This window comes from Ambystoma mexicanum, chromosome 11, assembly GCF_040938575.1.
Source record: "Ambystoma mexicanum isolate Mex_15411 chromosome 11, UKY_AmexF1_1, whole genome shotgun sequence".
Taxonomy (NCBI): Eukaryota; Metazoa; Chordata; class Amphibia; order Caudata; family Ambystomatidae; genus Ambystoma; species Ambystoma mexicanum.
This window is the reverse complement of record NC_090934.1, coordinates 368,433,061-368,505,149: the sequence shown is the minus strand read 5'-3', so window position 1 is coordinate 368,505,149 and position 72,089 is coordinate 368,433,061.

The window sequence follows — 72,089 nt, the reverse complement described above, 5'->3', positions numbered from 1 at the left end:
AGGGTATCCCATGGGTCTGTTCACCAAAACCAAAAGAGAGAGCTGCACCGCCAGGAGTCCCACATGAACTCCTGTGCGGAAAGCACGACAGAACACACGATAAAAAGCAGTAAAGGAAAAGGATATGGAGGCCCTGTCCCTCGGATGCATTTCCAGCATCACAGTCGCCCCCTCCCAGACTGAGGTTAGGGTGCCTAATCTCCCACGAGATAGACACCCTCATCCAGACGGTCAACATACCTTCTGGAAAGGCCATCTGCATTATCGTGACTCTTCCCTGGTCTATGCTCAATGGTGAAGTCTAGCCCTTGCAGGCTAATGGACCAACTGAGCAGTTTCGGGTTCTCACCCTTCATCTGCATAAGCCGCTTCAGGGGCTTATGATCGGTTTGGACCTTGAAGGTAGACCCGGTAAGGTAGGGTCTAAAACACCTAAGGCTCCAAACTATACTAAAACATTCCTTTTCAACAGTAGCCCACCTAAGTTCCCTACCCTTAAGTTGTCTACTGATGAATATGATCGGATGTTCTCCTCCTTTGTCATCTAACTGGGACAAGACAGCTCCAATTCCGGTGTCGCAGGCGTCAGTTTGAACAATGAAGGGCTTGCTGTAATCAGGGGCGCACAACCCAGGTGCCTTACGCAGACTTCCTTTCAAGCCATCAAAGGACCTCTGACAGTCTTCAGTCCAATTAACCTTCCTAGGCTGTTTGGGTGAGGTCAGAGCTGTCAGGGGTGCAACTATGGTTCCATAGTCTGCCATGAAATTGCGATACTACTCAGTGAGGCCCAAAAAGGCTCTCACCTGGGTTTGAGTAGTGGGAGTCTCCCAGTCCTGTACATCCTGTACTTTACTGGGGAGAGGTTAGATTTGAGCCCCTCCTACCTCATGACCAAGATACGTGACTTTCTCCTGAGCAATCTAGCACTTGGTGGCCTTGATAGTGAGGTTAGCCCTTTCCAAGGCCTGCAACACCTTATCCAGATGTGTCAAATGCTCTTCCCAGGTGGAACTGCAGACGGCAATGTCATCTAAGTAAGCCACACAAAAGGCTTCCAGCCCACTGAGCGCATGGTTGACCAATCTCTGGAAGTTGGCAGGGGCATTCTTCAGCCCAAAAGGCATGACCCTAAACTGGTAGAGTCCCTCAGGTGTTGAGAACACGGTCTTTTCCTTGGCATGGTCCGTCAGAGCTATTTGCCAATAGCCTGAGGTAAGGTCAAAGGTGCTCACAAATTTGGCAGCACCTATGGTGTCCACGAGCTCATAAGCCCGGGCAATGGGTGCGGGTCAGTTTTGGTGACAGCATTGACTCCTCGGTAGTCCACACAGAACAGCCAATCCTTGGTACCTGCCTGCGAACTTGCCTTGGGGACAAGGACCACAGGACTGGACCAGGGACTGGTTGAGGGTTCAATAACACCCAGATCCAACATCTTGGCGACCTCAGCCTAGATGTGGTTCTTAACTGTATCTGACATACGGTAGCACCTGCTTTTGACAGGCACACTGTTACCAGTGTCAATCTCGTGCCTACACCACGGTGTAAGGCCTGGTGTCTGTGTCCCTCCGATACATTTCCAGCATCACACAGTACAGTGGGTGACCAAGTGTACTTGGTATCAATTTTTAAACACCATATATCTCCAAACTTGGGTTTTGCATAGCACCGTGTATGTGTATATGCTGATAGATTTTTTCTACAATATTCTGACTGATTAAAATTAAGGTATGTTTTCCTGTGTTCAAATGGCTCCAAGCAGTGGAGTACCAAGCGGGAGAGGCAGGGGGGGGAAGCTACCCCACGTGGCTCTTTTAAGAGCCAGACAGGGACATTTTTCATTGGGACAACTCTCCCATTCGGCACATCAAAGAGGGCACCCAACGGCAAAGGTGTCCCGCTGGCAGGACAATGTGTGCTGAGCAATTCCTGCTCAGCACTCTCATTGTCCAGGCAGCAGGACACCTTACCTGTACTGAATGATAGAGGTGTCCCGCTGCCAGAACAATGTGCCAAGGAACTTCGGGCAGCAGAGGGTCCTCACTTTGCTCTGTATCAACAGAGCATTACAATGTGAGCGATTAGGCACTGATGGGGGGGGGTCTTCTATTAGCAGGGACTTTTGTCCCTTTAGAAATGTAAATGGGAGGGAGAGATCAGAAGTGAGAAGGGTGCATAATGTTGCATGCTTTATGAAATAATGACTATGGCTTTAAAACCCAAGGGGGATTTGTTAGGCTCACATTAATCACCATGATGCTATTGTGACTTCGCATGCAGAATGGGGAGAATAAAACTAAAGCCATACTCCCATTGCTCAACATATTTCTATGACAATGTATATAGTGTATGGTTAGTTTACTATAAAAGGCTAGTTTATTATGTAATGTGGTTTGCTTCCAAGGCTTTGCTATAAATAATTATTTAAGCACATGAAATGCAAAGCAAAACCTTAATACATATCTGTATTAACTAAACCTGGAAAGCTGTGCGCGGTCGCTTAAATTATCCACATCCCAGTTTCACCATTTAACCAATTGTGTGATCCTGAGAAAATCATGTAATCACATTGTGCCTTATCTGCAGCTCTGCAAGTTACTCTGATTCACTTCAAAGCTTATGTTAATGTATCATGGTATTATAATGGAAAAGCCTAATGACTATAGAGTTGCTCGACATATAACAAAAGTGCAATTTAGGTATTTTGCACCACAAAGTAATTTGTCACTTGGCTTATTCATGGCAACTTATTCTAAAGTCACTTCCATGGTGCCTCCAAGTATCAAGGACTCTTGATGCGCCTTGCAATGTCCTTTTCTGTGATGTAATTTCTGTAGGTGCAATACATATAATAATTAGGAAGTTTGTATGTGGTTTGCCTGAGAGGGCTTGAACAGAGCTCTAATAGTTGAGTTTCCTGCATCTGGAATGATCCTGCAGTTTTATGTTTGTTGTTGTGTGTTAAAATGCCATCTTCCACTAATGTTACAAAAAAAGTAGATTGGGGCAGGGGTGGCCGGTTTGCGGGTGCCAATGAGACCATGTGGATTCCACACACTGCATTTTGTTGCTCACCCCTCACCCCCACTCTTACAATGCTGGATACTACCCTTCTTAGTTTGGTAAGTGTAGCAGTTTTTGGTGGCCTGTAACATGAACCATGACACCCAAGTACTAATTTGCACCAAACCGTCCTGTAAGTGTCTGCAAAACTCGAAAAACATTTTGCCAGTTTGGTGAGGATAACTTTTGGCAGCAGGGGGAAAAGTTATACAGGGCTTCTAAAAGTGTGCTTCTAACACAAAATCCCATACAGTTCCTTCTGCGCACCTAGAGCAAAAACTGCTTAACAAAGGTTCACCATGTTTGGAAGGCGTATAGGACTCAAATTCATTTTGCAGAATTTGAAGAGTTGGCAGTTTTGGGTCACAGGTTTTCTCTGCTTGACTCTTTCCACTCTACTTGGGGAGGGCGCCATTTCGCAAAGCTGGTGGTGCTTTAGTAGCATCTGAAAAGTGGCAAGACTCATTTTAGCAGTGTTGCAGAGCTGTGGCTTGCCACAGAGAATGCACCATTTGTTATTGTTAGTATGTCTTCAGGGGCCTTAATAATTTGTACTGTGAGCTCTGCTCCCATTGTCCAAATGTGTCACGCGCCCTCACTAGGATCAGCCCGCAGCCCAGCTCCCAACAAACATACACAAACACAATAAATATATTTGTTTTTTTTAAAAAGTACCTCTGCTCTACTTTCAAATGCCACCCGGGCCACGTCTCATGTTACACCGACCTAACCTATTCGCACACATGCACCTCCAGACAGAAACCAGCAAGCTGAATGAGCTTCCTAGTTCCTGTCTTTGTGTCGCACAAACACAAAGCCGGAAAGTGATTCTCTGCGCTGCGCCCCCTGGAAGTGCTGCTGCTAGCATGGCAGCACAGGCGCCAGGCCCTGCAACACCCAGTTCAACACCCTGGCTGCTGTCTTGGTATCAGGCCAGCCAGGGTGAGGGACTGGGCCATGCAGGGCATCCCGGCCCTGAATGTGTTGCAGCGCGGCTGTCAGGCATCTCAGCATTATGTAATGAGACAGCGCAAGCCTTTCTGGGCACCCCAGCCGGGCTTGCGCTGTCCAATTACATAATTGATGATTGCAGTCACCCTGCCCTCCCTGCAAAAGTTGGGGGGACAAAACCCCCTGTTCCCCCTATAATTATGCCCATGTACACAAGTGTTTCTAGGTGCGACAAGACAAGGAAGGGAGGACAGAAGGAGGAAAAACAACGATCTTACTAGGCCTTGTGTCATTCAGATCGTGCAATAATAGGGGGGGGGGCAGAAGGGGGGAAGTGCCAGGGGGGTTAGGGGAGAGTGCAAAGTAACTAGTAAGTGCAGCCAGGAGGTGGCTCTTAAGTCAAAGAGTCAGGGGACAGTAGAGTTGCATATACAGTCCCTTAAGTGGTTGGGAGGCCCGGTGGCAGTGCTAGGGCAACCGGTCGTGTAGGAGCCTGGTCCCATAGATTCAGTGGGTGGTGAGGTAACCAGTATGCACAGCAGACAGGGACATCAGCCAGGGAGAGAGAAAGCAGAAGCAAAAAGGAAGATCTTTTGTTGCTTCCGGAACCTTAGATGGTCTTGCTCAAGTTTGAGAGAGGCAGGTTGGATGTTCCAGAGGGAGCCCCAAGCTGAGGACGGAGACGTACCCCCTACTCTCTGTCTGGAGAAGCGTCTGACCCTCAGAGAGATGGATATGGATGAGCCGAGGGCTCGAGAAGGAAGATGCTCAGGACGAGAACGTTGGATGTAGTGTGGTCCGCAGCCTCAGGAAGCCTTGTGAACAATGCATAGGGTCTTGAACTGGACCCTCACAGTCACAGGGAGCCAGTGGAGAGATTTCAGAGCTGGAGAGATATGACCCCTGGGCTTGAGGATCACAGTCCAATTCTAGATAAGTTGTAGAGGGTGAAGAGTAGAGGCAAGCAGATTTAGTAAGAGGCTGTTGCAGTTGTCCAGCCTAGAGAGGACCAGGGCTCTGGAGACAGCGAGCTTCTGGGAGAAGTGAGAAAAGGAAGAATACCTCTGAGGAGGGGCAGCTGACACTTTGACCTCTTAGAGATGTCAGAGATGTGGAGAGAGAAGTAGAGGGTGAAGTTGAAGATCCCCCCAAGGTTCTTATCTTCACTAGAAGGAGCAGGTAGAGGGTCCAGATTGAGTGAGTTATATATGATCTGTGAAGTGGACAAACACAGGTATATGCACTGTCAGTCCTTGGTTGGTGAAATTGTGCGCATACAATGCATGCGAGTTGGTGACAAGTGCTCTGACAGGTACAGATGGCAGATTACGATGTTTGGGTCATGAGAGGGACGTGCATACAAGACACATCTATGGGTTGCACATTTGCAGGTGAAGTGTGCATCATCCACACACAGCATCTGAGACTGACACATGTTTATGGATGACTGGGAATGTCATGTTGGTGCATTGACCTCTCATGTATGGGAGTGTGATCTGCCAGCCCACTGCATGGGGAGCCAGAGATGACATGTGATCATGCCATTTGTTCAGGTTGGGTGCAACAGCGTAGGTGCATGTACTTCAGCAATGTTTGCCTGTATGTGTTGCATGCTTACAGTCCAAACTGTATGAGATGCATGTGGCTACATGTAATGGGGTGTACAGGTGCCCAAGCAGGTGTCATGAGACCTCTCCAACCCCTCGCATGGCCATGTTGTGTGTAATCTAATCATGTGTTCCTGGTGCCCAAGCAGGTGTCATGAGACCTCTCCAACCCCTCACATGGCCATGCTGCGCGTAATCTAATCATGTGTTCCTGTATAGAACTGGGTGGCTTGACCACTATGGTTTTCCTAGCAGTGCATCATGCATGCCTGGGGGCGTGTCCCCCAGACCAGCTATGCTCCCATGGATTCAGTTTTTGCCCACCCTACCAAGGGACCCACTGCCCAACCCCCAACCCCTGTCTTGTGCCTCCTGGGGCCATGCATTGTAGGGGTGTGATCTTTGCCAGGAGACCAGCCATTGGGATGCATGTGCCCATTGTGATCGCTTGAACTGCCTGGTCATCTGATGTTGGTCCATGGGAATGCATGTTAGGTCAAAAAGGCTGGCCAGCTCCGGAGATCCAGTTGGGCCACGATCTGGAATGACCTCTTGTCGTGTCCATGAGGCGGCATGTCACTTTTTGAGCAGTCCTCCTCCTCTGTCGTCACCTATGGTACACAGTTTACAAGTAAGCATAGTTGCCTCCCTGTGGCCCACTGTTGACAATGTGAAGGGTCTTGTCTGCCCTCCATTTGGAACTCGCTGAGACACCCAGGCTCCACACATCATCAGGACAGACAGGGGCCATACACCATGCAATGTGCCAACAACGTTTTGCATGCTGGCGGCACTCTGCCGAGTGTGCAAGTACTTTTGAGGCCCAAAAGGGTTCCTGGCCATCAAATGACCCTCGATTACTTGCCCCGCAACAGCAGGGCAGGCTGTCCGTCTGGCTCCCTGCACTCCACAGGGTAATCTTGCACACTTGGTTAATTTTGGGTTGGACTGCTTGTCTGGCTATGGCTGTTGAGACACGCATTTACATGCCACCTGCATTGGGACGGTGTTGACACGAGGGCATGACCTCTCTGGGAGTGCCCCCATATTTATTTAATTGGTTTCATGCCAACATATCAAAGCAAAAGGAAACCTTTAACAGTATCATCCCTAGCCCTTTAAAACGTTACATTTCCATAAAAAACAAAGAAAGGCAAAAAGCATATAATTTCCAGAAAATCATCATTACAACCATTTGATCATAGATTACACAATTTTCCCTCTTTGACTTAGAGTCCATAAAAGAAAACTTTAAAAAAAAAAGCAGATATCTATATATGACAGTCAGCATCTCTTCACAGTTCATCATTTCAACAGACAATACAAATATTTCCAAAAGAGAGAGATAATCAACACTAAAATATCAGATCTATTGTTCCCATCTTTCAACTGAGGTTCACAAACTTAAGGATTCCCAAAACCAATCCCTGCCTTTGGCCCATCAACCTCCAGTCCCATAGATCCTCCATTACCAATAAAATAATCTTTCCAATGTGTTCCCCAAAATACAGCGTTCAGACTAAAGCATGGCATTCCATCACCACGTGGAACAGTGATTCCACTCGATCTTTGTTAGTGCAACTTTACCTCACGTGTGGGCATGATATTAAGACGATATATTAAGAGAAGGTCTCTGAGGAGTTTTCTCCTTCCACCATCTAAAAGTCCAAGGATCAATGGCTCTAGCCTCGCTCGCCTGAATCCAATCAGCCTTCTCCAACATGCTCTTAGCCTTCAGTGGATTTGTCATGAACAATTTAGTAGCCACTTCATGTTGCCGCAACCTCGCACTCATGCCCACAAACCATAAAGTTAGCGTTTTCTCCTTGGACAATCCCCCAGTTCTCAAAATCGAGAAAGGAAGAGGTCCATCACTAGCCAAGCATTTCCAGTATAAGCAAACTCATGGAAGGCAAGCACAACTCATGGCGGATGATAGCAATGAGGAGGGACTGTGGCAGTCTTAATATTCTCTGCCAAAAATACCCCTCCATCAGTGGCCATACCTTCCCCTCTAAGTTGAGGAGCGCCTCTGCTCCATAAGTAACTATCAAAGACAGAGGACACAGGAATATTATAATTGGAAACATTAATTATTAGTATTAAGGACTAGTTCAATTATGGTTCTAATCAGTCCTTGAACCTTAAAACTCGAAAGCACATTTTTTTTGTATTTGCTTTGTTCTACTTTTATCAAATTTTGTTTGAAAAATTTTCATTTTATTGTGTTTTTCTTATTGTGTTTGAAAGTATGGTATGTGTGTGGTATACATGAGATGAAGTTTGTAGAGGAGTAAAGAGAAAGAGTGTGGGAGCAATAATTGTGCTCCAGGCTAGGAATGGATAGGTTGTTTCATACCTTCATTACAATTGCAATGGGCACATTGCTTGTGGTTTTGTATGTTTGTTTCCTTTTGGTTTCTCAGTGTGCCCAAGCAAGATAGAAGCTTTATCTCTACCTCTTTTTTTTTGTGTGCCATCAGTAACTATGGGGGTCATTACGACCCGGGCGGTAAGGGATTACCGGTACCGGTAAGGGCACCAGTGCCGGTAATCCCTTACAGCCCTATTCAAGGTCCCTTTGCGGGTCCTTCCTTAACGCCTGGTAAAACCAGGCGTTAAGGACAAGACCCGCAAAGGGACTTTGGAGGTAATAACTGTACCGCAATTTGCGGTACTGTTATTACCGCCTTCCCCATTCCCATTGAGCCCTATGGGGCTCAAATGGGAATGGGGAAGAGCCCTGGTGAATGGAGAATTACCGCCCCAGCCAACCTTGGAATGGGGCGGTGATACCTCCATTCACCAGGGCAGAGTCGGTATGGGTTTGGAGGCAGCCATGGCGCTAATAGTGCCATGGTTACCTCCAAACTCGTAATGACCCCCTATGTGTATCAACCTATGTATGTAAAAGGTAATAACCGACATGAGGGGAAAGGTACCATATCACCTATGAATGGCTAGCCCTTGGTTTGTACGTTTTTTCAATTTATCTCGCTGGATATCAAGGTGTGCACGTTCCATTATATTTTTATAAAGTACAACTCCAAGGTAAGTGGTTGTCTCTATAATCTGTAGGTGACTTTCCTCCAGCTTCCATTTAAAAGGGGCCTTCTTTTTACTGCGAGCCGATGTCATGATCAGAACATGTGATTTATTTGCATTCATTTTCATCCCATTGGCACTCAAATACTCATTAAACGCAATAATCCTGCGCTGGAGGGCAATGGCTGTTTGATGAAAAAAAATCAATATCATTGGCATACAGTAGCCACGGGAGATCACAGTAATTAAGCTTGGATGGAAAAGCTGGGATGGTGACTTGTGAGCTCCCCAAATCAGACAAGTGCCCCCTTATATGGTTGTCTCTCCCCTCCAAGCAGTGCTGGGCTGGAGCAGGCCAGCAGTTCGCCAGTGCTCATCTGAGAGTAGAAGCATGGTGGCTAACCACAGGGCCTGGCCAACACATAGTGGGTGTGTGCCCACATGAGCCTTGCCCATGCACTTCTCTACAGTGCTCAGTTTCATACTGCAGTCCAGGGCGACGACAGTTCCACGGGTACCAGCCCACCATTCCCCACACCAGTGGTGTGTGCATGGGCAGGGGCCGCACCTTTCTTGCAAGGTTATTGACTGGGCCCAGGCGTTTCCTACCACCTGACCAGCTGGACCATTCGTGTGTGCGTGACCAACAGGGCCCACCACCCTGCAGCATTGGGCCATCCACTGACACTGAGTTCACACAGACAGGCACAAGAGTGTGGTTCTCATCCCAGCCCAACCACCTAGGCTCCTGTCACCCAGCTACATACTCATATCGGAGGATGCGGACTGCTACATTAGGGCATGCTACTCTAATGGATCATTGTTACATGTCCAGAAGCACCTCAGTTACATGGAGCGATGTGGGAGGTCCACAGTGCACAATGCCATTTCGTCATGAGACAGCAGACATGGGGCATCTGCCATTATGTGGCCATCCTACCTGCAGTGCTCATGGGTCACAAGACATTTTGATGTGCCTGAATCCACAGACGGTGTTATGCCACTAGCAGACCCCCTCCAGATGGCCTGAGTTACAGCTGGGCAAGCTATGTCCCACAGTTGTCTGCATCCGTGCTCCATGGACCACACTTTGTGCATGCATTGTAGTCTGTGGATGGTATCTCCCTGTGTGACAGACATGTGACATGAGAGCATGAGGGGGTCCTCTGTGCTGGTACCAGGACACCAGAGCAGGTTTGTGGCTACAGGCCTGGCTGCTGTGGGAGTGGCTGAGCAAGGCCAGCAGTTGAAGATCCAGGCTGGGCACATGCCCCAGTAGGTGTCCCAGGGAAGTTTTTGCAGGGCTCCATATAGCAGTTGGGGTCCCCAAGCTTGCCAGGAGGGTTCTGCTCAAGTGCGTCAAAGGCATTGACCCAGTTGTGCGCCTTGTGGCCACTGTGTAGGGCATGGCTGTCAAGTTTACCTGTCCCATATGTGACTCCTCGTGGCCATCCTGTTTGTAGCCTTTACTATGCTGCATGTCTTTGCGAGCGGACACAGTGATTATGCGAGATATTCATTGGTGTTGGTGAGACATGTGTAGTATTTAGTGCGTGTGCACACCTTCTTTTCCAAGTAGTTAGACTCTCAAATGGTAATAGGTATTTAAGAATGTTTGGGTGCAGAGCAGAAAACTCAACCTTGACACGAGGTTGGTAAAACAGACAGTAAACAAAAAGTATCCAAGGAAACGGATACACCCTGCACACCTTATTACTGAATTAATCAGTGAAAATATAGATAATAGTGATACAGTTTTTCAAATAGATGTCATATGATGGTAATAAAATATTGTTCCAATGATATCGTTCCAACACAGTCCAATTTGTACAAAAAAGGTTGCTTTTTCATGATTGGAGGTTTCAGCACAACGTGTTTTGGGGAATAAAATACAATCCCTTCATCAGGTGCAGATTGAAGGTACTACAAAGTAATTGACAATCCATCAGTTCCATTTGTACTAATAATTTGGACAATAATATATTGCCACATAGGGGTTAATTCATAGAATTTAGCGCACAAGTGGTGCACGCGGCTGGCGCACAGAGTGCGCGTGTGACATTCTGTGCCATCCGCGTGTGCCAAAACCCATTTTAGCGCACAACAAATTCATGGATACCAACATCCATAACCAACCATGGTGCAGAGTGGCGCAGCGACCCTGCAGCAGTGCCAGTTATGCTCACAGCCCCGCCCTGTGCGCCAAAAACATAGCACAAATCACTTACATGGCGCAAAGGCCAGTGGACCAGCATACAGCCCCCCAACCATGAAAACGCATGGAAAAGTCCACACGCACCCCCGGAATACGCGTACCCCGCTCACGCTAGCAAAAACGCATGTAAAAGTCCACACGCACCCCTCGGAATACGTATACCCCGCTCGCGCTAGCGAAAACGCATGTAAAAGTCCACGCGTACCCCTCGGAATACGCATACCCCGCTTGCGCTAGCGAAAACGCATGTAAAAGTCCATGCACACCCCCGGAACACACATACTCCACTCGCACTAGCGAAAACGTGTGTAAAAGTCCACGCGCACCCTCGGAATATGCATACCCCACTCGCGCTAGCGGAAATGCGTGTAAAAGTCCATGCGCACCCCTTGGAATATGCATACCCCGCTTGCGCTAGCGAAAACGCGTGTAAAAGATCACACGCGCCCCTCGGAATACGCATACCCGCTGCATCAGGTAGAATGCGTGGTAAAAGTCCACCTTGTGGTGTGGCCTGCCTGCGGGCCATGGACTATGGTGGGCTGCCTGTGGGCCATGCCCAGGGGTGATGGTTGATGGGCTGCCTCCGGGCCATGGGGAGGCTGCCTGCGTGTATTCCGGGGGTGCGCATGGACTTTTACATGCGTTTTTGCTAGCGCGAGCGGGGTCTGTGTATTCTGAGTGGTGCACGTGGACTTTTACATGCATTTTCACTAGCGCAAGCGGGGTACGCGTATTCCGGGGTGTGCGTGGACTTTTACATGCATTTTCGCCAGCGCGAGTGGGGTACATGTATTCCGGGGGTGCGTGTGGACTTTCACACACGATTTGGCAGTGTGTGCCCACCCGGGTGTGCCCCCCCTCACCATGCCCTGCAGGCAGCTCATCACCCCATACCATGCCCCGCAGGCAGCCCATCACCCCATACAATGCCCCACAGGCAGCCCATCACCCCATATCATGCCCCACAGGCAGGCTACATGGCACCCTGCACTCGGGAGCACCGACTCATGTCCCCCCACAACCCCCATGATGGGTACCCCGACTCAGGGCCCACCAAACAACATGTCCTAACAAAACAGACCCATGGCACTAACGCCAACCCAAATCCCCCTTGGCCCCCAGTACAAGCATGCAACCATCCACTGCACCCACTCCCAAATTACCCGTGCAATGACAGTCTTAAAAGAACCACCATGCCCATGCATAAATGCACAACAGAGCCACACAGTGGCAACACATGACAGAGGCAATGTTCAATGAAACATGCACAAAACCAATGATAGTACACAACACCAATCATTAAGTTAGAATACATGTATTAAAAACATAATGAAATAACATAAAGAAAATCAAACTTGCAAAATAACAAATAATGAAAGCTATTACCAAAATAAATAGAGAATTCAATGATGAACTAAAATCCCCGGCATGAAAAAAGAAAAGTGGTCCATCGCCAATGTCAATATGATTTGAATGACCAAAAAAAAAAAGAAAACGATTACATCCATGGGAAATGTTAAAAAACAAAGTATGTACAAATCTTCAACTATATACAATCCAAGTCCAAAGGGTTCATGATCCCAAAACAAAAGGAAACCTACATACATAAGGTGGAGCAAAGTCTGTTAACTCCAAATAATAAGAAAAAACAAAGGAAACCTAACCCTAACCCTAAAGAACTATGTACAAAGGCGGCGGGCAAGTGCAACGGCTCACTTGTTGATGTTCCGGGCCAGTGCATCATCGAACTCCACATCGATGTTCCAGAGGCGGGCCTCTTCCCTGGCCTCGAGGTCTCGCAGGGATGCATCCATGGCCTCCTCCAAATCCCTGTGAGTTGCCTCGAGGCCCTTAGCCCGCCTCAATGCCCTGCGCATGGAGTTCTCCGCCCTGACCATAGTGAGCCGTGCCATCTCCACCGGCCACCTCTCCACATCTATTTGCCGGCCCAACCGCTGCCACACGGAAGACACTCCCAGTCTGGGGTCCTCCTGCCCCTCGGCTGATGCCTGCCCCTGGGGTGTTGATGGCCCCGAGCCATGATGCCTCCCACGCTGAGCCTGCTGCTGCCTCTGACGTAACTGCCTCTGCCACCATGACGGCCTCCGGGCTGATGGAATCCACCGGCGCCGTCGTGCACGTGCCCTGCCTGATGATGCTGGCACATCCTCCATCTGCTGGGGTCCAGTTGGTGGGATGGCCACCCCAGCTGGACCTCCGACTCCCGACTGTGGCAGGGATGGGATCTCCACCAGACTGGCTGCGTTGGATGGGGCAGATCCCCAGGGGGTCCTGGTGGCATCTGGGCCGGAAGACGGCACAGAGAATGACTGGCGTATAGTGTGCACAGAGGAGGAGAGGGCTGCAACACTGGCCGACACATGGAGGAAACCCTCGACCATGGTCCCTCCCAACTGGGCCACGTTGGCACACAGCTCTTTGTGATGACGTGCGTGGTCCCCCCAGGAAGCACGCACATCATCACGAATGTCATGTCTGCGCAACGCGACACCAATCAGGACTGACTCAATCCGGTCACGGGTCCCCTCAGCCACAGGTAGAGGAGTGCTAGATGACATGGACGTCCCCCCTACCTGCGGTCGGGCCTGGAACGGGGCATCCCTGCTGGTGCATGGTGATGCAGTCACAGTGTCAGGGACAGAGACATACACAGCACCTCCGCGGTGACCTGTGCTGCCTCCTGCCCCTGGACTGCACCACTTGCACCAGTGGTACCACCCCCACCAGGCCCCATGTGCGGCTCTGTATCGGCCTCCTCCTCCTCTATAAACACCACCAACCTGGATGGCTCTGCACCGCACTGTCTTCCGCCGTTGCAAGCCCCTGTGGGGGCTCATCCGCTCCTTCCGCTGCAGCCGTAGTGCCAGATGCGGCACCAGTCCCCTCATTCCCAGATGATGGAATTTCCTGGGAGGGTGACTGGGCCTTGCGTCGGCGGCCGGTGGAGGCATCCCAGCCACTTTGGTCCACAGCGCTGTCTCTGACCTCTCCTTCACTCGCCACTGTGTAAAGGGAGACATTGAACACAAACATCAGGGTACTGAACTATAGTCCCCTAGATACAAAGCAATAGCACATGAGTGGCAATGTCAAACGTCACTTCCATCATGTCCCTCCACAACACATGGGTCAGTGCAGGCAACACACGTGCAGGAACAGGCATGGCACATGCAACATACATTGGCATCCATGTCCAAGGCACCGTATATTCATCCAATGGTGGGCTGATACTCACATGCATCATGGGACATGCTGGTCACATGCACACACATCACCGGAGGGTCATGCATCTGGCCCGGTATACCCCCAAACACAGTGGATACAAGGATGACTAGGCTGTATCAGTGAATCAACACATCATCACGGACATGTGTCATGCATCCATAGCGCACACACTACTCAGACACATGTACATATACATCATGCATGTCCATGACAGCAGCATACATCTCTCACACCCCAAACATGTCAAAGTACAGACACAGGCATGCATACATGTGTGCGTTCCGCATGCTGCTCCGCATGATGCATTGTAACACATACACCATCCATGTGGGTCACGCCTGACTGGACTAACATGCAGAACCATCATGTCCCTGCACACAACATTACCCATGTTACACATACAGCCAGGTAGCTAACTACCAGTACACTGCAACATGCCCTTTTTTAAACGTGAATGCATGCCCACTTACCGCTCAACTCCAGACGGGCCTGCATCCTGAGGATCCAGTGTTGAAGCACTGGATGAATGCGCGCAAGGACCCTCATCTGCTGGGTGGTAAGCTGGACCCGGCGGCCCACTGCATCCGCTGCTTCCAAGAGGTGACAGGCCTTCATGAGGGTCCTGGACTTGTCCTCCCAGCGCTTCTGGACGTGTTTGATATCGCGGCGTGCCACCCCCTCCGTGTTGATGGCACCCACTATGTCCTTCCAGATCCTCTTCCATCCTTCCTTGTCAGCACGCGATGGTGTGAAGAGGGCATCATAATGCCCCAGAACTTGCTCCACCAGGATATCAACTTCCTTTTCACTGAAGCTGGTAGCCCTCTGCCTCTCTGCTGGGGGGTTGCCACTGGTGCTGGAAGGTGTTGTGTCGGACATGGCAACCCCCGAGGCAGGTGTGGGTGGGCAACTGGGTCCTGGGGCTTTGCTGTTGAGTAATGGAACACCAGTTGGGAGTCTTCTGTTCCAGCAGAGGTGGTCACAGCAACTGGACCCCTGCAGACGTCAGATATGCAGGCACCAAATGGCAGGTCACGGTGGCAGCAGGCAGGCAGGCAGCAGCAGATGGCTCATGGGAGGCTGCTCGGGGATCTGGGGGGCAGTAATTCGGCCTTCTGGGCAGGAGCCTGGTCTTCCGTGTGTTGTCACGTGGCCAGCTTGATACAGAGTGATTTTGAATGTGAAAAATAGCACGTTTGCGTGAATTCCGAGGAAAGGCCCTTAGCTCATAAGCGCGTAGGTGATGTAATGTGCATGTGGGCGTTTCCCTCGGCACGGTTTGAAGGTCCCACGTGGGTTTCCATCGCTCGGTACGTGCTTTTCGTGGAAAGCTGTGCGTGTGTTTTCCAGACGTTGGGGTTCACACGCGATTACTTCACAGTGGCTACAGTGTGTACTTCTTCTTTTGGCGTGGGTGTTGGCTACCCGTTCTTCTTCTACACGCAAGGCAGACGGTGAGTTGCACATGCTATTTTTCCCACTGTGGGTGTCCCTGTTAGTCGCCTACCCCTTTTTTTCGGGCATACTAGCCTGCGTATTGATCACATATGCATTATTTGTGTTCCTGGCTGCCACAGCATACTGCATGTGTTTTTTTACACGCACGTGTGCTACAGGGGACACGTATCTCTTTTTCTTGCTTTTTTTGGGATGCCTGAGCGTTGCGTGACACGTCATTTCTCCTAAGGGGCCACAGAATGGGACATTCATCGTAGCTGTGTATACGTGTTTTGTTGTTTGTGGGCCCTTTTATACTGCATGGGGACGCTTCCACCTGCCTTTGGGTGGCAGACGTGTTTAGGCATGTGCGTGTCTTTTGGCGTGCGAGTGTTTCCCCTATTCGATTCCATGAATATGTGTAGTTCGCGTGCATGTGGGCGTTCCATGTATTTCACAGCAGTACTTCCCCAGTTACGATTCTGCGTGTTCCGCCACGTGTTCCGCTCCCTTTTTGGTGTGTGCGCTAACGTTGTGCGCGTCCCGCACAGCATTCGGGATGTTGCAGTGACGTGTGCGCCCATGTGCACCACGCGTGGATTTGGCGCACATCCCTGGGATAACATGCGCAGGGCCTTCCATGAATCGCACGCGTGCGCCGGCTTTTTAACGCTTGCGCCACAAATTTCGGTGCACATTTATTCCATGAATTACCCCCAATAATATCATTATGTGTGATGGAAGTGGACCACTCCCAGTGTAAATAAAAGAACAGTATTGAAACGACATCCGAGTGAGACATGTGCCCAGGTGCACTTGCCATGGCCCTGCCTGCGGGTTACACTCGGGTCACTTTGGCATTTGCATTGTGCCATGCCATGATTTCCTGCAATGGGTTTGTGGCAACACGTCAATGTGCTGGTTTGACATATGCATGTGTCATGTCTGTAAGACATTGTTGTCCCTACACTTTTGTGTCAGTATTCATGCTGATTGCATGTGTGTGTGTGTGTGTGTGTGTGTGTGTATGTGTTTGTGGCAGTTGCTGGTTTATCTGTGCTGACTTATTGGTACTGTTTATGTTGTGTATGCCACACAAGCATTGTCACTGTTGACAAATATCAATGTTCATTGTCCACTTTTCCACACTTGCTGCAGCTGGCGTAGAGGGAGGAAGCAGTGCTGTGGAGCAGAGAAATAGGTACATGGCCTCCAGACCCAGGGGCAGACCCCAGCCAGTAACTGTTGACACCTCCTCTTCTGAGAGCGATGTGGCTGGGCGACTCCTCAGCAGCTGTGAGACAGGGTGCTGCCACACAGAGGCCATCAAGGGCGGAAGACTCTCTGGCGTCATCAGGGTTGATGGATGTAGAGGTGCAGGAGGAGTCCATTGCAGGCCAGCCCATGGGGTCAGGCGGGGGCATCGAGGCGGGTGTTCAGGCTGCACCCCTGGCCCAGAGACATGAGGATGTGTAGTCCACTGTGGATGGTTCTGCACATTCTCTTGTCCCTGGGCCATCTGCTGTGGCAGTGAAAACCTTCATGGATGCATCCACCCAGACTGCGGCCCTGTTTGACACCGAGTTGGCCATCCATCCGAGTTGTGGTACAGCCCCTGTTGGCTCATCTCGTGAGGAGGATGTATCTATTTGAGATGCTGTGGCAGCTTCTCGCAAGAAGCTTATTCAGCATCACAAGCAGATGAGTCGCTTCCTGGGCCAGCTGGCAATTGCACTGCTCTTGGGTGGTCTCTGTGCACTGGCATATGTAACTGCCCCTCCTCCTCTTCCTCCTCTGTGTCCCAGTCATCCTCCAGTCCCGCCAACACCACCCAGTCTGGTTGTGCCTACATCCCTGACTAAGGTCAAAGTCCCAAGAACGCCACAGGAGGTGGTGGCTGTGCCTGCCCAAGCACCTACACAGGAACAGGCAGTGGAGGGACAGCTGGCACTTCAGGACAGTGCAGGTGCTGTACCCCCCTGACAGGTGCCATCAAGTCGGAGGGGGGGGCCTACACATTTTACACTCTGCTAGACAGCAGCAAATGAGGAGTGTGAGGAGGCAAATAATGCAGGACCATTCCACCCTGAGGTGGCAAAGTGGCAGACAAATGGCAAACATCTGGCAGGAGGAACAGAGGCGGCTAAGGGAGATGGTGTGCATCCATGTACAGTATGAGTGGCAGCTGATGGTGGAGAGGCAGCGGGCTAGAGAGACAGCCATTGCCAGGAACAGGGCCATGGTGGTGGAGAGGAAGGCAAGCAGGCCGGCAGCCATCCTAGGGGATGCTGGCATGGATGCAGAGGAGGAGGACGCATGGTTGAATGCCTCAAGCTCTCCAGGCAAGAATAGAGGCCCACCTACAGGCAAAGGATGAAGCGAGTGACTCGGCCCTCGTGGAAGCATTGGCAGACATTGCCAAGGAGTATCCCACTGCCAGTGAATATAGTGGAATAGAGTTAGGTTTCATTTTAGACTTTTATTTTATTTTCATCCCTGGACATTTGTCCCCTTACCCAATTTTTAGAATTTTAGTGTACATATTTTGAATACTAGTTTTATGAATCTTGATACCACACTTCTTGCAGTCTCTTTGTCCATGTGCATATTAACTTTTCCCATGTTATCCAAGTGCATTTGTTCTATGACTGTCACATGGGTGGTGCCTCACTGTGTGTGTCATGCTGTTACTGTGATGTTTGCTGTGGGACATGTGTGCATGTTCTCTGTGTGTAATGGATGTTGCATCCATTCTCGGTGACGATGGGTGCTCTCTTGCAGATGTGGAGGAGGTGATGTTCTTTGGTATTGAATTATTTGACAGCTTTGACATGCACATGTGTTGCTTGCATACTTGCATGCTTTGCATTACTGGCATGTTGTTGAATTGTGTATATGGTGTGGATGTGTGTGATAGTTGTATGCTGTGGTTGAGTATGTACTCATTGGTACATGTGTTCATGTGTGTTTGGTGATGTGTGTTATGCTTGCTTGACATGGTCACATTCTTTGGATTGATTAAAACATGTGTTTCACATGTAGGAGAGGGGCCATCAGATGGCTGGAGGTGGCAATGTCTGTTTATCTGACTCAATTCCTTGTGCACGGGCACAGTTTTTTGTGTTGGTGTGTTTGTGTTCTGGGAGTGATGTTTTTTGTTGTGTGCATACAGGATGATTGTGGTGATGTGTGAGACATATCATGATGGGATTTGAGGTCACTCATTGGTGATACTGACTTGCTCATGTTTATTGCTGCATGTATCACATGGTTTAGTTGTGTGTTGTATGTGGTGAAAGCTCATAAACCTTTGCACATTCACTACGGAAGGTTGATTTCACTGTATGTTGAGTTATTTTGTGGTCCACTGATGCTTAGTTGTTCTCGGGGCAGTTGCTTGACAATGTGGATATGATCACACTTCATTCACTGGTATGGGTTATGGGTATTTTGCATTTTGGGTGTTGAGGAGGGATGAAACCTCACTGTGGATGTGTGGACTACACTCATCACTTGTGCACTCAATATTCAGTAGCTGTATCCCTCCCAAAGCATGGCTACCTACCGGCACACATCTGCAATCACGCCCTACCTGCTCTTATATTGTGCTGCTCATCTGCCACTCAAATGCTGCATATTTACATAATTGATTAATCTGTCTGGCTGTACACTTTATCCGTCTCCTTGACTTGCACACTCTCTGAAAGCCTTCACATCACCCAACCACAGGCATTTTCTACTTGTGTATTTGCAGGGACTTTGCCACCGCTGCCTACCTACCTACCTTCCTTTCTTTCTTTGTACAGGTTACAATGCACACAAGTATTCCAAATGACTCCGAACAATCTCTGATAGCTTGAACTTGGGTCCTCCAAGGGAATTCACCTACATCGCTTTACGACCATTGCAATGGCACATGGGCACAATTATACGCAAGCTTGCATTACATTGCATTACTGTATCACAAGTACATGGAGTGGTCAAAGTGTAGCTGGTGCTACATTATGCTTTCCTGTTGATGGGCAACTGAGTGTGATTTATTAGGGAGTCCTACAAGGAGCTACAGACATGGATTCAACAGCAGTGCACCCAGTTGTTCAAGTTGGTGAGGATATGTGTCAGGTGTATCTCATGTTGGAGGCAGTCCAGAGGAGTTGAGGTACGTTTTTATTCAACATAGTAGCGGTGCAAACTGGCAGGGGACTTGAGGGGGCTGGCCAGGGTAGTGGGCATAGGTGTGTGGGGGTGTTGGGAGGAGGGCAGACTAGCAGGGGCTGCCCTATGGGGTAGTGGGCATAGGTGAGAGAGGGTGGTGGGAGGTCTGAGGACTTGAGGCGGTAGCCTGAGGTAGTGGGCAAAGGTGAGTGGGGGTGGTGGGAAGTAGGAAGACATGAGGGGGCCAACCCGGGTAGTGGGCTGAGGTGAGTGGGGATAGTGGGCATAGGTGAGCCAGTGTGGAGGGAGGAGAGCGGAATAGCAGGTGGCTGCTGGTAGTGGGTGTAGGTGAGTGAGGGTTGTGTGCGGTGTGAGGACTTGAGGGGGTTTCCCGGGGCTAGTGGACTGAGGTGAGTGTGGGTAGTGGGAGGTGTGAGGACATGAGGGGCAGCCTGGGGTATTGGGCAGAGGTCAATGGGGGTGGTGGGAGGAGGGTGGATTAGCAGGGGCTGCCCTGGGTAGTGGGCATAGGTGAGTGGGGATACTGGGAGGTGTGAGGACTTGCGGTGCAGCCTGGGGTAGTGAGCTGAGGTTAGTGGGGGTGGTGGGAGGAGGGCAGACTAGCCTGGGGCTACCTGGGGAAGTGGGCTGAGGTGAGTGGGGGTGTTGGGAGGACGGTGGATTAGCAGGGGGCTTCCTGGGTTGGTAGGCTGAGGTGAGTGGGGGTGTGAGGAGGTGTGAGGACTTGAGGGTGCTTCCTGGGGTAGTGGGCTGAGGAGAGTGGGGTGGTGGGAGGAGGGCAGACTAGCAGGGGCTGCTCTGGGTAGTGGATGTAGGTGAGTAGGGGTGGTGGGAGGTGTGAGAACTTGAGGGGGCTGTCTGAGGTAGTGGTATGCAGTGAGTGGGGGTGGTGGGAGGTTTAAGGACTTGAGGGGTCAGCCTGAGGTAGTTGGCCGAGGTGAGTGGGGGTTGTGGGAGGTGTGAGGACTTGAAGGGGCAGCCTGGGGTAGTGGGCTGCGGTGAGTAGGGGTGGTTGGAGATTTGAGGACTTGAGGGGGCGGCCTGGAGTAGTTTGACAAGGTGAGTTGGGGTGGTGGGAGGTGTGAGGACTTCTGCGGACTGCTATGACTTAGGTGTGTGGGCCCGGGGTTTAGGTGCTTTGAACTTAGGGATAACGGTTCGCAGTTTTGCCGGGGTGGTGTTTTCAGTTACTAGGACGGTTCTCCATTTGGGCAGGGTGCTGGCTTGAGTTGCAGGGAATGGTTCGCTGTTTCAGTGGGGTGCTGGTTTGCATTGCCGGGATGGTTCACAGTTTCAGCTGGGTACTGGCTTCCATTACGTGGGACTGTTCGCAGTTTCGGTGGGGTACTGGCTTAAGGTGCGGGGGACGGTCTGCAGTTTCACCGGAGTGCTGGATGGTGATACAAAGGCAGGCGCAAAAGTTGTTTCTTGGTGCCTGCTTTTATTTGCATGGGAGCGTATTGTAGGTGTTCCGTGTGCTCATAGTTGGTTGCAGAGTGAGTTACTTTGCGCTTTAGAATCCATGGCTCAGCGAACAGCGCTAAACGCTTTGAACGAGCAAGTAGGTGCAATGTTATTTATGGAATGGTGTTTACCCCCTGAAACAAATTGGTAGATGTCCTTCATATGTCTGTATTCTAAAATGTTTTCTTAATAATGCTTTTTCTGTTTACCAAATCAATCAGGTTATAGTTAGGTATTATTTCTGAAAACATTTTGTTGTCAATCGTGGCATGCTAATGCACACGGAAATGCCTGAATAGTTTTCGCTTTGTCACGGAAAACTCAGTGTACCCTGCGTTGTTTCCCAATAGATAGCTAAATAATATATATGAAAAGACATGTATCATATTTTATTAAAAAGTTACTGGGGGCACAATACATCAATAAACAATGGGTATAGACTTAGAAAAAAGATTTGACATGTTTTGTGTTTATAATTATAAGTAACGCTTTTGTATGTACCTCTCAATGTCCAATAAGACATCTGGAAATAGGTCCTTTGGTTTTTGTTCCTCAGTAAGATTGTGGAATTCCACCGCAACCTTTATTTTATTTTTTAAATTGAAAATACTTTAAAAAGTAAATAAATGGTAAGTTTGAAACAACATGCAAGAGGTGTACTGCTTTTGAGAAATGTACGTGTCCTGTATTGTTTGTATTGGTCATCACAGTGTGACGTCTTGACGTCAGAAGCAGCATGCTTTAGCATGTGCCGTGAAAATGTTGCCATGTTTCCACAAGCAAACTAGGATGTGCTCCATTTGACTGCAAAGGATGCTCGTTTGCAGCATTTAATGTGACATTTTTAAAGGGGGGGGTAACTAAGCTGCTTGTTTGCCCCTTAGATCCACACCTACCCCACTTAACCCCCCACAACCTCACTTTTAGCACCCACCTTTCTACACATCCCAATCTTACTGCATTTAAATACGTAAAAACTTCCGAACGCAAAATGAGAACAGTCAGCTGCTGTCAGATGGAAGGGTGCGGGGAAATATAGAAAACTTTGGGCCTGATTCATATAAAAGGTGAAATGTTTCTGCAAAACCTTAGCGCCTAAACCAACTTTGCGCCTACTTGCGTGCAAATATTTCTTTGCAGGTTCCGTGTTTTCATGGATTCCAAAGCGCAAAGTGACCCGATGCGCAAAGAAAATCGAGTTGCACCTGGAACACGGACATGTTCTCATGCAAACAAAAATCATTTCCAAATAACCTTTGTGTCTACATTTGCGTCTACCTCTGAACAACCATTCAGCGCCACTGCGAAACTGCGCATGGTCCCCCGTAAGTCAAAGCTGTATCCTGGCGAAACTGCGCACGGTCACCTCGTAAGTCAAGGCAGCACCCCGGTGAAACTGCGTTTGATCCCCCGTAAGTCAAGGATGCCCTCTGGCGAAACTGCGCACGCCCTGCCTGCAAGTAAAGGTTGCAACCCTGGCTAATCTGCGTGCAAACTCCCATAAGTCAAGGCTGCACCCGGGTAAAACTGTGCGCGTGGTCCTCCGTAAATAAAGGTTGCATCCTGGCACAACTGTGCGCGGTCCCCATGTAAGTTAAGGTTGCACCCAAACTGATGGCCTACACCCCTAAGTCATGGCAGCCCCCTCAAGTCCTGACACCACCCTCACTACCCTCCACCCCAAGTCCTAGGCAACCCCTTGACAGTACACCCACTTCCCCGCACCCCCTGACCTCTGCCACTACCCCCTGGCAGCCCCTTGACATTACACCCCCGTCCCCACAGCCCCCTGACTACTGACACTACACATAGACAGCCCGCTGACAATACATCCCCCTCCCCACACCCCATCACCTTCACTACTACCCCAAGCCAGCCCCCTGACACTACACCCCCTTCCCCACACCCCCTCACCTATTTCAGCACACCCAGTCACCCCCTGAAAGTGCACCCCACAAGCAATCCCCTAACCGCTGCCACTACCCCCAGGCAGCCCCATGACAGTACATCTCCCTCCACGCCCCCTCACCTCTGCCACGACCCCCAGGTAGCCCCCTGACAGTACACCCCCCTCCCTCACACCCCCTGACATCTGCCACCACCCCCAGGCAGCCTCCTGACAGTACATCCCCTCACCACACCCCCTCCATTCCACCACCATCCCAGGCAGTCCCATGACAGTACACTCCCCTTCCCACACCCTTCTTACCTCCTCCCACCACCACCCGAGTCAGCCTCCTGACAGTACGGTCCCCACCCCATACCACCCTGACCACTGCCACTACTCCAGACAGCCCCCTGACATTACACCCCCCTGCCAATACCACCCTCACCTCCCCCACCACCACCAGTCAGCCTGCTGACAGTACACCCTCCTCCCCACATACCGTGACCAACGGCACTACCCCCAGGCACCGCCCGGATGGTATACCCCCACCCCATAACCCTCTCACCTCTGGTACCACCCCCAGGCAGCACCTTAACAGTGCACCAATCTCCCCATAACCCCCTCACCTTCGCCACCACCCCCTGACAGTACACCCCCTCCTCACACCCTTCTGACCTCCACCACCATCCCCAGTCATCCCCCTAACAGTAGACACCCTACACACCTGACCACTGCCACTACCGCAGGCAGCCCCGTGCTAGGCTGCCCCCTTACCAATCCAATATGGATAATCAACTTACCTCAACTCATCTGGCCTACCTCCACCATAAAGTATATCTGCCACATATCACCCTCCAACATGATCAACTGGGAGCACTGCTGGCGATTCCTGGCCTCTAGCATATTTCATTAATCTGTGGTGGACCACACTCATCTGCACATCAACAGTATAGCACACAGTTGCACCACCTACACTGTGACCACCCAATGTATATGTGACATGGTATTGCAATGCAAAGTGGCATATGAATAGTGTCTTTGTGCCATTGCAATGGCCTGTAGTATAATTTATTGTATTTTGGAGTACAGCGCTCCACTGAATGTGATAGCATTATTGCCAGCAATAATGTGGCACACATATAGCCAGCCCTATGTTGCTAGCATAACATATGGGTATGCAAATGGAGACAGGCTGCAGGTTTAAAAGTACACCAGAATACATATAATTTTCTTTTTTCTCTTACTTGAAATGCCTCATTCACAGGAGACTACATTAGCTATCTAATTGACTGACTTAATTAACAAATACTGATCACTAGTACTAACTCATTAACACTATAATGTGCTCTCCATGTTGAAAATGAGGTAGAAATACATGTTATGAGATTCATTTTTAAACATGTATTTGGATTTTTTTCTTTTCTCTTTGTTGACTGTGTTTGCAGAAAGCAGAATCTGCATGCCAGGAAATGAGTTTAGCTACAGTTTCTTACTGTAAAAAATGAGCTATTGTGGAAGGAAGGGTGATCCGGTCTTTGTAATTTGATTGGTGCAGAGTATCTGCAGTGGTTCCACGTAAGCAGAGGGGGACGAGACAGAGGTTTGCTAAAAAAGTCTGACAGAAAAAAAGTTGAGATTGCTTTTTGCTGAGCTGCTGACACGGACCATCTGAGACTGGGCTGTGAGGAGGCATTCCCTGTCTCACTTAGCACCGGCTTGAGAACTGCAAATAACCGCATGTTCTCGCTGTGCGCTTCAAGCTTTCAAGATTACGAAGATAACCCTGGGCCCATTCCTCGGAGACGAGCGAAGGGAGGTCACGTGGGGGACAGAAAATGTGTAATTATCCAAGTGAATTGAGGTTATTGTGTGCTCTATGGATGACCTTCTATAAATATCAGGCAGGAAGAGTAGCCAAGGGAATCCCCTGTGTTTAATTGACAAAGTGAAGTTTGTTCTGTCGCTGTAATTTATTTTCTCTTCTTCTTGTTACAAATAATGCGGACTGAATTTCGTCTTGTTGCTGTATTTATTTTCTCTCTTCTGTTTATTATAGATAATGTGGCAGTAAAGAGGGTAAGATGTTATTTTGAAATGCAACTGTTTATAATATAAATGGTATGTACACAAATCATGTAGAGTGTTTTTGCTTTTGTCTTTTCTTGGTACATTTAGAATAATATCTCGGGAGAGGGGGAAGATTTTTAGGTAATACATGTTTCATGTTTCTCATGCAGATGGAATAATAGCACTAGCAATGATAAATAGTTGTGTGCGTGTTTCCACTCAGTGCATGGTGTCTGAGTGGAATTTAATACAATAGACATTGCTGGGGGTCCATGAACCAGCAAAGAGGCCTATGGAACCATAGTTCACTAATGTATATAAATTAGTGATAATACCACAGGTTATTGAAAATGCTATATGTGAAACTGTGGTGTTTCTGAATGTAGGTCCGAGGCCGCTATAGATCACAAGAACAGTCTAAGAATAAGAAGGGTTTTGTGTATATTGGGGCCACAAATAAAACAGAAAAATTATGCTCACTACTAAACCACCGACAATAATGTATACCACTAAATCATTCCATATAATGTAATGAGGAATGGTCACTGAAAGGAAATAAGGCCAAACCCAATCTATATGCAAGGAGTAGTCATCACCAAATTACCATTATATTTGGTGGTAAGAAAATACCGCCAGATCCCAAATCTACACAAAATATCCAACATATTTATGGTGCGTTGGCTGGGAAAGTGATCATAGAGCACCTACTGGGCGTGGCAAGTGTGTCTCACACTACCATCTGTACATTAGAGGGAACCCATTTCATAATAGCAGTGTGTCACTAAAAACAAATTTCAGAATGTCTCAAATAGAAGCCAGATTCTCAGAACTTGTGCAATATTTAGAGGCAAAGTTATATGCACATGGGACGTGGTCATCGAATAATGCCACAGAATGGCACGACCGCATTTATGGTGAAGTGCAGAAAGAACCACTAGACAACATTTTTGCAGAAGGCAGCATAATTCAGGTCTGCCTTCTGAGATTATTAAATGCAGCTGATAAACATGCAGAGAAAATTGTCTGATACGGCTATGCGCCAAGACCTGGTTTATTTTGAACAGGTCCCTGCGAATGCAAGAAAATTATACTAAGCTGATTAACAAGTTAAAGGGCGACCTAGATGGAGCAAGTAAAAAAGGAGGAAATGTTAAGAGCAGAATTAGAAGGATGTCAAAAAGACATACAGTTAAAAAGTAGAGATCTTGATATTCAATTGTCCAAAAGCAAGAAAAGGTTTGAGGACAGTGAACAAGAATTGGTACACTTAAAAGTGTTGGTAGACCACATTAGACAAGATAAAGATGAGATTGTTTCGGAAATGCAGATTTTACAAAAAGAACATTATGAAAAAGAAAGTGATCTCCAAAATGCAGAACAGGAAATGGTTAATATGTTTCAAGACAGAGACAAGAGAAACAAAGGATTCAATGAATGCCAAATGCAAATGTGCGACATGCAGGAGGTAATTAATAAAATGAGTGATGAAAACAACTATTTGCAAAATGAGGCAGACAGGCTCCTTAAGAAGTGTAAGGATTTGGAACAACAAATATGCATTTCCAGGTCCCAGGATAGATGGCAGGGCACCACATTCAATGGAATTGAGGTGAATCCTATTTCTAACCAAAGAGCTGGTGCCCCAGTGATTAGGCCGGTGACTGAACTTGGTTGCAGCACCCTTGGGGGATTTGATACACCCATTGGGGTCGCCACCAATCCCATACACCTGGAACCAGGGTTGAATCACCAAGTAGTGCAATTCCATGTATAGCAACAAGTAGCCCCATAAAAATAATGAAATCCATCAAAGCCATGATCAAACCATTTAAAAAGGGAGGGGAATGCTGCATAGAGGATCACTTAGAGGCAGTGCATGACATATTTAAAGCCCTCCAGATACCTAAGGAACAATACAGACAGTATTTTCCTTTAACTCTAGATGCTCCCACAGCCAGTATCATAAGGGGATTGAATGAACAGCAGAATATGACATGGGCAGAGTTTGAAAAAGAGATTAGGCGTCATTTTTCTACTTTCCAGTCATTGCAGGAGGCGAAGAAAGTTGCTTACACAATCACTGCTGGGCCTAATACATCCCCTCGCCAATTTTTGCAAGACTTAAAAGGAGCGTTTTCTCCACTTTGATGTATATTTTGACCCCAATTCTAATGAATTTAAAACTGCCTACTTCTATGGGCTACAGAAAGACATAATATCACAGTTGGTCCGTGAATTTGATCGTGACAAGTCCCTTGAATGGATTGTACACCAAAGCACAAAACTATATGAAGTACTCTATTGTCAGGGTAGAGAAAGTGATAAAATGAAGGACACTAGACCGAAATCTAAAGAACCCTAAGCAACAGTGATGAAAATCAGATCAGCCAAAATGTCCCTTGAGTCTGCTCAAAGTCCAGGTAAAAATAATTTGACACCTGAACAACGGGGTAATCAACAAAGGTTGTCACTTCCTGCACCAATGTTTCAATCACATGATCCTAGTAATAGGGAGAGCTACATCAGCCCTAGGTACTTAGGAGATAGGCCCCGGGCAGGCTATCGGCCTGATATGTCAGGTATGAACAATAACCAGAGACAAAATCAGGATCAAAGAAATAATGGTCCCTACCAGACATTGGGGACGCAGAGCAGATTTGATCCCAACACCATGATGTATGGTAATCAGGATAGACCCCGATATGTGGATCGATTTACTGATAATGGGAGTCAACATAGGGGTCAGTACCCACAACATGAGAGACAGGACATGAAGCAGAATATGAATTACGCTCCGCGTCAGTATAATGATTCCCCACCAGGGGACTACAACCAAAGGATGGGTGCACCCCGCTCCCCTCCACATATGAATCAAGAGTTCAACAACAATCCCAGTAGAAATCATTCCCCTGAGAGGTATCAGAATAGATCCAATCAGGGGGAAAACAACCGATATCGATCTAGGCCACACAGAGAGGATTCTAGAGAGATGGAAAGATTCCAGTGTCTCGAGGCCCAAGTGAAAATGTTAGCTGAGCAACTAGGAAAGCTCTGTATAGCACAAAAACAGTCATCAAAGGAGGGGGCAGAAGGACATAGCAATGACCGGGTGGTTTCTGATAAGTGACTAAGGGCCTCATTACACGGTAGGTGGTGGACCAAGGTGCTATTAGCAGCTTGGTCCATGCCGGTAAAATACCGGCACCGCCTTGGAGGAAAGGGGAATTACCGTCCTATTCCAAGGTTGGCGGGGCGGTAATTGGGAAGGTGCTAATTACGGTACCGCAAATTGCGGTACCGTAATTAGCACCCTGGTCCCTTTGCGGGTTGGTTTTTAACGCCTGCTAAAAAGCAAGCATTAAAGTACCAACCCGCAAAGGGACCTCGTAGTAAGGCGGTAAGGGTTAACGGTCACCGGTACCATTACCGGTGACCGTTGACCCTTACCACCTTCTGTGTAATGAGGCCCTAAGTACTTACGATACCTGCAATGTCAAGAAAACAGATCGTTCTGATGTGATTTTCCATAATGACTCTGAGATGTCTAAAGATTCAAAAATAAAGATACCGGTAAATGAACATGTGACAGAAAGCACAAATACCTTTAAAAAAGAAGTTCGTTTTAACCTAGAGCAAAATCAAACATTGGAGATTTGTACAAATTAAACAGGAAAACCTAAAATTCCAAAAGAACAAAGGGACAGATTTAAGAAAAATGACTCATGCATGGGGAATACCAGTGAACAGGGAGTAAGTGGGGATCCTGGGCAATCAGAACAATAACCAAACACAGGCGGAAAAAGAAATACTCAAAAGGTGGGTACAGGTCAATCACCTGAAGAATTCTTTGATGCACATATTTTTGAAGAAGTTAAAAGGGCTGGTACCATACTAAATGATCACAAATGCACAGCGTTATACAATGACAAATTGCCAAGTGATGTCGTTACACATGTTCAGTTGGATGATTGTAATGTGACCTCTGATGATACCTGGATGGATGGGCGAACAGTGGCCACACTCCAAAAAACCTCTGAACATGGGGAAATGAATAAAGTCTCTCACACAGAAATGGACAGAAAGGAGGGAAAAATATCTTTCCATTTACCAATGTGCTTAGCCAAAAGTGAAAAAGGCCTGAGAAAGCTGAGTCCTGAAATCAGTAAGAAATCGCACTTCTTATGTGTGTTAGAGGAAGTTGAAGACAGGTATTATGCTCCCATCACTATAGAAGAGAAATGCAATACATTTGCAATGCTTGACACTGGCTCACAGGCCACAATTATGTCTAAAGAATTGGCAAAGAGTATCAATGAAGGGAGATCCCCACAGAATCAGATCACAGTGAAGGAAAATGAAGGTCCAGTACATAATTTTAACGGTGAGGAGGTGCCTATTATAGGTGTTACTGAGGTTGACATAAAGATAGGAAAAAACAGAATGAAACAGGAGGTATTGATCACATCTATTTGTGAAATTCCATTTTCTGATGGGAACAGATTGCCTGAAAAGATTGTCTCCTCTCATAGATGGGGTGAATGGAGTACTGTGGTCCTTAACCAAAAAATCATTGAGACCTAAGAAACTAAAATCACAAAACAGCAATATAAATGAATGTCACACCGTTGCCAAAACAAAAGGTGCAGTGGAGGTACATCTCCAGAATAGCGGTATACCTAGCGTCACTGTTATTTTGATGTGTCAAGATAAAATGCAGAGTGAAGATGAGAAACAATCTGTACAAATATATTTGGACCAGAGAAAAAAATGGCAAACTGCCATAGATGAGCACACATTACGTTTTTATTTAAAAGAAAAAACATGCAAACAGAATACTGCTCCTAAAACAGATACAGAAAAACACATCACCACTCTTGCTGAAATACACATGGAAGATGAGCAACCAGGGGTTCACATGGGTATAAATGACTATTCTAAAATAATAAAAGCCACTTTAGAGATTGAACAGGAAAGAAGCTTTATTAATGCGAAATTGCTGCAAAAAATAATGGAGAGGGAGGAGATTCTGAAATTTAGAATTAAAAACCAATATGTCTCTGGTTTGGACAGTCCAGACTTTGAAAACCGAATTGCAGGTAGATGCATGCTGAAGATTAGTATTGGACAAAAAATAATTCAACATAATATTTGGATAGTGAGTGGGACACAAAATGACTTTTACATGGGCAATGAGATCATGCACAGAATGTGTATGGTGTTAGATTTCCTTAATCAAAAAATATGGTCACGCCTAGGTGGGCCGGCACCTGAATTTGAAGACAATAGAAGGGCTTATCATTGCGCACAGCTGGTCCCATATGCAATTGAATTACAGCTGAGGAAGGATACTATTATCCCTGCATTCACCAAGCAGTTTGCAATAACGCTAAAGTGCAACAATGGACAGAAGATGAAGGATTCTGATGCATTTGTGTGCTTGAATGAATCCATAAAAAAGCAAGGCCTGGATTATGAATACATTCCATTGATAGATGTTGGTGAAGGGTCTGTAAAAATTATGGTGAATAATAAAGGGTGTCAAGGTATTCATTTAGAGGAAAATTCCTCATTAGGAATGGCCATACACAAATCACATTATACAGCAGATCTAAATAACATGGTGATTGGAAATATCCCTAAAAAGTATGTGGATGCCAGGGGTGAGTTGCCAGAATACCTGGACTCTCAGCCCAAAGGAATATTTAAAATTCATTCTGTGTACCCTTACGATTCAAATGAGACAGTGTGCTGTCATCAAGAGGATTATATAATATTTGACTTATATGAAAATGAAACAGAAAGTCAGCCCATTGAAGTGGAAGCTGATATACCAAAATATTTAAAAGTGGCAGCAATACAGAGAGACACAGCCACACAGCTAGAAGAATGTGCAGAGATTGCTCCACTAAAAGATTTCCCAGAATTTTCAAAAATGGTAGAGGAGCAGATTTTATCAGCAGATGCATGCGACAGCGATGAGGATAGAAATTAATTGAGAAAAATATTTATGGAGTTTAAAGATGTCTTTGCTAAAGATGCTTATGATTGTGGCCTAACTAATTTACATGTAGCCACGCTACCGGAAGGGTACAGTAGAAGCCCAGTATTTGTGCGCCAATATAGATTACCACTGGCATGTTTAGAGTCATTGGCAGAGATAATTAAAAATTTGGAGTCTCTGGGAATTATCAGGCCTATTCATAGCACATCCAACACACCTATTTCAGGTGTGTTAAAGCCAAATGGTCAATGGCGGCTATGTGCAGATTTGAGGGAATTAAATAAGAGAGTGCCAGTATCCAGATGGCCACTGCCATTCATTGATCAAGGCCTGGCTCAGGTGCATGGCTCAAAAGTGTTTACCACGTTAGATCTCACCTCTGGATATATGTGCGTGACATTGGCAGAGGAGATCCAGAACTTATTTTCATTTTCATTTGATAAGACCCAATACGCATAGGTTAGAGTTCCATTTGGGTATGTCAATAGTGGAAGTGAATTTGGAATATTTTTGAGAAAGGCCATGTCTGATGCAGCGGAAAGGGGAACCATAGTTTATGTGGATGATGCCCTGATAAAAAATGAAAGCTTGAAAAGCCATTTTGATGAGATAAGACATGTTCTTGGCCAATTGCAAAAAGCAGGCACCAAAGTATCTTTACAAAAAGCACAATGGTGCAAGAAAAAAGTGAATTTCCTAGGACATGAAGTGACTGAACATGGACTAAACCCACAAAAGAAGAAAGTAGAGGCCATACAAAAACTAAAAGACCCTAAAAGTGTGAAAGGGGTAAAAAGTTTATTAGGAATGATGGGCTATAACAGGAAGTTCATTGAACATTATGCTGAAATTACTCAACCATTGACTAAACTGTTAAAGCTGAATACTCCCTGGAAATGGGAAAAAGAGCAGTCTGAGGCAGTGGCTAAATTAAAGGAATGTCTTGTAAAGGCACCATGTTTAGCATACCCCATAAAGGATAGGGATTTCTTTATAGAAATAGGTTTCTCTGAACATTGTATGTCAGCAGTGTTATCACAAAAACATGATTTGAATCACAAAACCATTGCCTATGCAAGTAAGGCGTTTTCCCAAGTTGAAATTAAATTCAATTAATGTGAAAAGGCCCTTTTGACCACTGTGTGGGCGCTACAGCATTTCCGCCCCATTGTTCAGGGAGAAAAGGTGATTATTGAGACAAATCATCAACCTTTGCAGTTTTTAGAGAGTAAACGAATTAGGTCAGGTAAACTAGCACAGTCCAGAATCACTTCATGGACACTGGCACTTGTAAGCGCATCTACAGTTCATGAATACATGGATGAGCTGAGGAAGCATTTACAACATGCATTTGCTTTTGTGTAGCGGAATCTAGAAAGGGCTGCTGACAGTGCAAAGTCATACTATGATAAAAAGACATCGTGAAAGAATATTGTGTGGGGGATCAGGTGTATAAATTTCATTTTGGAAAAGGTAAACAGAAAAATTCTAAATTTCTGGCAGCATGGCAGGGGGCATTTCTATTTATAAATAAGATATCTCCCGTGGTGTACAAAATTTTGAAAACTGAAGGTGAAACAGTAACAGAACAGTTTGTTCACATAAATCAAATTAAACCCTGGCACCCCAAACATGAGGTAAAGAGGCTTGAGCATGTAGAAACAGATAAAGCCCCTTCAATACATGAAAGAGGATACATGGGTTTATTCACAGGGCAATGACTGAGAAATAAAAATAGAAGTGATTCTTGTAATAGAATAGATGTAAAACAAAAATATATATATATGTATATACATATATGTGTGATGATCATTAAAAGAGGGTTTAAACTAGTAATATTATTTTTACAAAGTTGAAATATGTTAAATGATCAATGATGCTTCATGTATGTTTGTTTTCTCTCTAACATGTGCTTAATTTCAGAAGGCGAAAAGAAAAGGGCGAAAGGTTTTGCAAAAGCACATGGATGTTTTTATTGTGGTAAAAGGGTGAAATTAGTATTGTGCTATATACTTAATTTGTTTCTTTTCTATTTGATTCAGAATAATAACAAATCTTTGGTTGGAGGTCACAGGACCGGAGGACACGGGAGGATGAAGTCCTGGAATCCACAAGGACGAATTCTGGAAAAGCCCCGGGGGGAGGGGGCGACGACAAAATCTACAAAACAAGTAGCATTAATGATGACGCCAATGATGTTGTTGTTAATCATAATAATCAGAGGGAATTTCAAATCATTGGACGCACAAGTTGTCATTGAGCCCGGACCAGCATCTGGCATTGTGGTAGAAGAAGCGCCAGGATTCATCATGAGTGATAGAAGGATGATTTTCCAGAACATTTATATACCCTTGAATTCTGATGTTTTAATGGAAAAACATTTTAATAATACTGGAATTAAGGCTGAGCAGACTAATGAGTGGCTAGAACTAAGGAAAGAGTATGCCAAGCAGTCGATAAGAGATATGTTGATGCAATTAGAGAAAACATTTGTGAATTCAGCAGACATTAAGAAAAGGAGAGGAAAAAGAGGAGCAGTAATGCTTGCGGTCTCATTGGTGATGTCTATAGTTGGAGCCAAATTAGATACCACAATGTCAACAGCCAATGCCATTTCAGTAGGGACACTGAATACTAAAGCACAACAACTAAGTATCGACTTAGAAATGATACAAAAAACTTTAGATGGAATTAGGGGGGATTGGATGAACAGGTAAGGTTTATAAATGAAACTGCAATCGTATTGAATGAACAAGCAGATGTTATTCAATGGACAACTAAGTTAATTATTAAGCATGACCGAACATTAAATGAGATCCTGAATATAATGAATCCTGTTGATAGATTGTTGACGAATTACATGAGGGAAGTTCAAACTGCAATTTCACAATTGATTCGAGGACATATACCATTGTATTTCGTTTCACAAGATACTATTCATCAAATGATAGAAAGGTTGACCAGGAGGGAGATTGATGTGATACAAGTAAAAATTGCATTTGAAATGGGCAATGCAATGCCCTTATATGTCGATTTGGAAAGGTTGGAAATAGGGTTTTTATTATGCATCCCATACATATCTCCTGAACTCATATATCAAACTAAGTGGGTACACAATGTGGGATGTTGGCAAGAAGACAAGTTTATCAAGATCAAGACTCCAGAAGTGGTGGCATTTCAGTCGTTGGAACCTGAGGTTTGCTTGATCCCAAATTTGGAAACCTGTGTAAAATATAAAGAACAAAATTACATGTGTCCGGGTAAACCGTTTGTTCCTGATGCTACAGATGCAATTTGTGGTTTGAAATCTGACCCAAGTATATCAGGAGGATGTGAAGTAGTTATTAGCAATATGGGGGGTGAAGAGTTGTCACAAGCTAAAATGGTCAAAGGTAAATGGTTGGTCAGCACCTGTATGAAGAATCTGACAATAATACATTTAAATCATGGAACATTTGTTGTCAAACAGGTGATATATAATGTGTTTTACTTACAGGTTCCAAAGGACACAATTGTTTCAATTGGAGGTTTAACATTGTTTCATATTACAAATGATATTTGGGAAAGCCAAGTAGAAAATATTGAATTTTTTCAAAGGGATGCATTTCCACAGTAGAATGTGGAGTTCGTATTGAATCATAAAGAAAAGCATGTTGTGAAAATGAATTTGAGAAAAAACAATATCACAGTTAGTAACCTGGGTATAATAGTTTAATTGGGGAACCTGGGGGGAATACTCTATGGTGGGTTTAGCTATTCTGGTGCTAATAATGGGAGGATGGTTAATTGTTTTGTCCGTAAAGGTGAAGATGTTGCTCATGATATTAGCTACAACAGGGAATGAAAGTTATCCCAATACGCATACATTTTAAAAGAAGAAAAGGAGCATGTTTTTAGTTTCTTCCAATTGTGGCTTGGACCACTGCCAAATTCTCAGAAAAGGAGGGATAATGTAGTATAATTTATTGTATTTTGGAGTACAGCGCTCCACTGAATGTGATAACATTATTGCCAGCAATAATGTGGCACACATATAGCCAGCCCTATGTTGCTAGCATAACATATGGGTATGCAAATGGAGACAGGCTGCAGGTTTCAAAGTACACCAGAATATATATATTTTTTTCTTTTTTCTCTTACTTGAAATGCCTCATTCACAGGTGACTACATTAGCTATCTAATTGACTGACTTAATTAACAAATACTGATCACTAGTACTAACTCATTAACACTATAATGTGCTCTCCAGGTCGAAAATGAGGTAGAAATACATGTACTGAGATTAATTTTTAAACGTGCATTTGGATTTTTTTTCTTTTCTCTTTGTTCGCTGTGTTTGCATAAAGCAGAATCTGCATGCCAGGAAATGAGTTTAGCTACAGTTTCCTACTGTAAAAAATGAGCTATTGTGGAAGGAAGGGTGATACAGACTTTGTAATGTGATTGGTACAGTGTATCTGCAGTGGTTCCACATAAGCAGAGGGGGACGAGACAGAGGTTTGCTAAAAAAGTTTGACAGAAAAAAAGTTGAGATTGCTTTTTGCTGAGCTGCTGACACGGACCATCTGAGACTGGGCTGTGAGGAGGCATTCCCTGTCTCACTTAGCACCCGCTTGAGAACTGCAAATAACCGCATGTTCTCGCTGTGCGCTTCCAGCTTTCAAGATTATGAAGATAACCCTGGGCCCATTCCTCGGAGGCGAGCGAAGGGAGGTCGCGTGGGGGACAGAAAATTGGTAATTATCCAAGTGAATTGAGGTCATTGTGTGCTCTACGGATTACCTTCTATAAATATCAGGCAGGGAGAGTAGCAAAGGGAATCCCCTGTGTTTAATTGACAAAGTGAAGTTTGTTCTGTCGCTGTAATTTTTTTTTCTCTTCTTCTTGTTACAAATAATGCGGAGTGAATTTCGTCTTGTTGCTGTATTTTTTTTTCTCTCTTCTGTTTATTATACATAGGGCCTCATTACAAGTCAGGCGTTAAGGGGTTAACGGCGCCGTAAACGGCGCCGACCCTTAACGCCTGATTACAAGGTCCGTTAGCGCCATGGTGATTTTAACGCCTGCTTTTTGCAGGCGTTAAAATCCATGGCGCTAAGGGACCATGGTGCTAATTACGCCACTGTAATTTACGGTGGCGTAATTAGCGCCTTCCCCACTCCCATTATGCCCTATGGGGCAAAAATGGGAATGGGGAAGGGTAAAATGGGAAATGGGGATTTACCGCCCCACTCACCTTGGAATGGGGCGGTAAATCCGCCATCCACCATGGTGTAAACATAGTTTACACCATGGTGGTAAGGGTAAGACCCAGGCGGTAACTTACTGCCTGGGTCGTAATGAGGCCCATAATGTGGCAGTAAAGAGGGTAAGATGTTATTTTGAAATGCAACTGTTTATAATATAAATGGTATGTACACAAATCATGTAGAGTGTTTTTGCTTTTGTCTTTTCTTGGTACATTTAGAATAATATCTCGGGAGAGGCGGAAGATTTTTAGGTAATACATGTGTCATGTTTCCCATGCAGATTGAATAATAGCACTAGCAGTGATAAATAGCTGTGTGTGTGTTTTCACTCAGTGCATGGTGTCTGAGTGGAATTTAATACAATAGACAATGCTGGGGGTCCATGAACCAGCAAATAGGCCTATGGAAACATAGTTCACTAATGTATATAAATTAGCGATAATACCACAGGTTATTGAAAATTCTATATGTGAAACTGTGGTGTTTCTGAATGTAGGTCTGAGGCCTCTATATATCACAAGAACAGTCTAAGAATAAGAAGGGTTTTGTGTATATTGGGGCCACAAATAAAACAGAAAAATTATGCTCACTATTAAACCACCGACAATAATGTATACCACTAAATCATTCCATATAATGTAATAAGGAATGGTCACTGAAAGGAAATAAGGCCAAACCCAATCTAAATGCAAGGAGTAGTCATCACCAAATTACCATTATTTTTGGTGGTAAAAAAATACCGCCATACCCCAAATCTACACAAAATATCCAACAGGCCTCAACGCACTGCAAGTGAATGCATTTGGAGGACAGAAGTCCAACAAATCGCAGACTGTGCCTAATCATGAAGAATTGCTGGGTGCATTCCAGCTTGTGTAAAAGAAAACAGGTAGCGAGGGGTGGCAAAGTCCAGGAAAGTGACCAAAGCAGAACAGGCCTGTCACAGGTTGATGCAAAGAATGTCAGAGAGTGTGTGACTCCGGGAGAATAAAATGTCTTTCATCTGCACTGAACCATGAATCATGGGACACATCTGCATGCCAGTGGCAGAAGTGACGCATGAAATGAGAGCATGTAATGGTTGATTGCAGATGTGGGTGGGTTTTAGGACGTATCTTGTGAGGGATTCAGCAATCTCCCATTGAGTGCACATGTAATGAGTGCATCCCAATCAAACACAGTGAACATACACAATGATCAATACCCACAACAGTGAAAGAAGTGTCAGCACTTCCACATTGTCAAGCAAGTGCCAAAGGAATGCAAAATCATCAGTGAACCTGAAATTCACACAACATACAAAAAAGCAAAACTACAGTACACAATGTGCAGAGGTGAATGAAACATCACCAGGCACAACACACACATAAACATGTGGCAAACACGTGAACAAGGGAGTATACATCCACAATGAGAGAGCACAAACACACACATCACACATCTCACACATCAACGCAACCAACCCTGAATGCACAACAGTACACCCACCCAAGAAAAACATCTCAAAGACCACCAACACAATAACACTGAACACACAGTGACCTTGCAGAAAGAATGGAGACAGCAATTGCCACATTAAGCTGTCTGATGGAAATATTCCTACATGTGAGATACATGTGCACATGTCCCCCAGACAATATCACAGTAACCACTAGACACACACATTGAGGACCCAACCCACATCACATCCATTGGATCCATGCACTCTGAGAACATAGCAAAACTGAAGGTGCACATCGCCAAAGAGACTGCAACAAGTGATTTGAACGGCATAAAACCTGTATTGAAAATATGTACACATACAAAATGGGAAGGGGGAGCTGTCCAAAGATGAAATGAAAGTCCAAAATGAAACCGAACATGAATTATCTATGTACAAAGCAGTGGGCTAGTCGTATGGGATGTCAGACAGGGCTTCCATCAGGACTGACTCCACCTCAAGACCCCCTTCATGTAGGCAGGCTTCTGTATGTTCCTGGAGGGCTCGCAGGGAGTCCAGAAAGTAGCCCTCCACCTCCTCTACTGCCTTTCAGGACTCCCCCAGGATGGCTGCACACACCCTTGCCCTTTATTCATCTGCCTTGGCCTTGGCCCTCTAGATGGCCATATCCCGTGCCCGCTGCCTCTCCACCACCTGCTGCCTTGCAGAACGTACCCTGGCAGACACTAGGTTTCAAGGTTGATCTGCACCCTGTGCCTCAGTTGATGCACCTGGTCATGCCTTTGCCTCCTCCGGTTACAATGCCATGTAGAATGCGCCTACACACAGCCACCATCTTCTGCAGTTTGGAGTGAGTGCCCTAGGTCAGAACTCCCTCCGACCAGATGACTGTTGCTGTCAGTGGAGTACAGCACCTGCACTGTCCACAATTGCCTGCTGCAACACCATTGCTTGTTCCTGTGTGGGCTCCTATGTGGGTTCCTGGGCTAGCGCAGTGACCACCTCTGCTGCTGATGTAGGGACTTCTACCTCAACTAGGGACAGGAGCACCTCCAGACTGGGTGGTGGTGGGACTGGTGCACAGGGAGCCATGGTGGTAGTTGGCATGGAATCCTCAGTGTAGGTAACAGGGCCAAAGAGGTGGAAGTGGTGGAGGGGGCCATTGCATGGGCACGCCTAAAAAGACCAGTCTCCAACTGTGCCAGGTAGACAGATATCTGTTTGTGATGCTGCTGCATAACCTGAACAGCATCAGGAATGGTAGCCGTCAACCTGTCAATACCTGCAAGCAGGGCCTGCAAAATATCTTGGATGGCCTCATCGGCCCCAAGTGGGGCCATGTTCTGGGTGGTCTCATTGGCCACAAGTGGGGCCACGGTCTGGATGGAGGTATCACAGGAGGTGGTCACTGCTGCAGCAGATGGCACAGAGACAGGAGCTCGTGCAAAATCCTCCATGATGGACTGCACATCCTCATGTTCCTGTCCCATGGGTGAAGCCTGAACACCCTCCATGATGTCCTCACCTGACGCCGTGGGCTGGCCTGCAATGGCCTCCTCAACCACCTGCACCCACATCACCCAAGAAACTCCCAGAGAGCCGTCCACCCTAGTTGGCCCCTATGTGGCATCAGCCTGTCCCACTGCTGCTGAGGAATCACCCATGACAACAACCTCTTCAGACTACCCCCAGAAGCCACTCCCGTTGAACTAGGAGCTGCCACAGCCACATGGTCTTCAGATGAAGATGAATCAATCTTGATGGCTGTGGTTTGCACCTGTGTCTTGAGGACCTGTCCCTGTTCCGATGCTCTACAGCACTGCTAGCGCCCTCTCCACCAGCTAGAGCAGCTGTGGAAAAGGGGAAACAGTACATAGACATCAGTCAAGATTGCCAATGCAAGTGTCACATACACAACAGAAATAGCACCATGGTCTCAACACGAGTCAACCATCAACTGCCCCCCCCCCCACACACACACTCCCATGCAATCAGTAATAACAGCGAGGCACAACTGTAGGTACAAAGATGATTCCCAACCATGAGACATGCATATGTTCACCCAGCACATTTTGTGTGTCCACATACACATGCAACCGAATCAGCACACGTCACTACATCAAGGCAAAAGTGACCCGAGTTGGACATACAGGCATGTCCATGGTAAATGCACCTGGGCACATGTCTCTGTTCCACCATAGCATGTTTCGCAAGAACACTGTGTCGACTTGCATAGACATGCATTATAGGAATGGACACAAACAGGACGGCCACAAGGAGTCATGTATGGGACTGGGAAATTTGACAGCCATGGAGTTAATATGCACAGCATAGCCATACGAGTGGGTGAAGATGTCACATGACACCTGCTTGGTCACTCCTACATCCCATAACACATTGCAACATGCCCACATGTCAGTTTGAGCAGAAAGCATGCAACACGTACAGGTACCCATTGGTGAGGTCCAAGCACCTACAGTGTTGTCCTCAGCACAAACAAATGTCATGATCACACACCATCTCTGCTCCCACATGTCAATTCTAGACAGACACACACACATGTGTCATTCTCAGCTGATGAGTGTGGATGAACCAATGTTCAATAGATAATGTGTGACCCATACAGTTCATGTTCATGTATGTCCCTCACGTGAACTTAACATCGCAATCTGTCCTCCATACCCATATGGTCACATGTACTCATCAACTCAATTTGCATGTGCACCAGTGCACAAAATCACACACACTGTCAGTGCAAACACCCATGCCTGGCCACATTACTGCATGTCTGGCATCACATACACACAGAAGTGGCATGAGGCTGCGCCTCATCAGCAGCATACAATGCCAAGCTCATGACAGCAGCCAGACCCTTCCTATCCAAGGAGAACTGCATTACCTTCACCAGAGCTATCACAAGATCTAGATTAAACTACTGCAATGCACTGTTCTTAGGCACTTCCACTAAAAACATGAACAAATTGCAGACAATACAAAACAACGCTCTACGCGCAGCCACAGGTATCCCTAAAAAGGAACACATTACAGCCACTAGGATACAGGCACATTGGCTCCCAGTTAGAGAAAGAATCCTCTTCAAAACGCTTGCCCTCACCCACAAGTGTATCCACCATACCTCTCTGAAATAATCCACCTATCAGCCTCCACAAGACCAACCAGAACACAATATGCAAACATGCTCACAGTCCCCAGAGTTAAGAGAGTCCGAGCCGGGGGTGCTAGCTTCCCTTACCTTTCAGCTGTGCAATGGAACGCATTACCACCACCCCTACGAGGAGAAACCTCCCACCTAGCTTTCCGTAAAGCCATAAAAACTGTGCTCTTCATCTAAATCCTGCCCAAACGCAACGCTCTGAAAAACTGCACCAACCTTTTGTACTGTTCCGCTACCATATACTTTGAACCTCTTTAATATGCTATGCCAAAAACACTGCCAACTGTATTGTAGTTGCCACTGCTAACTGTATTCTACCCCATATTAATTTTGTAACTAAGCATGACACAAGTAACAGCGCCGCAATGCCCTTGGGCTGTATTGTGCGCTATAAAAATGTAATCCATAAATAAATAAATAAATAAATACTGGTGCAGAGCAGTGGAACACAAAGGCAGCTGTGTACATGAGTGAGAACCTGAAATCATACATACGCATGCAGAACACACACACACAATGTATTGCAGTGCTCAACATTGTTACTCTCCAGAAGTGACTTCCATTGAAGGATCTGGGAGGACTGCGCTGGGTAGAAGGTCTCCAAACACAGAGCTGAAGAGGTGACAACCGATGGTCACCTGAACGGTGCACCTCCACAGTGGCACCTGCTTTGAGAGTGGCTTACACTGCCACCCCCTCCACATTGATGGCAGCCGTGATATCCTCCCAGATCTTCATATGTCCGCTCTTCGCTAGCTGTGTTTCTGAGTTGAAGAGGGCATCGAAGTACATCAGGACCTTATCCTGCAGGATGCCAAATTCTTTGTGGGTGAAGTTGTCAGTAGTCTGCCTCGCCTTGTGGATGCTGCTTGATGGAGGGGAGGATGGGGCAGCCATGGCAACCCCCAAAGGCAGGTGTGGGGAGGTGGAAGTACCTTGTTGGCAGTAGAGGTGGTCACAGAGCCTCACAGGTGAACCACAGGTAAACAGGCAACGGTGGTACCACAGGCAAACAGATACAGTGCTGGTGGGCAGCAGACACTCACAAACCATCAGTAGGAGCAACTGGTGGGTTTTGAGGCAATACAGGGGTGGAGGAGGCAAAAGAAAAGGCACAAAGGCAGGAGGAATCCGATCTGTGGCACATAATGAGAAGGCAGCATGGAGATGAGAGGAAAGGCACTCAGCTCATAACTTACATGCTACACACTGCACCCTCTATGTGTAGTGACAATGGTATTTAAGAAGTGCTATGCACATCACTGTTTGTGCATGAGAAATTATGAAGACAGACAATTGATTGTCGCAGACAGCATTTGGGGGTGCCACTCAAACCGTTTCCTACAAGGTAAGCGCAAAACATTTTTCTTTTTGGGGGCTGCAACTGCACATATTCACATGTATTTTTGTTCATTGTGTGACATTTGGTATATTGCATATGCATTTTTTATCTTTTTGGGTGACAATGCGTATCGCCTACAATTTTTTATTTCTGGTAGCTTTCCGGGTATTGCGTATGCATTTTTTGTCTTTTGGGGTACCATTGCGTATCATGTACCACTTTTTTCATTTTTGTAAGCTTTTCGGGTATCGTGTACACATTTGACGTCTTTTGGGGTGCCCTTGCATATCGTGTACTGCTTTGTTTTGTTTTGGGGTGCCTTAGAGCCTTGCTGGACCACGCATCTACATAGTACATCATGTAGACTGTTCCCTTTCTAATACTTTTGCTGAGGAATATGTTGGTGTGCTTATCATTCAATCATTTTGCCTGCAGCATGAGTGGTAAGAGTACAAAAGGGAAATGGAGAAGACGGGGACGTTGTGAGAACACATGTGCCCCAGCCCCAGGAGAACATGGTGTGCCTCAGCCCACAGGTGACCCACCACCTGTACATGGACATGGTCAGAGGCCAAGAGGTGAACCAGAAGCACCAAAGGCCACCAGGTCCAAGGGTGGACATCCTGCATAGCAGGAAGAGGCTCCACATCAAGACCCAGCACAGGATAAGGGTCGGCAGGGGAAGGAGAGCTTCACTGATGAGGAGCTTCAGATCTGCATTGACTATGTGACGGATCACTATCAATCTGTTGGTTGTCTTCATGACCATCAGTCTGGCTTCAGAGCTGCCAGAAGCACGGAAACTGCTCTCCTGAACATCCGTGAAGACCTGCTCTCCAACCTTGACTCTAACACTCCCTGTGTCCTCATCTTGCTTGATCTTTCTTCTGCCTTTGACACTGTCAACCATGCCATCCTGCTTAATTGTCTCCGTGTTAATCTAGGGATCACCGGTCAGGCCCTGGAGTGGATGACTTCCTTCCTCTCCGACCGACCCTCCCAGGTCCAACTTGGATCCTTCCTCTCTGCTATCGTCTTCTCTACCCGTGGTGTCCCCCAGGGGTCTAACCTCTCTCCCTGGCTGTTCAACTAATACCTGGCACTCCTTGCCCACTGCATTGCCGCTCTCTGCCCCAACTTTCAGTGCTATGCGGATGACACTCATTTTCAGGCTACCTTCGGCCACCTCTTCTCCATCCCTCATCTCTGACTGTCTGTCTTCTATCCAGGAGCGGTGCGCCGCCAATGACCTCTGCCTTAATGCCAGTAAGACTGAGATTCTCCTCATCGGCACACCCACTCCCTCCTTCCCTGTAGCTCTCTGGCCGGCCTCTCTTGGCCCACTCCCCACTCCCACCTGTAAGGCTAAAAACCTTGGGGTCATCTTCGACTCCACACTCTCTTTCTCACCTCACATCGCTGACGTCTCTAACAAGTCACACTACCAGCTGCACCTCCTCAGAGGTATTCTTCCTTTCCTCTCGTTCCCCGAGAAGGTCACTGTCTATAGAGCACTGGTTCTCTCTAAGCTGGACTATTGCAACAGCCTCCTTCTAGATCTGCCTGCTTCCACTCTACGCCCTCTGCAACTCATCCAGAACAGGACTGCAAGACTTGTCCTTGGCCTCAAGCCCAGGGATCGTATCTCTCCAGGACTGAAATCTCTGCACTGGCTCCCGGTAGCTGCGAGGATAAAGTTCAAAACCCTCTGCATCATCCACAAGGCCTTCTGGGGTCTGGGGCCTCAATACCTTCAACTCTCTCTTCCTAGATACCTTCCCTCCCGAGCTCTTCGCTCATCCGCCTCCAACTCCCTCAGGGTCAGTCGCTTCTCCAAGCAACGAGTTGGTGGCAGATCTCTCTCTTTGGCTGGGGTCTCCCTCTGGAACAGCCTCCCTGCCTCCCTGAAACTTGAGGAGAACCACCTGCGGTTCCGGAAGTACCTGCAAACCCTCCTCTTTGCTTCTGCTTTCTCTCCCCCTCTCCCCTGCTAATGTCCTGGCTGTTACTGAAACTGCACTGGTTACCTGGCCACCCATCTTATCTTGGGCCCTAGCCTTGCCAGTTGCACGCCTGCACTGCCACCCTGGCAACCCTTGCACCTGTGGACTGTTTTCTGTATCCTGACAGTCCCCCCACTAGTACTTATTTTCTGCACTCACCCTGCACTTGCCACCTGCTGGCCGTTTATTTATCTTGTTGTTCTGTTATCCCATGCACTGCACTTTCCCCCCTCCCCCTTCCTTTGCACTTGCGCGATCGGAATGACACTTGGCCTAGTAAGATCGTTGTCTGTCTTTCCTCTGTTCCCCCTCCCTTGCCTCGTCGCGCTTTGAAACACTTGTGGATAGGCGCGTTATAAATGCCACATCATATCATATCATATCATATCATGAGGTGTACCCCTTTGCAGGCAGCACTTTTACTTCTGCACACCGAATGGCAGTGGCAGCATGTCACAGAACTCATCAAAGCCTGTGGTGTGGAAAGGCGCACTTCTAAAGAGGTCCAGAAGCGGATGAAGGATCTCATGTGAAGGACCACGCAGAAGCGACAACCTGGCCTCTGCACAGGCCACTGGAGTGGGGGCAGCAGAGAAGGAGCAGCTCACTCCAATTGAAGAGGTTACAAGTTAACTCATTAGCATGGAGCAGGTACAAGGCGTGGGAGGCCTGGAGACCTATGTGGACACATCTGGTGAGAGTCATTTGTGTGCATTGTATGTGGGACAATCATGGTTGGCCAACCCATGTATGTGCAGTAGTGTAACGCTCACCTGATTCCCGTAGAGGCGCCGGTCTTGACTGGGCGTATACCGTATCTTTAAAGGTGACGTGTAACACACGGCTGGCTCTTTGGGATGGACCTCTGTGCACTGTATGTTTGACTCGAAGGGTAAGATGTCTGCAGATAGAAAATATGGGATTAATGAACTGGGTTATTGAATGTCTCTCTCTTCTTCCCTTTCTCTTCTCCTGTAGAACCCCGAAGGTTAACGCTCTCACCTTAGGTAAGTGAACGCCGTGCTCTCCATCTGCCTCGGGGCAGGGTGCTGTAACCAGTTTCTTCACTGGATAAGGGGAGCAGGCCTCTTGACTTCAGAGGACTGCTGTCCGTCGTTTACTGCACGAACGGTAAGTTTCCAGTAATTCTAATGTCTTTAAAGTCTTTAGTAATGATGTCTCTTGTTTTGCAGGGTTCCGGCGATGGTGGATGACGGGCTGAAGTGAGTTGAAGATGGAGTCCGTGTGATGAATAGAAGCGCCTGGAAGCACGTAAGTAAGCGCTTGTTGCCTGCTTCACGATGCGCTCTAACTGTCTTTTTATTTTGCAGGTACAAGTTCGGAGCGGCTGCAGGGTGCCGGAATACCCACTGGGTTAGATGTGGAAAGGAGTAATGGCACATGAGTATTAAAGTTCCCCAATGTCTTTAAACGCACCTTGTTTTGTCTTTCAGATGCGGGATGCAGCGCCGAAGGCCTCCGGAGCGTGCGAAGAGTTGGTAAGCTTTTGTCTTTCAGATGCCGGAATGCAGTGTGAAGACCTCCGGAGCGCACGAAGAGTAGGTAAGCCTTTGTCTTTCAGAATGCAGCGCGAGGCGTTGGTGACAGCCGATGGCCCTGGTAAGTGAAGAGCTGTCACTGAAGACCGTAATGCTAACCTGTTCTTTCTTGTCTTTATAGGTGTTGCTGAAGACTGGATTCAGGATGGTAAGCCTTTTTCCTTAGGCCCAGGATCTGATGCAGAAGACACGATGAGCGTTCTGCTGCAGAGGATGCAGAATAACGCAAAGCAAGATTCATCCATCGGGTGTGGTTTAAATAGCCTCCTGTAGTGATTAGATGTCTCCTTCCACAGCCACGCCTAGGTAAGAAAAGAGTTCCTGCTTTCCAGAAGAGTTCCAGTGTTCTGAACCTAGGGAGTGGCTCCTGCCCCACCCAACAGGAAAAGTAGTTCCAAACAGAAGAGGATCAGAGGCTCAACTGGCAGGCAAGTAAGCAGCATGGTCTGCTGCATGTAAGTCCACCCAAGCATTATGAGCCCGGCGCTTCCAGCGCTGGGACTGGGCATATTTATGAGCCTGGTGCCACTGGCGCCATGACTAGGTCCAAAAGGTCCCAATTGGGACTGGTTGGCACTCGGAACCTGGGTTATGAATCTGCTTCCAAGGGAGTTGGGAAAACCCTGACCTTTTGGAAGCAGAGATCATGACAAGTAGTACAGTTAGCTGCAGTTGTCAGCCATCCATGGCCAAAGCATGTTTGGTACCGTGTACACTTCTGTCACATAGCATGCATTTGGGGAGGTGGCCCTCTGGTTCCCATGAGTGGCACGTGTTTGTGTGCCAGTACGCATCACTGTCTACTGGGCTTCATAGCAGTGCCAGTACTTGTGTAAAGAGTTGTTATCATCATAATATGTGCACAGTGCAAGACCCCATGATGTGCCCCCATGACAGGCACACATCACCCAAGTCACTCATCTTTGTCACGCAAAAAACATACCTTCTCAACGTCAATGATTCATTGCCACACTAATGGGGCCAGTCAATTTGCATCGTACATCAAGTGCATACGATATATGATGTCGGAACCCACGAGTTGCTGCTGAGGTGCATGTTTGTTCTGTCACCTGCTCCTATGGAAAACCTTGTTGGGATGCCTTTCCAAGCTGCCTGTACTGACATACTGTGTTGTGACCAGCCTGCCAGGGTCTGAGTGCCCACAGAGCACTGCCCTATGTTGTAGGCGTTATGTTGAAACAACTTAACTAGTTTATTGTAAGGGGCAAAACCAGACAAAACATAGATTGAATTATCTGATGGTGAGGTCATCATTTTCAGGTGGACAGTCTGGTACTCTCCTATTGAACTGTCTGAAGACAACCTATGAGAAAGGGTAAGGGGATGAATGACACCAATGAGTGTACACATTTGCTTTGCATGTCATGACTGTGCATGTTGTAATTGAAACAATGATCGTAGATCTCTACATTCAAATCTCCTGTCTGACACGGAAAGCTTGTATGTGGGGATCAGTGAATACATGACAGACACATGCCTTGTTGCTCGCGTCACTGTTCACGACACTCACCTTTATATTGCTTTGTCTGTGTTCATCAGACATTCATATTTGTCCAGACATGCACATTAATTTAGATATGGAATGACATGGAAGCAACCTTGCCCACTCACATATAGCATGAGGGTACTGGTGCTCCTTGTTTCAGCAGCATTGAGATGAGGATGTGACGCTTCTCGGCCTGAGCATGCCTTGTCACCAATTCAGACACATCTGAAGTAGATGATATTCATAGACAGGTGCAGATGGCACACAATAATAACTCACACAGGAGGTTTAAATGTAGGGAATGAATGTTCCACTTTCGTACAATTGCCTGACCATTGGTGACCTGTAGCAGTATTGAGAACAAAACCGGCTCCTCATATGTCATATGGGGCCCACATGTACACAGACACTGCCTTCCCACCATGCCTCGGGGGTGAATATTGCACACAGATGCAGGACCCTGCTTTGTCAGACTGCCAGCATTAGCATCTCATTTAAGTGCTGGCCTGCAGCCAGTGAATACCATGTGGTGGAGGTGTGGTATGGGGGTGTAGCACAGTGGTGTTTCATATTTGAGGGTACTTGTGTGTTTGATACATGTCACTCAAAGTAGGTACAGTATGGCACACTTGTCGTAGATGCATATATCAACGTTCCCAGTGCACTATTGTTTGTACAAGTAACACTGAGCTGGTCAAGGGACTATCAATTTTGCAGTCAAACAGCGACACAGCCAACACACACAATGTAAAGTGTCACTTCACATTGTGTTAGATGACAGTGCTCTTTACGTGCCCTTTACATGACAGTGTCATTCAAAGCAACAGTTAATGACTGTCAGTCATTCACTCATGGACAGTCATTGCCTGGCACTGTCGTCACACACAATGTGAATTGACCCCGCCTATTCATGAATTTTTCTAGGTAAACAGCAAGGGGCTCACACCCACATGAATTCTCAGACAGGGTGCTTGTAGACCTGGGGCTGGTACTGATGTGACACATCAGACAGTCATGTGTGTTATTTCATTTTGGGCCAGAACAGGAATGCATTGACTGATACGGTGGTGATTTGGCTAACATATTTATCATTGCTGCACACATATCACGTTGAATGTACTTGGACTATGGTCTGCAAGGTGAGACAATGGACCCGGCTGTCCTAATAAAGGTGCAGAGTCACATTCATGAGACATCTGCCTGTGGTTGGCATGTTGGGAGGATGGAGAGTTTATTGATGGTGAGGGGGTGCAGGTACGCCATGTCCCACTACATCTACTGGTGCACTTTGGTAAGGATACCACAGTTTACCTGCTCAGGCATAAAACATATGTAGCAATGAAGTGAAATGAATGTACAGTCTACATGCAGGAATTGGCATGACATGGAACATCCCACAATTTTACGGATATGTTTACACTGAGAGCATGGACTGGACCCGGGGGGTGGAAACAGGCCAGAGGATCTGTGTATTCAGATCATCTCAGTGTCAGTGTTCTACATGTGCACGCCATTGTTTTATACATGAGTATGCATGTATTTTCTCGAGCAGTGTACTCTAAGTCATGTATCTGTCTCAGAAACTTCCTAGGTCCACACCTGTGTGTCTTTAGGTCTTCTATGCAGGAAATAGCAACCTCCACATGGACCATGAAACGGGGCACGTTGTACTTGTGGTAATTGCATGCAACACACATGCGACTGTACACATTCACTGTGTCTTGCATGTGTTTTATCCAGTGGGTGAGACAGCCATGACTCACACAGTGTCACAAATTTTAGTGATTTTTTGCACACACAGACCATGCCATGTTGCACTCCCTTACATGCCCGGTCATGATAGCGCATGTCAGCAAATGCCATACATCCTTGACGTACTAATCACAGTATGCAAAGTCACGATGCGTGATGAATGTGTGTCCAGCCAATTTGTGTCCGTTCACATTGTATTGCACATGTACATGTTTGTCAGGGTACACATGACTCAAAATGTAGTTGTCTGTCTATGTGCAGGTGATGCAGTGGATGCAGAAGAGGAGGAGAAGGAGGTTGTGCATCAGTCCACCAGGGGAGGACGTTCAACTGTACGCAATGAACATCCACAGCTGCTACAGGTGATCCTCAGTCGTGCTCCTGACTCTTCAGACTCTTCAGCCTCTGCAGGTTCTGATGCACAACCAGGTGGGGATGACATATTGAGGGACAGGGCGGTTGCCCTAATGGGCAGGTCAGATGAGGCCGCTGAGTTTGCGGTGGTGCACCAGGCTAGACGGGTCTGGTCAGTGGTAATCCCCACCTAAGTGGTGGTTATGGATACAAGATTGCCCTCCACTGAGTTGGGGTCTGATTCTGGTTGGTGGCAATACATCTGGGCAAGATGTCTTGGTAAATGCTGATACACAATGTGAAATACATCCTTCTCAAGACCAGCCCACGTCGGACAGTATTGACAATAATTAATTATTGGACTTGTGCTATTTTTCTACAGAGTGCAGTGCAATACGGTCCAATAAATGCGGGAGCCCAAGAGAGCCAGGCCAATTTATTAAATACTGCACGACCAGCAATCTCCATCTTTGACGGATATATTGCCAACACAATCACAAAGGATGTCGACAACACCAGTACTATACCCTGAATCGGAAGAGGAGGGAGATGTGGGTGAAAATGGTGACAATAATCCTACAACAAATAGGAGTATGTCTCATGTGAGTGCCGAGGTTAACATGGGTGTGTTAAATTTGCCATAAAAGTACTCCTCAAATTATGTGGTACAATTCATGAGGAGCAAAAAATACATAGCCTGGTTCTGTCCCAATTCATTATGAGTATGCAAGATAAAGGACAGAACGTTTCTAATTAAAACGTCCCTATCCTTTACCAGTCACGAAGGGAGAGATGTTTGGAGAAGAGTAGAAATCAGCGAGGGACCATACGTGATCCAGTCAATGGGCCTCATTACGACCCAGGCGGTAAGTTACCGCCTGGGCCGTGACTTTACCACCATGGCGTAAACTACGTTTACGCCATGGTGGTTGGCGGACTTACCGCCCCATTCCGAGGTCGGCGGGGCGGTAAGTCCCCAATCCCCATTTACCCTTCCCCATTCCCATTTTTGCCCCATAGGGCATAATGGGAGTGGGGAAGGCGTTAATTACGCCACCGTAAATTACGGTGGCGTAATTAACTCCATGGTCCCTTAGCGCCATGGATTTTAACACCCGCTAAAAGCAGGTGTTAAAAGCGCCATGGCGCTAAGGGACCCCGTAATTGGCGGTAAGGGGTCGGCGCAGCTAACGCTGGCGCTAACCCCTTACCGCCAGGGTCGTAATGAGGCCCAATGAGCCTCAGAACAAAGAAGCAAGCCGAGATCCTTTGAATTCCACAACTGTACCACCTCTGGGACCAATTTCTAGGAAAGCCATGAAAAGGGAGTCTAGCCGTAGGAAAAGAGTACAAAAGGGGCCAGGAACCCTAACCAGTTGGTTGGTAAAGGAAAAGGACGTGTGTGTCGCTGTAGTGACTGGATCAAACACAGATCTCTCTTCATCTCTCTCTTCATCTCTCTATTCTCAAGAAAGCAGGAGTGCAACACTGTTAGTGTTGATGCTGAGTGTTGGACAAAGTAGTAAACGACAGTCTGTGCAAATCCCCTGTAATAATTCTGGGGGAATCATAAAACCAATAGAAAAAAAAGTGAACATAGATGAGAGGGTTTTTACAATTGAACCAACAGCAAGTGATATAATAAAGCGAAGTCTCAAACACATTGAACTCCTGTCATTGTTAAATACAATCCTGTGGTTAAGAATACTTTATACTAGAGATTTTGACTTTGTTGAACCTCTGGTGCATGACAATGGAGATGCTATACGAGCTCACTGTGCACTTTCTGAAATGACACAGCTGGTAGGAGCACATCAATCTACCCTAGCTAGTTGGGGCTTTGTATTAGGCAGGGAAGTACTTTGTTCTCCTGCAATTGGAAGCTGTGAGAGATGTCGATGTGGGCCAAAGATTACACCAAAGGTGGCTGGGCCTCCAAAAAAACATGAACGAAAACATCAGCGGCTGGGAATGGTTGAAAGGTTTCCTGCCCTCACAAGGACGGCCAATTAACTGAACCTTATCAGCAGCAAGTTGCATTACACGCGGTTTTACCCACATTCTGAAAATGGATCTTTTAAACATTCTTTTGAAGTGCAATGTTATTATGTTGCAAGAGACTTGGCTGGTTTCCCCATATCCATAGTGATGGCTTTCAACTTGACCAAGTACCTGCAAAAAAGGGGCACCCGTGGACCGCCTTATTGAGTTCTTATTACTGGAGTAAAGCACCATATAACGTCGACTTCCATAACTCAAAAGGGGGGAAATACAAATGTTTTGGCCGTCAAGTTGTCTGCAAAAAAAAGGTGTCAAAGGGAAAAGTGTTTTATTGATTAACATCTATGCTCCACCAGGTGGTACAAATATTGAAGAAAGATTCGATTGTAGCGAGCTGATTAATACTGAGTGGTTGTTGGGGGAGATTTGAATGCGCGATGTAAGGATGCTGGACCATCTGCCTTCAATAGTAATGTATCCAGCATAAGTACCCTGACATTTAATTACAGTAATAAACTGGGTGAGCAATGGTTCTCATTCTTGAAAGAGTGGGACCTCCGTTAAATGGGTGAGCAAAAGGGGACTGTCCAGGGGTAGCTACAAATGGGACAAATGGGCGTGTTTATTTATTTCATTTGTATAGCGCGCATACAACCCGTAGGCATTGAGGTGCTGTTACAGTTACAGAATTTGATCGAGATATTGTAAAACAATACAATGGGTGACACAGGTAAATATGAACACAGGTACATATAAGCAGTCGACATTATCATAAAGTGAGGTGAAGTAGTGTAACAGGGTTAGGAGGGGGAGTTGTGGGTTAGGAGAAGAGCTGAGTTTTGAGGGCTACGTAGTTCTGCTACGCTGGACTATCTGTTCAGAAGTAAAACCCTCCTAGAAACAGTGGTGCAGATGACTATTACTCCGAACGGATATAGCGTGAGCATGTGAAGAGAACCCCCAACCGATTCCTGTACTGCTGATATGGAAATAAACCATGCAGGAAATCGTATAAGCTGGTTCCAGAACAACATTGTAAAAGCCACGACTGCTCTAACACACATACTAAACCATGAATCTTGTTTACTAATTAAGTGCATGGCAAATGAACTTGAGGGTCGACTAAAAGAGCTGGACCATAGGACGGGTATACTTAAAGGCAAAAGCTTGGTGGTACATAGACAGGTGCATGTCAATAATTTTGATGTCATAATAAGGAATGCCAATAGGAACTTGAGGCGAGACCTCTGGAAGCTTGACAAAAGTTCTTGTACCGCACCCCAAGAAATTGAGAGAGGTTGTATGGTGAAAAATTCTTATCGGAACGTGGGAGCCCCATGGAAGCTGTTGAGTCATAATGCATAGTGGCAGGGCATGTTGGGTGTTTTACAATGTAGGATCACACGTTATATTTGGTGGTTATTTTCTACTGTGAAGAGAGAAAATTGGAAGCCATTGAAAATCCTATTGCAGAAGAGGAGTGTGTTGGGCATGTGAGGAGGTCATGGACACATTGTGTACAAATTAAACCTTTCGACACATTTTTTATGTTATGTTGGCCCCTGAAGTTGACTCAAGAGGGGATTGCAAGAGCAATTGAAAAATTAAAGAGCTCAAAGGCCCTGGGGCCAAATGGCCTATCAAATACAGTTTTGAAAAACTATTGTGTAGGAGGGGAACTTATTCTAAAGGGTTTGTAATGATCATAGTATGCCTTCTTCTTGGCAACAGTTTGCATTGGTGCCCGTATACAAGAAGGGAGATAGGAAGGTGCCGGATAAACTGTTGTTAATGTTGGATATCACGGAATCTTATTTGCGTCGTTTTTATTAAAGGAATTACAAGCCTGGATGGACTTCAGTGACATCCTGTATCCCTTCCAGACTGGCTTCTGGCCAGGTTCCTTTACTGTGCATAATATCCAGCTCTTAGACAGGTTGAAAGGTGGGGCCACAGGGAAGGGTAGATTCTCACTATATGTTACGTTTGACGATTTTCGATCGGCATTCGATCGAGTGGATCGTAACATGCTATGGGTGAAACTGGCGATCTTGTGATGCCCTCCATGGCTGCTGTACATGTTAAAACTTCTGCACTATGATACCTCAGTGAGAGTCAGATTAATTAACAAGGGCCATATGAGAAACAAAATAGGTGTAAACAGGGGAGTCAAGCAGAGTTGTGTGCTGGCTCCCCTGTTATTTAATCTCTATCTGCAAGGCTGGAGGCGAGCACTCTCTACTCCTCTGCGCCGGCGCTTCCAGTGACAAGCCGGTCTTGCGCCGGTCCCACTGGCCACTCCTTTAAAAACTCACCTGTCCTCACTCCTCAGCAAGGGTTGATCAAGGTGGGTGGTTCTACCAAGCACTGGGCTCTCATTTGGGTGATTGCTTTGCTTTGCTGGAATAGTGTCTTGTTACCAAGGTCACCAAGGACACTGCTGCAACTAATTATTAACTTTAACTTTTTGCAAACAATTATACCATCTCTCTGCATCTAAACTGTGTGAAGTCACATGCTGTGATTTTATAAAGCAGCGCGTGCTTCACGTGATATTTGTGTTGAGCTTGTTTTTGTTTTGCTGTTATTGTTTGATTGCCAAACTGCGCATGTGATCAGTGTCAGGTGCTTGCCTTGACCTAGTCCTCACCTAGTGCAGTGAATAACGTACCTCAGCCTAATTAGGCTACTTTGAGCATTACAGGACTACAAGTCCCAGAAGCACCGGCACCCTTCATCTAGATACGTCAGGCGCTTTCAGCGCCGGCACTTCCAGTGAAAAGCCGGTCTTGCGCCACTCCTCGCAATCCCTCAGCGTCGGCCCAGACCCCTGCTCTTTTTTTCTCCAGCTCTACCCCAGCACTGGTAAGGATGGGAATTGAAGCCATGGCAACATTTGGGTTGAATTACATGACATGCAACACATGGAGGCAATCAAACAACATGCTATGGAAGTCATGGAATGGGGTACGACACATCCTCACAATACCCTACACTATTGAAAAATGAACCTTTCCAGAAACAGGCACATAAACATAAAACAAGCAAGAGTATTACAACCCGAAGCGAAACAATATCCAACATAAATCTAAAAGTATGTTTGCTAAACACGTGGTCCCTAAACCAACATGCACAAAACGTACATGATTTCATATTAGAGGAGAACCTTGACATCATGTGTCTCACCGAAACATGGTTACAAGACCCGATTGGTCCCACCTGTACCATTGTGGTCCCCACAGGCTACACCATACATTACACCAATAGAGACACATGAAAAGGGGGTGGGGTAGCAATGATAATGCGAGACTCACTACTTATGTTTCCATCTACCCTTGCATGCCAAGGCTGCAAAACACTTCACTTGAAACATTGCCCTACCAACACTAATTGTGTGAACTTCATCCTCATCTACAGACCACCTTCTCTTGCGTCTGACTTCAATGAGGAGCTCACTGAACAGCTCAATCTACTTAAAAGTCCCAACTCATCCACACTGGTCCTAGGCGATCTCAATTGCTGGCGGAGTGACCCCAAGGATAAAAAAGCAACAGACCTAGAGAAGGCTCTAATCGATCTTGATTTCCAAGTTAAAAACTCCAAAGCCACAATGGATAATGGTCACCGGCTAGACTGGATCATCACAAACAATCTATCCACCAATAACTACTCGACCACTCAGTGTATCTGGTCTGACCACAACAAAATATCCTTAACACTGACTTTGACCATTCCTCACAAGAAAACTCCCAATGAACCCAAGAAAACGACATGTAGAAATTTCAAGAAAATTGAAAGGGCACACCTTGTGTCTTCTGTCAACAACATTCTAGCAGACCTAAGCGAGGATGATACTTGTGAGAAAATCATATCTAAATATGAACAGCATACCACATCTCTCATTGACCAAATAGCTCCTCTCCGCCCTAAACTAGTTAGACCTAATACAAATCATCAGAAATGGTATACCTCAAACTTAGCGGCCCAAAAAAAGGAAAAAAGACAGCTTGAAGCCAGATGGTTAAAAAAACCTACCACTAGCAACAGGGACTGTTGGAAGGAACTCGAGAGATCCTACAAAAAGAACCTTGTAGAAGTTAAAAAGAATTACTTTAATACACAAATTCAGAAAGCCTCCAATGCTCCAGCTAAACTGTTCGAGATACTAAAATCAATCGACAGGCCTGAATAGTTGACCCCGGCTTTTGTCCGTCTCAAGCAGAATGTGAAAACACGCAAGCCGCATTCTGTAATAAGATCACTAAAGCAAGAGAAGTAATAGCGAGCGCCCAACTTAACAAAGCCAAGTACCAACAACTACTCATGAAAAAGGAAACAGTTCATCTTGGTAAATTTTGTTTCCTAGAAATCACGACGACAGACATGCGTAACACCCTGGCATCGTGAAGCCTTCCATGCACAGAAAATATACTTCCTCCGAAAATCATACTCGAAAATGCCGACATATTCGCACCTGTACTAACTAGAATGGTAAATACTTCCTTCCGGGACCAAATGGTCCCCAAGAATATTAAAAAGGTGACCATTACTGTGGAATATTTTTATCCGCACCAATGCGCCGCACTGCAACCCTTTGCCAATGTGGAAAGAAAACTGTCAAAAATGGAGGAAATAAACCCTTGCGCGCCAAATCTACAAAACTGTGCATGGTTCACAAACCACAAAAGAGCTGCACACCCTGCCACACACAGGCAAAGTTGGTGTAAAAACAGGAATCATTGCTGTCACCTGTAATCTGTCATCTGTCACCTGTCACCTGAATCAATGCCACAGAAGTGGGCTAAAATCCTAAAATGCCCTTAAATACATCTTCCTATTCAATGGCAACCTTCAAAGTGCTGTTTTGGCACCAAATTCAGTCATTTTCCCCAGTGAATTATTGAAAGGAAAGTGTCCTGAAATCATAGATTCTCCAGAGCAGTCAGAGGAATCCGGGCCTCACTGACTGACAGCTGCATCAGAAAATGAGCTTTCAAACCCAGTTTAAACCTGTTTCGGTTTCCTGATTAAAATGGCAAAATTCACCTATTTGTGAGGGGCTAATTCTTTTAAAATGTCCAAATCCCTTATAAACTGTGCTTGTATTTTAGATGTGAACTAAAAAGACTTTAATGTATAGGAACCCAGTCTGGAGCGAATCAACTAATTTTGATCAGACAGCTCAGCCTGGGAAGATTCCCATTTCTGCTTGACACTCAGTTGCTACCTGAATGCTTAAGTGATGCTAATGGTTCCCGCATAATGAAAACAAAGAGAGCCTCAGACATTCATCTGCTGACTGACCCAAGGACAAAGGAAGGCTTGAACACCCAGCCTCCTAAAGGAGGGGCAGGATGTGGAGGAGGTTTCTCACTGAACTCCAAAGGACTGGCCATTTGGTGACTTGTGAAGTAAGAAAAAAAAAACCTGGACTGAATTTTGAATGGAAATTACTTGTTTTTGCCTCAGAACTTTATGACATTTAACATGACAGCCAAAATAAGTAGACAAGTGAAAAATACACATTTATAAATCTGAACTCATTCTAGACAGTTGAAGATTTGGTAGGAGTTCTTACTACATATGGAACCAAAGTTATGAAAAATGTCTTATTGTAGCAGAACGATCAATGTTGCAAACCTAAAATTGTATGTACATGATCCACTGATCAGCACCCAGAGAGGTACCAAATTAGAAATGATTAATCCAAACCGTTATGGTGAAAATTGATAAAAAATCCATAGAATGAGAAAGACAGCTCACACAAGGATGGGGATTGAATGTGGATGTAGACAATCAAATATGAAATATATGTGTCCAATTATATTAGGGTACATAATGTTAGAAATGTTCATGTGTGCAAGAGTCATGTTTTGGTAAAAATCAAGGTGGCAGTTTGTAAATCCTGTCATAATGATGACAGCTCTGTTCAGACTGCCAACCAGGACAAAGAACATGCCTGTAGCCAATCACAGACATGTGGGTGTGTTTTTGAAGTTCTGCCCACAGCATAAAATTTACAATGGATTAATATAGGAGTTTCACTACACATAGAGACTGCTTCCAGAACCGACTGCTTCCAGAACAGACTGCTTCCAAAACCCACCCAGATGTCCGCGCAGCACCTTATTCCAGAGCTCCTCATCTTGTAGCTGACTCCAGAATTCTTGAAGATCCAGATTTCTTTGCAGAATCCAGACTTAGCATTGCTGAACTCTTGTCAGCTTGACCCAATTGTAAACATACAGAACTTAAAAGAATAATTCTGATTCAGCTTGGCTTGCTACCATTAAGGCTTGCCCACTGAAACTTGCATCCTGTAATCTGCCGTGTCCAGTAACCAGAAGGGCCCATCCTAATCCAGCCTGAGGCGCAGTACAAAATTGACCAGAACCGTGCCGCTGATCCAAATCCCTACCTGGTGCCGGTAGACATGATCCACCCATTGACGAGAGCTGACGGTCCAATTTAATTATAAAGTACTGTAAGTATAACAGGAAGAACAGTAACCCATTGCATATCCGTATTGTATTATCCCAATCTCAAACCAACCCATCTTTAATTCAGAACCCTAGTATTGTTAGAATCCTTCTTGTGCTGCTTTTCTCATCTGTGTTACAAAACCATAACTCCTTAGTGATTGCAAGTAACCAAAGTAAATCCCAGAAGAAATTGAGGACCCATCACGTGAATGGTTGTGCTGGCCAGGTAGCCATGAAGATTCACGTGTGGTCTCTTCTTTTTCATAGCAATTATTCTAGTATAAGAAAACCTATCTGTCATTTTTAAATCAAATTTCTGTTTTTATTTTTGCGCCTATTTTGCAAAAACACCTCTCGCTAAAACCCTAAAACCTCTATAACTTCTTCAATTTTAAAGATCGAAATGAACAGTGTATTTGACCCGTTTTTCTCCAATACCGCATAGTAAAAGTTGGCAGCGAATTTGCAATTTTAGCCAAAGTTACATGTGTCTAAAAGTGTAATTTGCCCAAAACGTTCTTCTCTCTTGTTTGGGGAGGGAAGATTGCCTATAAACTCTAGAACTTGTCTTTCATTCATTCCCGAATACCTGCTGGTTACTCACATTGGTGTAGGATTGCTCATTTGTATTTAAACAAAACTTTGCAGAGGGAATCTTAACCTAAACGCTATCTGTGCACAAAACAAAACTGTTCTTTTTCCTGTGTTTTCTGCTCTGCATCATTATAAGTGAATTCATTTCAATTGCTTTGCTTATATTGCTGCCCCATATATATATACATATATATATATATATACATTATTAATATACAATGTATATATATATATCCTGCCCCATATTAATATATAGATATATATTAGATATATTATATATATATATATATATATTAAACTTATGTGTGAGTTGAATATTAAATAAATAAATACATCTTTACCTTTACAAACTAGCCTGATTCCTGGTTCAGTGTGACCTGGGGGTATTTTAAGACGGGTGTGATATGAGTGGTATATCATTCAGAATATTGAACTTATAGATAAAAATAAATAAGGGTTTCATTGCGCGCTACATGCTAGACGAGACCTGGGTGAGTGCCTGATTGAAATCCCTTACATCACCCCACTGGTCAAAAAGCCCAATCTAGACCAACGAGAACCAGGAAACTTAAGACCTATAACTAACTGTAATTTCATTCTAAAAGTTATGGACAAAGTTGCAACTGCTCAATTGCAAGCTTATGTAGAAACAAATGAAATATTACATCACAAACAATCGGGCTTCTGTGCTGCACATAGCACCAAAACTGCGATGCTGTACCTACAGAAAAAGATGCTAAGTATCATCGACAGGGGCAACACTGGTCTGCTGATTCTGCTAGACCTCAGTACTGTGTTCGATTTACTAGATCACCAACTACTACAGGAAGCACTGGAGAAAATCGCCAACTGCTCTAGTGAAGCTATAGGCTGGCTATCGTCATTCTTAGCAGGCCGAATTGCCAGAGTTCTCTGGGGGGACAAATTCTCAAGCGAGTCTAACATCTTCTGTGGTGCCCCCAGGGGACAGCGCCTCCTGTGTGAGGTCTTAGACAGCATCAATGCCTTTTTCACGAACTATGCTGACAACACTCAGCTGGTAGTGGAACTGAACGGAGACCACGTAAAAGACAATAAAATGGTAAATGAACTCTACAACATCATCGAACAATGGATGGATCATAACTAGATGTGTTTGAACAGGATAAAACTGAGTTGATGATTTTCAGGTCCCAACGAGCCAGGGTTAAACTATCATCTAGTTATGACTCCTTCATGATGAAAGAGTCCCATATCCAAGTAGTGACTAGCATAAAAACGGTGGGCATGACCCCAGAAGCCTTCCTGTGCTCAAATGCTCAAGCCTCCTACGTCAGAAAAAATTGCTCATACTACTTAAGACTGCTAAAAGCCATCAGACCTGTTCTGAGTGAATCAAACTGCGCTACCATTGCCAGAGCAACCATCCTCTCTAGACTGGACTATGTTAATGCCCTACTACTGGGGGCTAGTAAACAATGCCTGACAAAATTCCAGCATATTCAGAACCACGCTGTTTGGATAATTAAGCGGAAAGCAAAAACTGACCACATCAGTGAAGCAAGAAAGGAACTACACTGGCTTAGGGTCGAAGACCGTGTAATTTTTAAATCTATGACATTTACACATAAGTGCCTATATGGTAAAGCTCCGGCATACCAGAAGTCCAAGATCGTGGGCTACACCCCGACCCGCACACGTAGATCCGAGATGCAAGGGCTTATTACAACTAATTTTCATAGGAAAACAAATCGGTTAGGCAAAGCCTTCCTCAACCAGTCAGCTCAGCAATGGAATAAACTGCAATTGAACTTGAGAGCGGAATCCAACCTCCTCAGATTCCGAAAGCAATTAATAACCTTCCTATTCAAATGAACCAGACATGCCTGAGCAGTTCTTATCCTCGTATGTGTCTTGGCTTTCCAAGCGTCTCGTGTTCTGTTCCTATTTAGTTAACATGTTATGTGTAAGTCAATGTCTTTATGTGGCGCCCCGATGCCTGCAGGCTTTCGGAGTTTTACAAATAAATAAATAAATAAATCAAATAAAAATGGGCAGGCACAGGATCACCAGCGTATTATACGCAGATGATCTTGTGCTGTTTGACCATGCATATAGGGGAATTGAAAATATGTTGAATGAATTGGCTCTGGTTTCCCGAGAAAACAAATTGGAGGTCAATTTGAACAAGACAAAGTGCATGCTGATGACAAGCAGACAAATAAAAAGAGTAGAAATCAACACAACATTGGGAAACATTGACTATGTGAGGAGCTGTGTATATCTGGGGGTGGAAATGGGCCTCGGGGCCAAATATATGCATATAAAGGAGACCAAAAAAAAACTCACCAACGTACCCTTTTGGTCTTGTGTTTTGCCAAGGAAAACTGCAGGATATACAATGCAGTGCATTCTTATCTTGTACAGGCAGTGTTTCTGCCCCATGGGTTTATATTGGTTTGGAGGCTCTTACCAAGAAGGAGATTTTATGGTGGGATCACTTGGAAGGATTTTTTGGTGAACCATCTTGAAATTACATCCTCCCATGCCAATGGAATACCTAAAACTAGAGTTGGGGTTGATTTCTTTCCGTGGTCAATTATTGAAAAATAGGGGGAAATTATACATAAAATCTAAATCCTCCCCAAAGTGCCCGGTATTGAAATCAATGGGTGAAAGTGATGACACAGAGTTAAGAAGTAGGGGAAAAACTTTGAAGATCTTAACCTCGACTTTTTCAAGAGTATTAGTTGGATCCCTGGATTAAATAATGGGAGTAGCTATGAGGAACGCAACAAATCCTTCTAGTGAAAGTTGAATTTATGTGTTTGGAAAAAAACTTCACCCACATACAAAAATTGCAGAGTTATCCTGTGACTTATAGTTATTTTAAAATCCAGCCATATCTCCTTCGTAGTCCAACCCCAGCGATTTTAAGAATGGTGATACGGTTGCGCACTAATCAACTACCGCTGCTCACGATACATTGCATGCAGCTACAAATACCAACAGAATTAAGATATTGCCAACTCTGCAAAGTTTTGGACATTCTTGAGACAGCAAGGCATCTGTTCACAGAGTGTAGGACATGGGATGCACTATGTATGTGCACATTCAATAGGTTTCTACACAACTATGACTCCATCAAATCGTTGGACTTTGGAATTATTGTCCAAACTCTGAGATTGACACGGTGCACATTGCACTTTTTCAAATCTGGTGTCATATTGAAAAACAGCAGCTGAAGAGCAGTATTAGCTCACATAATGTGAGAGACCAAAATGCAAAGATATAGTGAGGTATGGGAAACCATTGTGAGTTCTCTAAAGAGTAAATAGCAGTAATGCCACATGGAATTTGGGGGTTTGCTTGATTTATTTCAGTGTTGCATCTTTGAAATGAAATTGGATAAGAATGGTATCTGCTATGTGACATTGTAAGACTGGAAAGTTCTTTTTGGATGATCTACTATATTTACCACCTGACTATTATGTACTGGAGTTAATCCTGGAATTGATTACGAATTGATTATGGGTGCCTGGTAGGGCTGATGGTGGTGTTCTGTGTCCTAGCGATGAACCTTGGAAAAAAGGTCAATGAAAAAACTCTGGGGGTAATTCATGGAATAAATGTGCGCCGTAATTAGTGGCGCAAGCTGGCGCATGCGTGAAAAAGCTGCCGCATGTGTGCGAATCGCACGCGTGCGATTCATGTAAGGCCCTGTGGGTGTTCTCCCGGGATGTGCGCCAAATACGCGCATGGCGCACACGGGCGCACAAGTCACTGCAACATCCTGAACGCCAGGTGTGACGCACACAGTGAAAGCGCACAACGTTAGCGCACACACCAAAAAGGGGGCGGAACACTGGGTGGAACACGCGGAATGGGGAACAACGCGTGAAAATAAGGGTGTAACTGGGGAAGTGCTGCTGGAAAATACACAGAAAGGCCACACGCACGCGAACTACACGTATTCATGGAATGGAATAAGGGAAATACGCACACACCAAAAGACATGCACAGGCCACACAAAGGCAGGCGGAAGTGCCCACGGAAGTGCCCACGTGCAGTATAAAAGGGCACACAAACAACAAACATGTATATACAGCTACGATGAATGTCCCATTCTGTGGCCTCTCAGGAGGAATGACGTGTCACGCAATGCTCAGGCATCCCAAAAAAGCAAGAAAAAGTGATACACGACCCCTGTAGCCGACGTGCGTGTAAAAAAACACACGCAGTATGCTGTGGCAGCCAGGAACACAAAAAATGCGTACGTGATCAACACACAGGCCAGTATGCCCGAAAAAAATGGGTACGCGACTAACAGAAACAATAGCGTGTGCGACTCACCGTCTGCCTTGCGTGTAGAAGAAGAACGCATAGCCAACACCCAGGCCAGAAGAAGAAGTACGCACTGTAGCCACTGTGAACTAATCGCGTGTGAACCCCAACGTCTGGAAAACACGTGCACCGCTTTCCAAGAAAAGCACATACAGAGCGATGGAAACCCATATGGGACCATCAACCCGTGCCGAGGGAAACACCCACGTGCACGTTACGTCACCTACTCACTTACGCGGTAAGGGCCTTTCCTCGGAATTCATGCAAACGTGCTGTTTTTCATGTGCCAAATCACTCCGTATCAAGCTCGCCACACGAAAACACACGGAAAACCATGCTCCTGCCCAGACAGCCAAATTACTGCCCCCAGAGCCCTGAGCAGCCTCACACGAGCCATCTGCTGCTGCCTGCCGGCCTGTTGCCACTGTGCCCTGCCATTTGGTGCCTGCACACCTGCCATCTGCAGGGGTCCAGTTGCTGTGACTAGCCCTGCTGGAACAGAAGACTCCCGACTGGTGTTCCATCACTCCACAGCCTAGCCCAGGACCCAGTTGCCCACCCACACCTGCCTCGGGGGTTGCCATGTCCGACACAACACCTTCCGGCACCAATGTCAACCCCCCAGCAGAGAGGCAGAGGGCTACCAGCTTAAGTGAAAAGGAAGTTTGTATCCTGGTGGAGCAAGTTCTGGGGAATTATGATGCCCTCTTCACACCATTGCGCACTGACAAGGAAGGACGGAAGAGGATTTGGAAGGACATAGTGGGTGCCATCAACACGGAGGGGGTGGCACCCCTTGACACCAAACACGTCCAGAAGCGCTGGGAGGACTACAAGTCCAGGACCCTCAAGAAGGCCCGGCGCCTGTTGGTAGCAGCGGATGCAGTGGGGCACCGGGTCCAGCTTACCACGCAGCAGATGAGGGTCCTGGCGCGCATTCCCCAGTGCTTCACCACCAGATCCTCAGGATGCAGGCCCGTCTGGATTCGCGCAGTAAGTGGCCATGCATTCACGTCTAAAAAAGGGCATGTTGCAGTGTGCTGGTAGTTAGCTACTTGGCTGCATGTGTGACATTGGTCATGTTTGGATATGTGTGTGCAGGGATATGATGGTGCTGCATGTGAGTCCAGTCAGGCGTGACCCACATGGATGGTGTATGTGTTACAATGCATCATGCGGAGCAGCATGCGGAATGCACACATGTATGCATGCCTGTGTCTGTACTTTGACATGTTTGGGGTGTTAGAGATGTGTGCTGCTGTCATGGACATGCATGATGTACATGTCCGTGTGTCTGAGTAGTGTGTGTGCCATGGATGCATGACACATGTCTGTGACGATGTGTTGATTCACTGATACAGCCTAGTCATCCTTGTATCCACTGTGTCTGGGGGTATACGGGGCCCGATGCAAGACCCTACGCTGATGAGTGTGCATGTGACCAGCATGTCCCATGATGCATGTGAGTATCAGCCCACCATTGGATGAATATACGGTGACTTGGACATGGATGCCAATGTTTGTTGCATGTGCCATGCCTGTTCCTGCATGTGTGTTGCCTGCACTGAGCCATGTGTTGTGGAGGGACATGATGGAAGTGACTTTTGACAATGCCACTCATGTGCCATTGCTTTGTGTCTAGGGGACTATTGCTCAGTACCCTGCTGCTTGTGTTGAATGTCTCCCTTTACACAGTGGCGAGTGAAGAAGAGGGCGGAAACGGTGCTGTGGAGGAAAGTGGCAGGGATGCCTATACCGGCCGGCAACGCAAAGGCCCAGTCACGCTCCCAGGATATTCTATCATCCAGGAACGAGGGGAATGGTGCCGCGTCTGCCACTACGGCTGAAGCGGAAGGGGCGGATACGCCCCCACAGGGGCTTGCAACAGCCCCTGTGCTGGGAGGGAAATGACACATGGGAAAGTAGCATTATTTGGTTATTTGCCTTCCCATTTACTACACAGGGCTATGTTATGGTCATCCAAACCCATTGCCTGTTCCTCCCGTACCAAATCATATGCTCCTAGGATCTCTTTTAGCGAGCTCTATCAATCAGTAACATCAATCTGTGACCTGTCTGTGCTATTGCTGAAGAGTCTGCTGAGAGGTAATGGCTTAATTGCAGCTGCAAATGCTCCACAAAACTTTCTAACCTACACAAATGCCTTAAGTAGGCATTCAGCCACTTGAATTCGTTCTGTTCTTTGCATAAAAGTCCTGTTACAAACAAGCACTGACAAAGCCAAGCACTGACAAAGCCAACAGTGCCGGCTTGCAAATAGATATTAGATAGGCATTTGCCCGGTACTTCTATTGCATTCCCTGTTACTCAAATCATTGTTCCTACGCAAAAACACAAACTGACAGCTTTTCCAATGCCTGTTTAATTTACCTGTACCATTGGTGAGTGGGGTGTGCGATACTTTTTTCCCCCAACATATAGCTCTTTTACTGCAGAATACTGGAGATATAATGCTCCGTTCTGTGTCAGTCTCACCACGGCCACGAAGTTACATGTTTGGAACCAGAACCACAGTATTCATCGATGGTCAGTGGATGTTCAGCTGCTACTAGTTTGATGTGACAAGTGGACTGGTCAGTGTCGCAATGTACATGCTAGCTTCATCAGTCATACCAAAGTTCTACAATCAGGTGGTCCCCAGATGTTTTGGGCTATGACTTTCATGATCCCTCACAATGGGCTGAGAATGTGCAGTCCAAAACGTCTGGACAGCTAAAGGTTACAGGGCACTGGGTTATACAGAAAGGGTTTCTATTAAGGGAAAACCTTTTTCAGTATTGAAGATTTAGGTCTGGCTAGGTCAAGCTTGAGGCTTTTTAAATCATGCAGGGGAAGACTATCCATTGCATTACATACTGCTGGAAGGGTTTAGATCTAGATTTAAGCCTCTAGGGTTATTCCGCCCTGTTGGGCCAGTAGATTGGTGAATGACCGGGCCACTAGGACTGGCTTGGGTGAGGCAATGTGACTGTCCCTTGCAAGGTGCTGGATACCAAGCTACCAGCCCATCCTCCTGACACTGTCTCTGGACCCAACATCCACTGGCTAATTGTGGCGCCCACCCCCCACAGTCACCATCCTAGTGGTTCACAGATCTAGTCAGGGGCTTTTCCACATGGGGGAGTGAGTTGTTTTGGCTTCTAGATTATATGCCTGGTAATTCAGATCCATCAAATTCACATCCAACAAGATCATCATTGCCGGCAAACTGCGTATATGGGGGACAGCTGCATAGGTCCAGCGTGAAGAGGCCCTCAGAGCTCTCATTCCAGAAGAGTACCTGGGCAAGCATTATTTGAGATCTTTAGTCATTTGTGGCCATCAGTGAAGGCCTGTTAAAATGGCCTGGACCACGGAATTGGTGTTTCTCCAGATTTGGCATGTCAATCTGGCTGAACAAACATTTCCAAGTTGGAGAGTCTCCATACTTTAGAAATCGTGGCTAAGGAAATATATTTTGATCACTATCCACTTATCTGCGGGGGAAAAACGTTTGCATTCCCTGACCTTCAACACAGATTTGGCCCGGAGGGTGGAAATCTCTAAGGTATTTATAGTTGACTTGTATATTGGAAAGGAGTTAAGGGGGGGGTCTGATGGGTCCTTGGAGGAGACGTCAGCAGGTCTCTCCCCACTGACAAGTTACCCCTTTCCTGCGAGTCCCTTGCCAATGAACAGGAAGTTGACTGACATGCAAGGGATGCATGCAGCCTCTTCCCCAAGTCAAGCCGGGCAGCATCACGGTGGCAAGGCTATATTTGAGTAATTATGGACAGATGTTTGTAATAAGGATCGTAAGGAGTCTTCTTCTGTCATTATCCAGTCCATAAATATGATTGGTAATAAGGCTTTGATTACCTCCACTCTGGCTAAGAAGCGCTACCCAGTCCAGTCTGATAGATGTTGTTTCTGTGTTCATGGTTACAGTTCTCTCCACCATATGGTTGTTGAACATACCTGTGGTCGAATTTGGGAGAAGGTTTGGCACTTGCTATGCCATATATGTGTTGCAGACGCTCCCTCTCTCTACACTCAATTCCGGTAGGTGGAGATGGGTCTTGTCAGTATTGAGATACATGGAGATGACACGTCAGACATACATGTATTGATTTCAATTGCATTTAAACTTGTCATGACAAACTAGAAGGAGGGCCACAATGCATCATTTGACCACTTGTACATTCAGGGCTGCACAGTGAACTTCACAAGCTCCTGCCTTGTGAATGTATCATCATGCGCTTTCTTGTCTCACACCGAACCTTTTGCATTCTGTTTGGTCCTGGCTGTCAGAGCACACATCTAATCGGACACCCAAAAGCAGAAACACCTCCTGATTGTCAAATACCTTTTGCTGTTTAGTACCCATCTTCTGGTCAGTATGAAGGAACGCCTGCAATCTTCCAAACGTACAGAAACTCTTAAGAGGGAAGAAAAGCTGTAACAGAAAGACTTGCGACTATTCTTAAGATACATGTGTCTGATGTATAGGACAGCCCTACTCCCGGCTGCTTCTCGCCCTCCTTTGACACATGCAAACAAGCCCAATTAATCACATTAAACACCTACATTGTTCTGAGGTGCAGATGAACAGATTTAAATGGGCTAAGCACTATTTTGGGTTTAAACCCTAAGCCCTGTTTTTTAAAACGATTAATTGCTTGATGAAATTGTCATACGAATGCACTTTTTTCCATGATCAAATAAGCCTTTGTGATCCCTTTTCATTGCCCATGATTTCTAATTTCGTATGTTTATGAATGCAAACACCAATAAAACATGATTTGAATCAAAAGCACATGTTTTGGCTTTGAGGCTGCTTGCTAGCTTGCTGATAGCAGTTGTTTTTGGGTAGGGCATTTTAGAGCGTGCTGTAATTAACATTGAAAAAGTGTTGAAAAGCCTTTATATGTTTGAAAGATGGAGATGGTGACAGTAAAAATCAGGACAAACCGCCTTTGCTTGTTGCTTATAGTAGTGCCGTGTCTTTCTGTAGAATGTGTAGGAGACAAGGAAATCATCTTAAAACACTACTAGCAGTGCCCGTAAACATTATTTATGCCCCTGCAAGGTTCACAGACCTTATGTGATCCCCCTCCCCCCAACCCGCAGTCATTTCTGAACGCAGAAAACGTACACTCTACCTTGCGTTTATATGAGGAACAATAAACATCCAGGCTTTGCCCCTGGGGCTGAAATTTCACGACCCATTACACTTGTCAAGCATGTGGATAGCTATCATTAAGAGGGGTTTGCGAGGCTAACTGACTCATGGCGAGCACAAAGGCAGACGCTGCCTGCAGAAGGAATTTCCTCCGCCCTTGCCCGCGAGACACATCTACTCTTATTATTATTAAGTAGGGTTTCTGATCCTATTACTGGGTAGTTCTCTACTGGTTACAAATTAATTCATCCCACCTAGCAGAGAGCAGCCACTGCCACTGTTGAGAATGGGGGTGTATGGTACAAAACCTCCCCTCGCAGCATCATTTTCTGGTTTTTGTTTTGCACAACATACAAATAAAACAGCATGGCAGTATGCACGTGCAGCGTCCCAGCCAGGCAAAAAGGTTCAGGTTGAGGACCAAAGCAACATCGGAGGAGCAGAGTGAAGATTGTGCCACAGACAGCATATATGATTTTGTTTTTGTGTTAGGTTTGACACATATTAGATACTCAGAGATTGCACCACAGAAAGAGAAACAAATGTATTAATGATGTTGCGGTTGCAGAGGTCATAGATAGGGCAGTATTATAGGCCCAGTGTTTAGTTTATGTACGGTAGTGGCGTAGGATAGTGTGATATGCGAGAAGGATTGAAATAAGTCAAAGATGGAGTCAGCAAGGTAGTGGACTAGAAGCGAGGTCGGTGAATTAACTTGGCAGAAGCATCACCATTTTTGATGTTAAGGCCTGGTACATGATGAACAGAACAAAACATAGGCCTTGGTGTGGAGCTGTGGCTCTGGTAGTTCAGCTCCAAAACAAATCCCCTTTCCCATTCCCTGGGAGAGAAGCTGAGATCATAGGCACGATTGGTGCACAGATAAGCACTAATGGTGTCCAGCTGCAGACCTGAACTTGATGTGAATGGAATGTTAGTTGATAGAAATGCAGGAAGGAATGTGCCCTTTGAAGGACAAATTAATGAGAACAGGGCACAGGATCTGTGATGCTAATGAGCCAGGGGAAGATTTAGAACACTACTGCCCTCATCCCAGGGCCGACACCTGATATGAATTATACCTAGACACACAACTTAAGCAAACAAATCATCGAAATTCAGACTCGAGAGCAGTGCTCTGGTCATGTCATCCCTGGGTAGCTGGGGCTGGGAGGAGATAAGGGGGAGCCGTGTCTGTAACATCTTGTGATTTGGGACAGAAAGAGCAGAGGTGTTCCCAGTAAAAAAAAATGTATTATTATTTTTTTTACTTGTTTATAATCACATTAGTAATTTTTACAAGAACTGACGACTGTTCCTTAGGAGCTAAGAGATTGCAGGAACGGAGAAGTAGCAGCAAAAAGGAAAGAGTCGAAGGAAGAAAGTGTAGAGGAGATAAGACTGAGAATAGGTCAAATTCAAGTAGACAAGGCCAGATACGCACAAAGAGAGAAGAGTCATTTCGCGTTCCAAGGGTGGAAAACTAGAGTTAGTTTATGCAGAGTTTAAACCAGAGTTTTAAACCAAACACCCTCTTGTTAGGGTAGAGTCCGTTTCCACTGCAATCATTCAGCTAGTTCTCCGATTGAGTGTGTGGGATGTGCGGCCGTTTGTGCATTTATCTTGTGAAAAGCGGTTTCCAGAATTTTCGCCGTTGCTATCGACCTGTTCGTCCTTTCTCCTGACATTAGTCTATTACACCAAATTAATTCTTCTTCTCCCTGGAATCCCACGAAGTCGGTGCACAGGTTCTTCAAGTAGCTTGCTCGTACTTCTCTTAGCTCCGAGCACTGCATTAGTAAATGTCTTACTGTTTCCGGTCGGTTGGATTCTCCACATAATCTGCATTCTTTAATGGCTGTTTTTAGTCTAATAGCCTGAATTTCACGTGTTGGAAGGAGATTCAAGCGTGCTCGCATGTAAGTTGTTCTTAGATGTTTGTTTGGGAACTTTATGCAGTACGGAAGTGGAACCTTCAGTCTATTGAAGGTAGGCGGAAGATTGTGAGTTTGTTACTCTGTGCTTTTTCAAGAGTATTGATCCAATCTTGAGCTTCCATTTTGGATTTTACTCTTACTGGGTTCGCTTGCAGGTCTTCTACTGTACATGCGATCTCCATCAGCTTTCCTCTTAGCTTGTCTACCCAACCGTTTAAGGTTTATAGGTTACGGTTTGATATCTCTCTTTCCATGATCTTGTAGATTGGCGGGGAGTCAGCTACTGAGGTGTTTCTAAGGAGTTGCATAGCACTGAGTGTTACTGTGGCTTCTAGGGAAAGCAAGCCTAGCGCTTGCCTGATGAGGTCCATTGAGTCCGAGTTTGGAAGAACTAGTAGAGATTTCCAGAGGTAGCCTTCTAGTTTTCGCCAGATGGTAAGTGGCATTTTCAAAGTTGCACCCATTCCGTATGTAATAGTGGGGACTACTTTCCCTTTGTAGAATTGTATAACCAGTAGTACTGAACATTTCCCATATTTTCTATCTACTGTCTTCATTTGGGCTGCCAGATGTTTTGCTTTTTTCCACAGCGTTGCTTGCATAGTGGCTTCATTGGCAGATGAGTCAATAAACACTCCTAGGTACTTGTAAGTAGACACCACCTCGATGGTCACGTTATCCAAAGACCATTTGTTATTTTTTTATTTATTTTTTGAGAAAGTCTTTTCAAGTATCAGTATCTTTGTTTTTGTTTTGTTTATTTCCAAATTGTGTAGTTCCATATATGTTGCCAGGTTGGTAAGTTGGCGCTGGAGTCCTATCTGTGTCTGATCTAACAAGATGAGATCAGCTGCATATAATAGACATGAGATGTTCTTATTCTCCAGCTTCGGCGGGAAGGCTCTGACGGTGAGTTCTATTTCTTTGAGGTCCCCCAGCTAGGCAATAAACAGGGCCGGCGCTAGTGGGCATCCCTGCTTCACTCCACGATTTGAGGGTATTTCGCGAGATAACCCGCCTTGGATGTTCAGGCGGACTCTTAGTTTTGTGTTCTCGTGCAGGGCCGTCACCGGGTCAAGCACTTCTTTCGGGCATCTCCATTTTTCCAGTTTGGACCACAGTCTTTGCCTGTCCACTCAGTCGAACGCCTGTGACAGGTCGACGAAGGCCATAAATACCGGGGGTGCACCTTGCTTTACCTTTGATTTTATAAGGCTTAGCATAAGGCTGTTGACAGTAGTACTTCCGTTTTTTAGGAAGCCCATTTGAAATGGGTCGTTTGCTGGTGCCGTTTTTTCGCCCAGGTGCGGAAGTGGCCTAGGAGTAAAGTTGCGAAGATTTTCCCTATTATATCAAGAAGTGCAATCGGACAGTAGTTCCTTGGTTGTTGCCTGTCTCCTTGTTTAAAAATCGGCACAATTACTGCTTCGGTCCAAGATGTTGGAATGGATCTTGTTGCTTTGCAGTGGTCAAATAGGACGCTGATGAAATCTGACCATTCTTCATCATTTTGCTTAAGGTCTAAGTTACTAGGGCCATCTGGGCCTGGGGCTCTTGATTTTCTTAGTCTTGTTATTGCTGTCATTATATCTTGTTTGTCAGAAAGGTCAATCCATGAGGAACCTGAGGTTGTTTGAGGCAGAGTTTCACTAGACTCCGGGGCTTTGAAGAGCTTTTAAAAAAATGTGGCACACGCTTCTTCACTTACAGAGTTTGTGCTTCGTGAAGCCGTCGCCTTGTTGGGCCTCTTAATAAGTGCCCCAAAATCTCTAGTTTTCTTTGTGCTTAATGCCAAAGCATTGCCTCCGCGTCCTTCTGGTAAAGTGCGTGTCTGTGACCTAAGATCCATGATTTGTATTTCTTTATTTCAGCTTGCAAGTTGCTCCAAGCAGTTGGGGAGTTCTCTGTTTTGGCTTGTCTTTTCGTTTTTCTTAGGGCTCTTCTTTTTTCTACCACTTCTTTAGAATATGCGTGGTTGTTTTTGCTTACAGTCAGGTTACCACTTTTTGTTTTCTTTTTGTA